Raw genomic sequence first — 72,089 nt, forward strand, 5'->3', positions numbered from 1 at the left:
AAAGATAAATGTTAAGAATACATTATCATTAAAATAACAAGAATATGAAATGAATAAGTGATCAGATAGATAGTACCAATTTTAGGATCCTTGATCCTAGATGGATGCTTGATTCTCGAAGGATAGTAGATCCTGACTATAAAAAATACTTTTTGAGATGGATAGTGTTCCATGCTCTGGGTAACCTGTTGCTTTCCATAGTTAGCAAGTGGCATGCCCCCTTTCCAGCTTCTGACTCGATCAAGTAGGGGCCTTCCCATTTGGATGCTAACTTTCCATCTGCTAGATTAGTTATGTTTTGGAAGGCTTTACTCAAGACTAGATCTCCTTCCTGAAATCTTCTGATCCTTGTATTCTTGTTGTATGCCCCAGCTACCCTTTGTTGATAAGCTGCCATTCTGATCTTGGCTAGGTCTCTGAGTTCTTCTACAGTACCCAAGTCTTCTAGAAGGATTTCTTCGTTGGCTTCAGGATCACGGATGCTCGTTCTTGCCATAGGAACCACCATCTCTGTTGGGATTACTGCTTCTGATCCAAATACCAACGAAAAGGGTGTTTGGGCTATTGCATTCTTAGGCGTAGTCCTGTCTGTCCAAAGAACATAAGGAAGTTCTTCAGCCCATATTCCCTTATTGGATCCTAACTTCTTCTTTAGATTGTTGATGATGATCTTGTTGCTAGACTCCGCTTGACCATTGGCTTGAGGATGAACCGGAGTGGAAGTAATCATTTTGATGCCCCAACTGTCACAAAAGTTAGTGTTTCTATTCCCGATAAACTGGGAACCATTGTCACAAACAATTTCAGCGGGAATACTAAATCTAGTTATAATATTTCATTTAATAAAAGATATTACTTCCCTTTCTCGGACTTGTACAAATGCTCTGCCTCAATCCATTTGGAGAAGTAGTCAGTCAAAGCAAGCATAAAGACCTTTCCACCGGGTGCTTTTGGTAGCTTGCCCACAATATCCATACCCCATTTCATGAAGGGCCACGAAGAGGATATAGGTTACAGAGGCTCCACCGGCTGATGAAGGATGTTCACGTGTCTTTGGCAAGTATCACATTTCCTTGAATACTCAACTGCATCCTTCTTTATTGTTGGCCAGAAGTATCCAGTTCTGAGTATCCTAGAAAATAACGTTCTTCCACCTGTGTGATTGCCGCAATCTCCTTCGTGAAAATCCTTGACTACTTCTTGGATCTCAGGATCCTCGATGCACCTCAGATATGGACCTGCAAGAGATTTTCTATATACCATATCGTCTAATAAAATATATTGGGATACCTTGAGTTTGAAGGACTTGGGATTTTCTGTGGTAGGGATTTCTCCATCCTGGAGGAATTTCTTGATTGGGAGGATCCAAGATCCTACTTTTAGTAAGGATGAGGGATCCTTAGGTTCCTCTGTGCATTCCATAGTTACTTCCACAGCTTTTTGTTCTCCATTTTCCGGAGACAATATATGAATGATAGGTATCTTTACATCATCCGGGATCTTCAATGATGATGCTAAGTTTGCTAAGGCATCTGCCCCAGCATTTTCTTCTCTAGGTACCTATAATATACTAAACAACTCGAAAGATTTTGCTAATTCCTTCATAATTTCTAAATATTTGACCATATTCTCACCTTTTACGGTGTAAGAACCATTAAAGTGATTAATTATAAGTAAAGAGTCTATATAAACTTGAAGATACCTGATCCTCATTTTTTTTTGGCTAAAAGTAAACCTGCGACAAGTGCTTTGTATTTTGCCTCATTGTTGGTGGCTTGGAATGCATACGCAATGGACTGGGGTATTATGTCCCCTTGTGGCGATTTCAGTATGATACCCAATCCTATTCCTCTTACGTTGGATGCTCCATCTATGAAGAGGGTCCAAGGATCCTTTGTTTATTCTAGTTGCTGAACTTCCAAATCAGCTTCCTTCTGCATGTTGCTACTGAAATCAGCCACAAAGTCTGCAAGCTCTCGTGACTTAATTGTTGTTCTAGGCTTATACTGAATGTCATATTGATGTGGTCTAAAATATACATATTATTATATAAATATTTCCTGCACTTTTAATTTCTTTTGAGCGAAATTTCTACTGAATATTATTCTAAACGGTTCATATATGAATATGTGGGGTTTTAAATAATTATAAGAGATAACAAGCTAAAATAAATAAATGGACTTACGTTCTTGTTTACATAATAAATAATATAACAATATAATTATAAAATAGATTAATTTAATTATTATTCAACAATCATAACACTTATATTAAATCAGTTTTATTAATAAACTTTATTAAAGTCTTTCTATTTGTTATGGCAGGGAGCAAAATAAGTCAACAACTATGACGTCATCAAAGACTTGGAGTTGGGCTAAAGAATTGTAAAGGGTTTTTTAATTGAAATTAGCAGCCCACGTGACTCGGTAACCGACTATTGAATTAAACAAATATAAAAGAAAAAAAAAGAACCCTACGAAGAGGAGGGAGAAGCAGGAATCAAGAATAGAAGGTGGAGGCGGCGCTACAGTGCATCAAATAATAATAGATTGAAAAGTGCTCGTGGTTTTTTTTGGGGTTTTGATTTTTGTGTGGTGAAAGTCAACGAGAATAATAATATAAATATAAGGAGATTATCACAAAGATTGGTGATGGCTGTATTTTGTGTTTCTTGAATCGTGGGGTCTGTGACAAAACAAGGAAGACAAAACAAGCCATAATTTGAGGACGTGGAGCAGAACTTCTCTCACAATTGTTTTCGGTTCGATTATTAATTTTTAATATGAATTCTTTTTGCTGGGTATTTATTATTTTTGTTTCGTATTTGATTATGAGTAGCTAAACCTTTATACTACCTAGGTTTTGGTTGAGTACTATGTTAGTTTAATGGTTTGACGAACTATTATTTGACTTTTGTTGATTTAATATTGTGGTAAAGTTTTTAATTGGTTTGGTCATAATATTGTTGCGTAATAGAATCTAGTTTATTACTTTAATATTTATTCCACTTGTGTTTAATAGTTTTTTGGTGATTGTTAGGCGCATGATTAGGTTGTCTACTTTGTGTTTTCAACTTGTTTGTGGTTTATGGTCGAAAAAACCGTAGGAATTATTTATAAAAGTTTACTAGATTTTTATTATTCTTTCACTAGAGAGGCCGGGAGGCAATTTAGTGTTGTGTCATCTTTGTCTTTGTGGGTTTGGGTAATAATTGCACGGGAGTGAGTTATCCTAGGTCCCTTAAATTATTGTGATACAAGTTTTGTTCAAATTAATTAAAAATACCCTCTTTATATTAATATATTTTGTATCCGAAGAGACCGAGAGGTGATTTGGGTAGTGGGGTACCATAGTATTATTAGGTAAGGTGAGACTGGGAGGTGATCCAACCCTTTAACAATTGAGCTTCACATGTCATTAGAGTTCTAGGGTGTCGTTGGTGAGGCCGGGAGGCGATCTAGCGTATTTTAGTGGTCTTAAGTGTCATATTTTTTAAGATATTGTTTTTCAACCAAGTCAAGTTCGTTAGCTATTAAGTTTAACTAGTAGGATTCCATTACCTAGGTAGTCGTTTCTCATATTTGTTTTAAAACCCAATTTTTATAAAGTTTTATTTTTAGTTTAATTTTTAATTAGTTAAGCATTATTAGCTTAAGTAATATAAAAAGAATTCTAAAAATCAAAAGAAGTCTAGGTTAGTAATCTTTTAGGTTTAATAATTAGAGTTTACCCATAGTGTCCTAGGTTCGATATCCGTTCTTACTTGCTAGCTACATTGCGACCGGTACACTTGCCGATTGTGTGTTTTTTTAAGTGAATTCGGTAAAACTTGGTTATTAATATTATATACGTTTCTCACACATCACATATGCACTCAACTTCACAACCCACTAGGCCATCCTTCCTGACATCTCTGTCTTTCTAAGCACATCCTTAACAGAATAGTTAGTTCTCAAAATAATAGTATGGTGTTTAAAAATAATGTCTCAACTTGGTTGAGGCAATAATCAAAGCAAGAATTAATTTCTCAATGTGAGAATACCTGACCTCTGCGTCTAAGAGGTTTTTACTTACATAATATACCGGATGCTGTGGACCTTCATGATCCTTGGCCAGAACAGCACTAACTGCATTACCTGAAATGTCTAAGTATAGAGACAACGGCTCACCATAAATTAGCTTCATCAAGGCTGGTGCTGAGGATAGATAATCCTTAAGAGCCTTCAGTGCATACTCATGCTTTTGAGTCCATTCAAACTTCCATGGTCTTGCCTAACTGGTCTTTGAACATCATATTGACCAGTCTTTGATATGTTGCCCCTGTCATGTCTGAATGCTTAAAGGAAAAGGTGGATTTTCTTCGCCCTAAGAAGGATACCAAATCCTCCTCAATCTTGTTGGGGATACTGGATCCTAGGAACACCTTTATGTCTGGATCCTCGGGATCGAAGGATACTCTTTTTTTTAACGTCTTTCTACCGAGCTTCCAAAACGTCCCCAAGATGTTGTTGTGGTTGCTATGCTATAGTTTTCTTGGTTGTTGGCTTCATCGATGACGAATAATAGTTCTTGGCTTCCACTTGATCGCCATCTATCCTTATTACTCCCCATGGGGTAGGAAGCTTGATGCACTGATGGTATTTAGAAGCCACTGCTTTCATTCCATGTAGCCAAGGCCTGCCTAAAATAACATTGCAACAAGAAAGGTTATCAATTACACAAAATCTTTGATAAGAATTAAACCCTTCGATGTATATCGGGAGGTTGATATCCCCCAATGTTTTCTTGGTTTCTCCACTAAAACCAAATAGCACCGATGTTCTTGGGATGATTTTTAAATATGGTATGTTCATCTTCTGAAGTACATCATGTTGGATGATATTGACCGAGCTACCACCGTCAACTAGGATCCTGCAAACATAATGGTTAGCTATAAATAAAGTAATAATCAAACCGTCCTGGTGAGGATCCTGGATGCTTGATTTTTCTTCTTCATCGAAAAAGATTCTTTTGTCAGTTATTGATGCAGTGGGGATAAGCGGTCTTTCCCCATTATTCAATTCGGTCTTCTCAACGAGGGTCTCTGCTGTCGGAGAGGAACTTCAAAATATATATGTGCCTCTGGAGACGAAATTGATCACGTGCGCATCTGGTGGTGGTGGTGCTGCTTTCTAAGGGGCTTCTTCAGGATCTTGGATCCTTGATTTCTTACCGGGAGACTCCTATTTTGTTGAAGTACCCAATCTTTCCTAGATCCTTTTATCATCCTTTAGTCTTATAAATCTGAGTGCCCTGTTTCTGACTTCATCTAAAGTCCTGCATGGAGTCATCACAAGATCGTCATAAAATGGGGAGCCCCTTTGAAGTCCCATCTTGAATGCTTCAACAGCTGTAGCTATATCAAGATTAGAAATCTCTAGGGCCTCCCTGCCAAACCTTGTAACAAAATCCCAAAGGGACTCATCAGAAGGTTGGGCAACTCTATATAAATCACTAGTTAACTTTTCAAATTTCCTACTACAAGAAAACTGGCTGTTGAACAAGTTAACTAAATGTGAAAAAGAAATAACAGAATATGGAGGAAGACTTAGCAGCCATTTAAGTGCAGATCCTGTTAGTGTGGATCCGAAACCCTTGCATAGACAAGCCTCCTTGAGCCTTTCAGGAATAGGATTGATCTCCATTCTTTCTCTGTATTGTGCAAAGTGCTCCTCAGGATCCGTGGTCCCATCATATGTCTTCATGTTGGGTGTCTTGAATCAATTAGGGATTTCAGCATAACAGATGGGTGGAGCAAATCTGGATAACTTGTGGCTTCCCTCCGGTATCTCGGGGATTGGACGTATCACCCCGGGAACACTGGAAATCATATCCTTGAGCTTTTGTAGTTCATTGGCTATAGCTTGGTTGATACCTGCATCCTGCATGGAACCACGGTTAGCATCTAAGGATATAGGATCATACAAGTTACCTGTTTGTTGCGTGAACGTCGGCATTCCAGAAGAGTGGTTGATGTAAGAAGCGTCTTCTACATGCGTTGGTCCACCAGAAGCTGTGGTTTGCATGGGGATTATATCTCCTTCATGGACTTCTGAAGACCGTTGATGTTAAAATCCTAAGGATCCTTGACCCTGATAGGAGGATCCTTGAGGCTGGAAGTTATAGGATCCTTGGTGACACCCCCCAGAGGATTCTTGTTGAAGGGTTGATAATCCTCTCTGAAACATGGAGGATCCTTGGACCTGCTGACCCATCGATCCAGGATTAAGGACTGAGGATCCTTGCTGAAACATCAAGTTTGCTGGCCCATGCAGGATAAAACATAAGTCTCAGGAAATGCATGGACCCTTGTTGGAGGATAGATGATTCTTGCTGAAAAGTTGAGGATCCTTGAGCTGGTTGACCCATGGACCCTTGTTGGAGGATAGATGATTCTTGCTGAAAAGTTGAGGATCTTCTATCTCACGAAGGATTCTCTGGTTGGTCTTGTTCTGCTGCTCCATATATGCTTTAACCTGTGAAAACATAGATGAAACATCATTGTTAGTATTAACCACCGGCGCGGCAGCAGCGGTTTTTGAGCTTTGGAATACTGGAGTTTGTGTCTTGTTTCCAGCCGCGGTGGTCCTTGGTGCTCCCGTAATTGGCGGAGGCATCGGTGACAAAGTCTTTGATGAGAGAGAAACTGAAGACGGCATAGTTGACGATGCAGAGGTGGATTGAGAGGCCATTGCGAGTGTATAGGGTACGAAAAAATGAAAATCGATGAGAATAATACGGATTATAGCACCAACTGCCCCACGGTGGGCGCCAAATTGTTTTGGACAAAAATCTGCTAAGGATAATGTATCCAAATCTGTTATGTAAGGTTTAGTGCTAAAATGATAACAACGATTATATGAACGAAATAGAGATGAACATCGTGATTTGATCACGAGGGAAAAAGCCCTTAATTACGATAATCTTACTTCGGTCAAAACTTAACAAGGCAATCTTTGATAAAATGACTTCGGTCAAGGATTAACAAGATAATCTTTGGTCGAATCACTTTGGTCAAGGATCAACGAGGTAACCTTTGGTCAGATAGTACGTGATTATAGTAATCTCCGGCACAAAAAACCCCCGGACGGTGAAAACTATCACCGTCAAGTTTATTAATGACAAAAATCGGGTTACAGAGGTGGAGATATGATCAAAGATTACAAAGAATATCTAAGTGTGTGTGTGTGTATGAACTGCTAGAGAGAGTTCTTGACAGAGTATTTGAGAGTGTCTGCAGCTAATGAGTGTGAACAAGTGACCTAACTTTGATCATAATCTCAATATAAATAATAAATAAAAGCTAACTAACTCCTATTTTTATGGCACTACTCCCACTAACTTAGTCTTCACCATTGACCACGTGATGGAGGTGCCTTGTAGCTTAATTTTAGGTAGACCACGTCTTGGAGCCGTTAATGTTGATAAATATCAACATTATGAGAAACAACCGTTAACAGCACCAATTACCGAGGATCCATGATCCTGACAAAGCTCTGGAACTCTTCAGAAGGAGAATTGATCCAGACACGTCTTCAAGAATAACATATCCTCAGTACTCAGTTATTTGTGACACAACAAGAAGTCCTATAAATCCGCCATTATCCCCACTAAACGTATTACAGCCATAACACCACCTTCTTGACAAGTTTACCAGCGAGATATCCGGTGGAATAAGTCTTGGCGCCGTTATACTTATTAAATAACAACCTACACACAAGAAACAATTGTTAAAATTACCAAGTACTGAGGACCACTGATCCTGACAGGATCTGTCTAAGGATAACTGATCCAAGAACATATGTCAGGATAACGTATCCACAGCGTCAAATTTCCATGCCCTAACACTTGTATATTAAGAAAAGAAATATGTTAAATTTCAGATAAAGAATAAAAGATAAAGAATGTATAGACAAAGTGATAATCGAGAGGTTTCCCGAAAGGAAGCCGAGAAACGTGAAGCCAAAGGGAAAGGTCCTGAGAAAGAACAAGTCGAACCAATTCCCGATAAATATTTGAATCAAATCCAACAAATGATTAAGAAAGCTGTTATAGAAGAATCTGAGTTTAGATCACAATCTAGACAAACAAAACATTCCCAATATGTTCACCCTTCTCAAAAATCTGTTAAGTCACGTCCGAACCATCTCATTTGGAAGAGAGTGTTCATGAATCGAATTCCGATGGAGGCGTTAGACAAGAATTTAAGAAACTTAAAATTGGTGGGTGTTAGTTTAAAGACTTCAAGTACTATGGACCGAAAGAATTCCATGGTGACAAGGGAGCCATCACAATCGTTAGGTGGATCGAGGAGATGGAGACTATTGTGATTACTAGCAAGTGTTCGGACGAAGAAAAGATTCAATACTCTGCCTTGATGTTCAAAGGCGAGGCGCTGGAATGGTGGAACACGTTAATGATGAGTAGAGGAAGGGAGGTGATGTATAGTTTGACATGGATTGAGTTTAAAGAGTTATTGATGTCAAAGTTTTGTCCGATGCATGAGACGGACCAAATTCAAACCAAACTCTTAACTCACAAGGTGGTTGGTACGAACCTTCGTGAGTAAAACACAAAATTCCACGAATACTGTCGTTTGGTTCCCCAGCTGGTTATCCCCGAGTCCAGCAAGGTCATGTTGGAATACCGTATGCCCGAGACACATAATTAGGTTAATGTGGCTAGTTGTGTTTGATCCAAGTCGAGTCATACCCAATAACGAGTTAGACACACACCAATTATGTATTTGTTAAGATAAGATCTATGAGACAAATACAGAACACGATACATTCAGAAAATCGGGTTTCTGAATACCTACTTGAAAGTGTTAAATAAATTAATTGGTTAATTTATTTATTCAAATAATTATTATTGGAATGATTATTTAACTATGTGTTCTTTTATAAAATGGTTTATAAAAGATGGGGTGTTTATATATTTTATAAAGTATAAAATAAATAAAAAAAAAAATTATATTTTGGGGCCGGTTTTGGGTGGGCCCCACACCCCAATGTTTTGGTCAAAAATCTTGTCATGGATATGGTAGAGATGGAGTAAACTTCACTTGACCAAATACCTAACACATGATGTGAGAAAGACTTGTTTTATATCTTTAGAACAAGTAACCAAACATATTTTTCAAGTAACACACACCATTCTCTTTCTCTCTTGTTTTTTTTGGTTCGGCCGAAATCAAGAAGAAAAGGTTTGGGTCTCGGTTTCTCGTGTTCAAGCTTCCTAACATAGCTCAGTGTGTGTTGGAGGCTCGGGGTATATTCTGTTTGAGGATTTTCCCTTTGAAAGTCTAGCATCAACATCATCATCTTCTTCAACATCAACTACACTCTTAAAGGGTTAAGAATGTAAGTGTTTATAGCTTTGATAGTTTAGTTTTTCCGTATCATTTGATCCTTGCTTCGGGTTTCTAATAAATAGATTATTGGTAATCTTATGACATGAATAAACTAGGTTGTTCATGAACACTTCTTATATAAACTTGTAATATATACATATATAAGCACATGGATACATATGTTTAGTTTGTAAATATCACGCTTCCGCCATTTTAATGACTAGTTAAATGGTTAACTAAGTTTATAAATTCCATAGAAACCCAACAAATGGCATCAAGAGCCGGGATACGGGAAACTAAGCTTCGGGTTTTCGGTTTTATATTTTCCCCTTGAAAGATTTTATACAAAAAATTAACATGCATGATTTTTTTGTATTTAATCTTGTTATATTTTTTTTTGGCTTTGTTCAAAAAAAAAAAATAAATAAATAAATAAATAAAACCGAGTGAAATGGGCCGAAGCCCATTTTGGATGAATGGGCCGAAGCCCATAAGACCTTTCATTGGGCCGAAGCCCATGTGTTTTGGACATATGGGCCGAAGCCCATAATCAAGTTATTGGGTCAAGCCCAAATGGGTTGGGCTAGGCCCGATAAGGTCGAGGGTTTTTGAAACGGGATCCTAAAACATAACGGGTTATGTTTAATTTTTATTAAAACTAGACCGAGCCTAGACCAAAATGGATGTTTGTTTGTGGTTGATAATTGTAATTAATTATTCAAGTTTCGGTTTGTAATAATTAATTAGGGGCAGTTTTGTAATTATTTATTCATATGGGTATGTAATAAATAGATTGTTTGTAATATTTTATTTTATAGAAAAATGTATTAGGACATTTGTTTTGTAAAATTAAAGAAGATTGCAAAATTGGAAGTTTGGGCCTTATTGGGCCGGGTATGGTGATAATGGGTCTCACAAGCCCATTAAGGGGATTCAAGCCCAAAAGGACCTAAGCCCACCTATTGAGCCCAAATGGAAGCTTATGGAAGCTAAGGCCCAAGTTCAAGCCCAATGGATCACAACGGGGTTGAAGAAGATGCTCGAAGCATTTGGATACGGGATCGAGTGGGAGCTACAACATCCATGTGTCATGTGTCCCTTAGGATCGGACCTAAGACACACACTTGTTTCGGCTAACAAGTGTGGTCTAACTTAGCGGCTCGTGTCTAGTATAATTGAGTATGCTTGTTAATTGATTGTTTGATTATGTGGTTGCTAGATATTAGGATATCAACTTCGTCACATAGAATTAATTAACAAAGCATAAAACGGGTTCTAATAATTATCGGTAATTACGTGACACATAGTTTAATAAAATGGATTTATTAACTAGCCGTCTCACGCCCATAATAAAATGGTTTTATTATAAATTAGAATTTTGAAAATGGTTTCAAAATACCATGTTACTAAATGCATGTTAGAACATGATTTAAAGTTTTACAACTAGAATTATTAAAACCAAAAATCCCTTTCTAAAATTAAGGATAACAAGTCAAACACCATCCTTTTGTATAACGCTTAACATATTAGTAAGCTCTTAGTGGGAAAAAGGTCACCTAACCGCGTAGAGTAAATTAATATGTTGAGGTAATATTGGCATATAAATGGGAAAAAGGTCACCTAACCGTTTGTATGTTAATATTACAAGTTGATACAAGTAGGACGACTTAAATTAGAACCATGTGAAGAGGGTCACCCAAGCATGGGGTCTAATAGGTGTTGATGGGATAAACATGCCGACACGAAATATGATTTCGAACCGGTCCCATAAACTCTAGAAGTTGCAAAAGGGTTTGCAATTGTTATGAATAACTACCTTGATAAACCGACAATGGGAAAAAGGTCACCTAACCGAAGTCGGGTTTATCGTTGGATTCTAGATTTTAATTATTAATTATATTTGGTATATATAAAAGGGTATTAATAATTAAAAAGGGTAAAACACTAAAATGAACTTAATTAAAATTCTGCAGATGGCCGCACACGTCGACGACAACATAATCCCTAACGTCCAAAATGTATCTCTCCGATCTATTCTCGCTAAAGACCGTCTTAACCACAATAACTTTTCGGATTGGTTCCGAAATTTAAGGATTGTTCTAAAACAAGAAAAATTATATCATGTTTTGGAAACACCTATCCCCAATGAACCGGAAGAGGGAAGTGAGGTCGAATATATGAATTGGGTCCAACACACGGAAGATTCCATTCAAGTGTCATGCCTCATGTTGGCGACTATGGTTCCCGAAATCCAAAAGGATTTCGAAAACCATAATGCGTACGACATGATTACTCAACTTAAGGAAATGTTTCTTAAGCAATCAAGAGTTGAAAGGTTCGAAACGGTTCGAGCCTTGCATGCATGTAGAATGGATGATAATCAACCAGTTTCAACTTATGTGCTTAAGATGAAAAGTTACATTGATCGCCTCGCCAAGCTCAATTGTCCCATCTCAAAAGAGTTAGCAACGGATTTGATCCTTAACTCTTTGTCGAAAAGGTTCGACACTTTCGTGTTAAATTATAACATGAACGGGTGGGACAAAAACATTGGAGAACTTCACTCAATGCTTAAAACAGCCGAGGCGAGCATGGGTAAAAGGGTTTTACCCGTGTTTACGATCAATGAAGGTAGATCCAAGAATCGATCTCAACCCAATCCTAAGGCTAAGGTAGCAAAAAGAAAGGGTCCTCCTGTGCATCTTAAGGGTAAGGGCAAATCACCGGTTATGGCAAAGAAACAAAAGGTTGTGGAACCGAGGGGTCATAAGGATGATCCTTGTTTTGGTTGTGGGGAGACCGGACATTGGAAACGCAATTGCCCGGTCTACCTAAAAGAGCTAAGAGACAAGAGGAATGCGGGGCATGCCTCGGGTAATGTCTTTATGATTAAAGTTGAGCTAAATCTTATTTCTTCTAACACATGGGTATTGGATACCGGATGTGGAACTCACATTTGCAATTGGTTGCAGGGGTTCAAAAGGAATGAAGACTTAAAGAAGGGCGAAGTGAGTCTTTTCATGGGCAATGGTGCAAGGGTGCACGTGGTCGCTAGAGGAGACTTCACTTTATCGCTTCCAAGTGGTTTGGAAGTTGTTTTGAGAAATGTTTTGTATGCTCCTAGTTTGACTAGGAACATTATATCCGTGCACCTTCTTAGACAATGTAACTTTGACTTTAAATTTGTAAAATCAGAAATGCATGTATCATCTAATGGTATCTTTTATTTTAAAGCTGTACCAAACAACGGTATTTATGAATTGGTTCATGACAATACCTCAAATAGCTCATTATATCAAACTTCCACCAAAAGACTCAAAAAGGATTTGAGTGATTCCTACATTTGGCATTGTCGTCTTGGACACATAAACAAGAATCGTGTAAATACTCTCCAAAAGAATGGTCTTTTGAAAACAAATGAGTTAGGTTCGTTTGATGAGTGTGAATCTTGTATTCAAGGCAAGATGACCAAAGAACCTTTTAAAGGTACAAATGAGAGGGCTAAGGACTTGTTAGGTATCATACATACGGATGTATGCGGACCTCTCAAGCCCACTAGTAGGAATAGTGAAAGGTACTTCATTACCTTTACCGACGATTTTAGTCGATATGGGTATGTGTATCTAATGAAACACAAATATGAAGCCTTTGAAATGTTCAAGGAATTTCAAAATGAAGTACAAAATCAGCTCGACCGAACAATCAAGGTACTCCGCTCCGATAGAGGAGGCGAATACCTAAGTGATGCTTTTCAAAGTCATCTTAGAGATTGTGGAATTGTTTCACAGCTCACTCCTCCTGGTACTCCTCAACATAACGGAGTATCCGAGAGGAGGAATCGAACACTGTTGGACATGGTTCGATCAATGATGGCACGAAGCTCACTACCACCATCATTTTGGGGATATGCGCTACTTACAGCGGCTCGTATTTTAAATATGGCCCCGACCAAAAAGGTGGATCGAATACCCTATGAAGTGTGGCATGGAAAGGTTCCATCCTTTTCATATTTAAGGGTATGGGGATGCATAGTTTATGTTAAACGTGACACCCCAAATAAGCTTGAGGCTCGATCCATCAGGTGTATCTTCATAGGATACCCAAAGGATAATATAGGATATATATTCTATGATCCTAGTGAACAAAAAGTGTTTATTTCACGCAAAGGATACTTCTTAGAAACTAAGTTCCTTATGGAAGGACCTAGTGAAAAGAGAGTGGAACTTGAAGAGGTTCAAGAATCACTGGATGATACACAGTTGGTCGATACTAGTTTTCAACACGAGGATGTTGAAGGTGATCAAATGGTTGATCATACACACGTTGCTCGCAGATCTAGTAGGATTAGTCGACCTCCCAAGAAATATGGATTTCTCGTGGATGATTGCTACTTGGTCGATTCGGATGAACCGATCTCCTACAAAGATGCTATGTCACAACCTGATTGTGACAAGTGGCTTGAAGCCATGAGCGCCGAGATGCAATCCATGCACGATAACCAAGTTTGGGAATTGGTTAATCGTCCACTTAACTCCAAAATGGTTGGATGTAAGTGGGTCTTCAAGAAGAAGACCGATATGCATGGAAATTTAGATACTTACAAAGCACGACTTGTAGCAAAAGGTTTCACGCAAACTCAAGAGATTGATTATGATGAAACCTTCTCGCCGGTCGCGATGCTTAAGTCGATTAGGGTATTATTTGCCATTGCAGCTCATTTTGATTATGAGATATGGCAAATGGATGTCAAGACCGCTTTTCTTAATGGATATCTTGAGGAAGATGTCCATATGGTTCAGCCTGAAGATTTTGTCGATCCATCTAATCCTGATAAAGTATGTAAGTTAAGGAAATCAATCTACGGGTTGAAACAAGCATCACGGATGTGGAATCATCGTTTTAATGAAGAAATCAAAGCTTTTGGTTTCGTCCAAAACGGTGATGAGGCGTGTGTGTATAAATGGGCTAGTGGGAGTATAATCATGTTCCTTATTTTGTATGTCGATGATATACTTTTATTTGGAAATGATATACCAAGTATGGAAAGCGTTAAAGCGTGGTTAAGTAGTCGTTTCTCAATTAAGGATCTTGGAGAAGCGACATATATCTTGGGAATAAAGGTCTATAGGGATAGACAAAGGAAATTGATCGGACTCAATCAAAGTGCATACATTGATAAAATCCTGAAAAGGTTCAGGATGGAAAACTCTAAGAAAGGTTTGGTACCTATTCCTAGAGGAACCGTGTTAAGCTCATCCCAAAGTCCTAGCTCTAAGGAAGAGCAGGATAGGATGAAGCATGTTCCTTATGCTTCGGCAATAGGATCTATTATGTATGCAATGATGTGCACTAGACCGGACGTCTCGTATGCTTTGAGCATAACGAGTAGATACCAGTACAACCCGGGTGACAGTCATTGGATGGCTGTCAAGAATATATTAAAATACCTTAGAAGGACTAAGGATATGTTTTTAATATATGGGTCTGGTGAGGAGGAACTCGTCGTAAAGGGTTACGTGGATGCGAGTTTCCAAACTGACCGAGATGATTCTCGGTCAGAGTCGGGATATGTCTTCATTTTGAATGGAGGCGCTGTCTCTTGGAAGAGTTCGAAGCAGGATGTTGTCGCGTTATCCACTACAGAATCTGAGTACATCGCCGCTTCAATGGCAGCCCAAGAGGCTGCATGGATGAAAAAGTTCATCATGGATCTAGGGATTATCTCTACCATTCAGGAGCCCCTAGAGATATTCTGTGACAATGAGGGTGCTATTGCACAGATCAAGGAGCCTCGTGCTCATCAGAAAACGAGGCACATTGAGCGCAGATTCAACTACATAAGGGATGAAGTTGAAAAAGGAAAGATATGTATTCATAAAGTTCATACCGATCAAAATATTGCGGACCCACTCACGAAGCTCCTCGATAGGCCAAAGCATGAGGGTCATGTTTGTGCATTAGGACTTCGGTATTCTAGTGAGTGGATTTAATCTGTGTTTAGTGTTTGTATAAGAACAAATGTAATGGGTATCTCATGATAATTAATTATGTTTTAATTTTTCAATGAGTTATGTTCTATATTAGCATGTTTAATCCATGAATGACTTATGTTGTTCTAAACGTCCGTAGTCGATCATGCTTGTGGGAACAAGTATGAAGGTAAGACTATTATGAACCCGGATTGGTTGATATTCATGTGATGAATATAGGGCATAGGTTTGCCACCAAGGTTCATAGGTATTTGTGGGATACAAATATTAGACATGATCCGCTCTCAAGGATCACTGCATGGAGTTGGTGCAACTGATCATAAGTAATCCTTGAGTAAAGGCGAGTATCATTGTGTCCTTTGACCTGAGATGCATATTGGATCTGGTTTTTCCATCAAGTCTGATAACTTGACTCTCTTCTTTGTTATTTCGGTAACACGATGACGTGTAAGAAAGAGCTCAGATATCATATGAGATGTCAACGAGGATGTATGCAGTCAAGATGGGATTTGTTCCTCTTATGTGTTGAGAGTTTAGATGTCTAAGGCCTGTTAAGTTAAATCATTAAGAGAATGATAACTCTGTGTCTCTTCGATTTGACAGGACATCTAGTAATAAAGGGATGTAATGATAAGACTTACCTATATCATATCAAGTATGGACTTGAAGGGGATGATGTTATTGAATGGCACTTAGTCAAACACACTAAGGGTGGTGACCTGTTGTTAGGCGGTATTCACCATTAGCATTAACTTCTTATGAGTCACGTGCAAGTGGGAGATTGTTGGAATACCGTATGCCCGAGACACATAATTAGGTTAATGTGGCTAGTTGTGTTTGATCCAAGTCGGGTCATACCCAATAACGAGTTAGACACACACCAATTATGTATTTGTTAAGATAAGATCTATGAGACAAATACAGAACACGATACATTCAGAAAATCGGGTTTCTGAATACCTACTTGAAAGTGTTAAATAAATTAATTGGTTAATTTATTTATTCAAATAATTATTATTGGAATGATTATTTAACTATGTGTTCTTTTATAAAATGGTTTATAAAAGATGGGGTGTTTATATATTTTATAAAGTATAAAATAAATAAAAAAAAAATTATATTTTGGGGCCGGTTTTGGGTGGGCCCCACACCCCAATGTTTTGGTCAAAAATCTTGTCATGGATATGGTAGAGATGGAGTAAACTTCACTTGACCAAATACCTAACACATGATGTGAGAAAGACTTGTTTTATATCTTTAGAACAAGTAACCAAACATATTTTTCAAGTAACACACACCATTCTCTTTCTCTCTTGTTTTTTTTGGTTCGGCCGAAATCAAGAAGAAAAGGTTTGGGTCTCGGTTTCTCGTGTTCAAGCTTCCTAACATAGCTCGGTGTGTGTTGGAGGCTCGGGGTATATTCTGTTTGAGGATTTTCCCTTTGAAAGTCTAGCATCAACATCATCATCTTCTTCAACATCAACTACACTCTTAAAGGGTTAAGAATGTAAGTGTTTATAGCTTTGATAGTTTAGTTTTTCCGTATCATTTGATCCTTGCTTCGGGTTTCTAATAAATAGATTATTGGTAATCTTATGACATGAATAAACTAGGTTGTTCATGAACACTTCTTATATAAACTTGTAATATATACATATATAAGCACATGGATACATATGTTTAGTTTGTAAATATCACGCTTCCGCCATTTTAATGACTAGTTAAATGGTTAACTAAGTTTATAAATTCCATAGAAACCCAACAGGTCATACGTTATATATGGGGACTGCCACGAGAGATTCGTGGCATGGTAAGATCACACTTGCCACAAACCGCCGACTCTGCGATGGAGTTGGCAGGGTACTTGATGGGCGGAATGATCCGCAACAAAGAGGAGGATAAGAAGGTTGTGACAACTCACGACTCAAGGAAAGGAGGAAATACCCGTTTCAAGGGTAAAGGAGTTGACCAACGAAGGTCTAGCTCCAATCTCGGCATCCCTCAATGCAAAATTTGCAAGAAATATCATAGAGGTAGATGCAACTTTTCTCCTCGAGTCTGTGAATCGTGCAATAGACCCGGCCATGCTACGGTCGACTATTGAAAGAAGAAGATGACCTGCTACAACTGCAAGGAGATGGAACATCTCAGCTTTGAATGCCCCAAAAATAAACCCGCGACTGGTGGTGCGGGTGGTATCGGTCAAAAGAACGAGCCCAAGAAGGGTAATGCAAGAGTCTTCGTCCTCGATACGAAGAAAGCGGCCGACAAACCGAAACCATCACCGGTACGATCCTTGTTAACAACGCTTATGCTAGAGTCTTGTTTGATTCAGGAGCCAACTTAAGTTTTATAGATTATAACTTTTGTAGTCTATTAAACGAACCTTTAATCAAACTAAATAAAACTCTAAGCGTCGAGACCGCTAGTGGTGAAACTATTAAAATCTCCGAAGCTTTAGAAAACGGAAAAATCTTATTAGACGGTTATGTTTTGCCTATTCAATTGCTACCCATGACTCTTGCTGGTTTTGATGTTGTATTGGGTATAGAATTGATCTTATTCCCGGTACTGGTCCGATCGCTAAAGCTCCGTATCATCTTGCGCCAACCGAGATGAAAGAACTGAAGAAACAACTAGATGAACTTCTTGAGAAAGGCTTTATACGACCAAGTTCATCACCATGGGGAGCGCCGATACTTTTTGTTAAGAAGAAGGATGGATCCTTGCGCATGTGCATTGACTATCGAGCTCTCAATAAAGTCACAATCAAGAATCAATATCCTCTTCCTCGAATCGATGATCTATTTGACCAACTTCAAGGTGCTAGCTTCTTTTCAAAAATCGATCTTCGTTCCGGCTATCACCAACTTAAAGTTCAATCCGAAGATATCCCGAAAACTGCTTTTCGAATAAGGTATGGCCATTATGAGTTCACCGTTATGCCATTTGGACTTCCTAATGCGCCAGCTGCGTTTATGGATATGATGAATCGTATCTGCAAGCCTTACTTGGATAAATTTGTTATCGACTTAATCGACGACATACTTATTTATTCTAAGTCTAAGGATGATCATGAAAATCATCTTCGAACCTTACTTGAAATTCTAATAACCGAGAAGTTGTACGCCAAGTTCTCGAAATGCGAATTCTGGTTACCCGAAGTGCAATTTCTTGGTCATATCATCAACGTCAACGGTATCAAGTGGACCCCGCTAAGATTGAAGCTATCTCTAAATAGGAGATCCCAAAGTCGCCAACCGAGATTCGAAGTTTCTTAGGATTGGCCGGCTGCTACGGTAGATTCATCGAAAACTTCTCCCGAATTGTTGTTCCCCTAACTTCGTTAACTCGCAAAAACATCAAGTATGAATGGGGAACGAAACAACAAGAGGCATTCAATATACTTAAACAAAAGCTTACCCAAGATCCTATACTGGCCTTGCCAGAAGGTACTGAAGACTTTGTTGTCTTTAGTGATGCATCTCATTCCGGCTTGGGATGTGTACTAATGCAATGAAAGAAAGTAATCGCTTATGCCTCTCGTCAACTCAAGGTGCACGAAAAGAACTATACAACTCACGATCTAAAGTTAGGCGCCATAATCTTTGCACGAAAGATATGGAGGCACTATCTCTATGGAGTAAGATTTATCGTGTACACTGGTCATAAAAGCTTGAAACACATATTTGAGCAAAAAGAGCTTAATATGCGCCAAAGACACTGGATGGAAACTCTTAACGATTATGATTGCGAGATCGTTTATCATGAAGGCAAAGCCAACGTTGTGGTTGACGCCTTAAGTTGTAAAGAGCACGAAAAGCCAAAAAGAATCCGAGGCTTAAGGCTAGAACTTCCAATTGATCTTATCGACCAAATCAAATATGCTCAAGCTCAAGAGATCAATGAAAACAAGATCTCCGATGAAAAACGTAACGGCACCATTGACTCGCTAGTCAAAGGTGACGATGGTATCCTTAGAATGGGAAACCAAATCTGGGTACCAATCGTTGGGGACTTGCGAGAAAAGATTATGAATGAAGCACATAAGACCAAATACATGATGCACCTCGGTAGTGATAAGATGTATCAATACCTCAAGCCAAACTACTGGTGGAATGGGATGAAAAAGGACATCGCTTTACATGTTGCGAAATGTCTAACATGTTTGAAAGTTAAGGCTGAACACCAAAAGCCATCGGGACTACTTCAGCAACCCAAACTTCCCGTATGGAAGTGGGAGTTAATAACCATGGATTTTATAACCAAACTCCCGAAAACGACTCGACAACACAATGCTATTTGGGTGATCGTTGATAGATTAACCAAATCCGCACATTTCATTCCAATCAATGAGTCGTACTCAATGGATAAATTAGCGCATATATGTGTGAACAACATTGTTGCTTTACATGGAGTACCGCTAACTATAATCTCTGATGAGACAATCGCTTTACGTCTCACTTTTGGAAAAGCTTCCAACAAGCACTCGGCACAAAGTTAAACCTTAGCACCGCCTATCATCCACAAACTGATGGGCAAAGCGAAAGGACAATCCAAACGTTGGAAGATATGCTCCGCGCTTGTGTGATAGACTTGGGTGGAAGTTGGGACGACCACTTACCCCTAAAGGAATTTTCGTATAACAATAGTTATCACACAAGTATTCAAACCGCACCATTCGAGGCGTTATATGGTCGAAAATGTAGGACGCCCGTGTGCTGGTCTGAAACCGGAGACAATCAATTGTCTGGACCCGAAATAGTCCAAGAAACCACCGACAAAGTTCTTCAAATTCGAGAACGACTTAAGACGGCACGTGATCACCAAAAGAGTTACGCCGATGTCCGTTGTAAGCCGTTAGAGTTTAATGTCGGTGATAAAGTTTTATTAAAGGTCTCGCCATGGAAAGGCGTAGTTCACTTCAGCAAGAAAGGAAAACTAAGTCCTCGATTCGTTGGACCCTTTGAGGTACTCGAACGAATTGGAATTGTTGCATACCGGTTGCGACTACCCAAGGAAATGCAAGGGATACACGACGTGTTCCATGTTTCGAATCTGCGGAAGTGTTTAGCCGACGAATCCCTTTCGATGCCATTAAAAGATGTAGAAATTAACGAAAACTTAAAATTCATTAAAAGACCAATACAAATAGAAGATTCGGAAGCTAAGAAATTAAAAAGACGAACCTTGAAAATTGTAAAAGTAAGATGGGACTCACGAAGAGGGCCTGAGTATACTTGGGAACTCGAGTCCGAAATGAGAAAGAAATACCCCCACTTGTTCTCGTAAGCAATCTCGATGACGAGATTTATTTCAAGGTGGAGAGGATGTAACATCACGTAAATTTCGGGCCAAAAATGTCAATTTTCAAAGTCAAGGGACCAATTCTGCCAATTTCCAAACTCCAGGGGCTTAAACGAAAAAAAATCTGATTTCTTGACCCATCGCGCTACGCGACAGGTCAAGAGAGACACCCATCACACACCGCGATGGGGTGTCTGAAAGATTGTGACACGGGTGCTACGCGGCACATGGTGGCAACGTCTGCCGCCATGTGTCACCACGTGGCAACACGTCTGTCACGTGCCGTCACGTGCCGCCACGTGGCGCAGCGCCTGCCACGTGTCGCCATGTGGCAGGTTTAGTGTGTGACTGGCCAGGTCTACGTCGCGGTACGCGACGGGCCAGCCAAGGGACCCATCGCGTACCGCGATGGGATCCAAAAGTGGCTCTATAAAAAGCAGCCACGGGTTCTCACAATCCACACACCAAATCTCAAACATTACTCTCTCTCTAACATCTCTCTAAACCTCAAAGTTCGTGCCCTCGATCCACCCCGTTAAACGTGCCCTGATTCCTCGTTTTCCATGCCCATTATCTCAATTCACATACCACTTCCCGACAACATTCCAATCAAGAAGGAGGTGCCGCCCCGACATCCTGACAATTATCTCGAAGTACATGCCGTGAAGAGTTGGCGTCTCGATAAGCGTGTCAAGGAATTGATCAAGCGGTTGTTGATATGGGAAATAGAGTCGAAGTGCTGCCTGAGTGTGAAGGTATATTGAGCCAAGAAAGGTAGGCATAATGCCCGAATAAAATAATAAAGTCTTAATACCCCAAGTCGAAGTTATTCTCGATAAACAAAGAAATATATAACAAAGAAAATAAAGAAAAGAAAAATGAAATATATATATGAGTATATGTATGTATATGATTATTCTTTGTTATAAAATATATTATTTAAGGATAATGAGTATCTTAAATAATAAAGAAAAGAATACGTTTCTTAATGAAGAAGAAACGTAGGGTTTAATGAATAAACTAGAGGTTTATAAAAGATTACTTTTTAACTAAAGGTTTTAAAGTAAAAAGGAGATAATGAACTAAAGGTTCATCGAGATAAATAAGACTAAAGGTCTTAAACCAGATCGTGTATCCGACTAACAAAAGTTATACTCGTACTACAGGAGCAAGTGATGTACATATAAATATACATCTTTTCGGCATCAAATAATCTCTAAAAACTGCAATTTCTATCTAATAACATAGCATAAAAGGCTACTTATCATAATAAAACATAATTTCAGGTGAAACCAAGCCCCAAACGAAGAAACAAGCAAAACGACGAAGAAAATACAGAAGAAAACACAAGAAAACAAAGAAACACGCCCCCATGCTTCTGACACAAGAAAAACAAAATCTGGAAGCAAAAGCACGGGGCCGTGGACGAGAATGCAGAAAAGACAAAAAAGAATTGAGCACATGTAACTAAAAACCACGGGGCCGTGGCTACCAACCACGGGGCCGTTGCCACCTCACAGAAAAGACAAAACAAATCTGGCACATGTCATAAAAATGCACGGGGGCGTGCTCATCAAGCACGGGGCCGTGCCTCACCATCCAGATTGCCTATAAATAGTGGCTCATGTTGCACTCATTTGGTGTGCCTTGAAAAGAATTTTCTCCGGTTTTCACTTATAAAAACACACACTAACACTCACTTTGAAGATCTAGTGAAGAGTTTGAAGGTTTGGAGGTCATCACCACTAATCATCATCATCAACCATCATTACCATCATTAAGAAGAAAGATTCATCTACATTTGGTTAGATTGTTCCAAGTTTAATCATGTATTTGTTATTATCAATCATCATAATGTTTATCATCATGCTCATTATGAGCTAAACTCCTTTTACCATCTAAAATCTATGAAGAAGCTTTGTTTTACTTGATAATTAATCAAGACATGTGATGTAGTCTAGTAAAGTACATGGTTATATTACAATTATCTTTTGATGAGAAATGTTTCACTATCTTAAATCACTAATTCAAAGTTGGTGGTTGTCAATCTCATTGGCAATCGTTCATGATCGATTCATGTTCTTGAAAGATAGAAATACTTGATACATTATCTAAACATGGATCCTTAAAATTGTACTTAGAAATGATGAGATATAAGTTATGGTGTATTTTTCTAAACCTTGGTAATCCGAAAATGGCTTTGCTTAGGATAGCAAATTAGTTAAAGAAACCATATGTTAACGGAATGTGTAATTATAACCTACATAAATCAACCAAGGGGAGGTTGTGTGATGAACTACAACCACCCGAAGTTGTTAGAATTGGTATTCGAGAAATTGAAGTCAATCCTAATCTTTCTACTTTACGAAACTACTTGCCAACTTAACTTGACATCATTGAGATGATATGACATTAGGAAAGGGTGGACTTTAAAATGCGCATATCATCTCCTTAGTGCCAAAGATGCTCACTTAAGGTTTATGGAGCTATGTATCATATATTGCAACGGCAAGTTTATCACATGTCTACATATTAATTATCAATGCTAAAATGGAGTGGATTCTTGATCTTAGATGGTAACCTTTGCATAATTGAACAACTCGTTTAGAATCTCTTGTCTTGGTCACCTATATATTTTAAATAAGTATTTATATCTTATAAAAAGTTCAAAAAAAATTAACCCCAAAATGATTATAACCTCCGATTGAAGCAAAACAACGATTCATTATTAGAAACATTTGTGTCCACGGATCGATACTTGGTTCTTACCAATACTATTCTACATATACGATAGGTACACTTGCCTATTTTGTGTGTGTTTAGTCTTTGTAGAAATCACTTTTATAAATTTAAAACACGATCTTGTGCAAAAGCAAATCATTCCATCCATCATATTTTATACCACACGCACGCACGCATCAAGTTTTTGGCGCCGCTGCTAGGGACACGGTACGTTTCTAAGAACGATCCAAGTTTTTATTTAATCATTTTTTATAGTTGTGAAAATTTTTAACTTCTATTTCACTTTATTTTTTTTACTAAATATTAAAATATATAATTTTACGGCTAGCCTACTTTTTACCTTTAGTTACCTTATCTTTACTTTAGCATAATTAATTTAGACATTAGTTTAAAATAGCTTAGCTTAACTTGTAGCTTAATATTAGACTAACCTTAGCTAACTTTTACTTTAGTTCAATTTTGATTTAGTCCCATGTATGTCCTCTACTTTTGGGCCTGAGCTTGTTTCTCTAATTTCTGAACCGGAACGACTCTTTCGTCGAGGAACTCGTAAACGGACTGCAGAAACCGCCGAAGCAATCAAAGACGAATCCGTAGACGCCACCACATCAGGAGAAAATCAAACCGAAGAAATGATGGCGGCCCAGAACAATGAGCCGAACATGAGCCAGTATGCCAAGCCATCTCCCGAAGGCTACGGCAATGGAGTGGCTCCACCCGAAATCACCAAAAATTTCGAAATTAAATCAAGCACCACTCATATGGTGGAAAATTCAGTTCAATTTCATGGTCTCCTCAACAAAGACCCTCTTTCTCACATATCCCGATTTCTACGAATCTGCGGAACCTTTAAAATCCAAAACTGTTCAGAAGATCAAATCAAACTCAAACTCTTTCCTTTCTCTCTAAGGGGCCAAGCCCTAGAATGGATAGAATCTCTTTCTTCTGTTTCCATTACCACTTAGAACCAGATGGTTGAACAGTTTCTCCTTAAATATTTTCCGCCCGATAAAACTGCCAAATACCGAGCCAACATTACCGGATTCCAGACCGATGATGACGAATCGTTACACGTAGCATGGGAAAGATACAAAAGTCTTCTAAGAAGATGCCCACATCATGGACTGAGCGTATGGTTACAAGTTCAAACTTTCTTTGATGCACAATCCAGTCAAAACAAACAGGCCATCGACCAGATCGCTGGTGGAGACCTGGGATCCAAATCACCTAACGAAGCATTTGAAGTCTTGGAAAAGGCCACAAAGAAGATTTTCGCTTACAACCCACCAAGATCTACACCTACCCATAAAGGAATACACCACGTTGATTCCAACACTCTTGTCACAGCACAGCTTGAAGCCCCAAAATTCGAACAACTTTAAGTCGAGCTATCAAAAACCAGACTCACCTGTAACACTTGTGGAGGAAATCATAAGACGAGTGACTGTAAACAAGTTATCATGGCCATGGAAGAAGTCGATTTCATCGCTCGACAGAACAACGCTTTCAGCAATAACTACAATCCAGGATGGAGAAACCACCCGAATTTCAGCTGGAAAGACGGAGGTAACACTCAACCTTTACACGGATTCGAAAAAAGACCAATGAATCAACCCTTCCAGCCTAAACCTCAATTTCAAGATCAAAATTCTAGTAGCCATCAAAACCCAAGCTATTCTAAGATTGAAGAAATTCTAATCCAATTGATGACCAAAACAAATGAAGCAGAAAAGAAAGCCGACTCAAGAGCTGTTGATATCAGCGAAGTATTATTAAAACATGAAGCCGATCTCAAAAGTCAACAGGCATCACTTCAGAACCTAGAAACCCAAATCGGACAAATTGCCCGACAATTATCCGAAAGACCACCTGGCACTCTTCCAAGTAACACAATCACCAACCCGAATGCAACAACTAACGCCGTTACACTCAGGAGCGGTACGACCACTGTTGTCTCACCAACTTCAAAATCAGTTATGGAGAAAAAGTCTCCTAATGAAACGCAGGAAAGGCTGACCGCAACAAGCATAGTACAGCCTAAGGAACCAGTTCGAACCTATGTTCCACCTATTCCATACCCTGGAAGACTGAAGCAAGAGCGATTGGGAGCCCAGTATGGGAAGTTTCTAGGACTCTTTAAGCAACTCCATATCAACATCCCTTTTGTCGAAGCTATTGCTCAAATGCCAAAATATGCCAAATTTCTCAAAGAAGTACTAACAAACAAAAGGAAGATGGAGGAGCTCTCGCATGTCACCCTAAGTGAAGAATGTTCAGCTGTCCTCGAAAGCAAGCTACCGACAAAGATGACCGATCCAGGGAGCTTTACTATCCCTTGTCTCATAGGAAATTTATCTGTTAGCAATGCTCTGGCTGACTTAGGAGCTAGTATTAATTTAATGCCTTATGCGGTTTTTGCAAAACTAGGGATAAGAGAACCAAAGCCCACCCGCATGAGCATTCAGTTAGCTGACCGATCCGTTAAATATCCTCGGGGCATTGTTGAAAACATGCTTGTCAAAATTGACAAGTTTGTTTTCCCAGTAGATTTTGTGTTTCTAAACATGGAGGAAGACAAAAGTGTACCTCTAATTTTAGGAAGACCCTTTTTAGCCACCACAAAGGCTATCATTGATGTTTGCACCGGTAAACTCATTCTCAGGGTCAATGACGAGGCAATCACTTTTGACATAGGAAAATCTATGCAATATCCGCAACAGTACGATGACACCTTATACTGTGTTGACATAATAGACTCCATCGTAAACTGCTATATGCGAGATTCCTCCATCAACACTCCCTTAGAAACACAAGTCTTAGACAAAACACTCATCAAACCCATTTTAGAAAATGAAAATCTCAACAATAACTACCACGAAGAGTCAGAAATGATATATGAAATCATTGAAAACAATGAAAAATCAAAACCATCAATCGAAGAACCACCAGCCTTAGAGTTAAAAGAACTACCAAAACATCTTGAATACGCCTTTCTAGAAAAGATTCTCAACTCCCAGTAATTATTTCATCTCACCTTTCTAAAGAAAAGAAAGATGAACTTCTTAAGGTTCTTAAAAACCATAAGAAGGCTATCGCATGGAAGATCATGGATATCAAGGGCATCAGTCCCTCCTCTTGTACTCACAAAATCCCCATGGAGGAGGAATACAAACCCGTGGTCTAACATCAAATACGTCTCAATCCCAACATGCAAGATGTGGTGAAGAAGGAAGTAATCAAACTGCTTGATGCCGGATTAATCTACCCAATTTCGGATTCACCTTGGGTTAGTCCCGTTCAAGTAGTACCCAAGAAGGGAGGAATGACGGTTGTAATGAACGAAACGGACGAACTAATACCAATGAGAACCATCACAGACTAGCGAGTTTACATTGATTACCGGAAGCTTAATGACGCCACAAGAAAATATCATTTTCCACTTCCTTTCATAGACCAAATGCTCGAACGATTATCTGGAAAAATGTTCTACTGTTTTATTGATGTATTTTCCGGATACTTTCAGATTCCCATCGCTCTTGAAGATCAGGAGAAAACCACTTTTACATGTCCATATGGAACCTTAGCCTACCGAAGAAGGCCATTTGGACTATGTAATGCTCCAGCCACCTTCCAACGCTGCATGGTGGCCATCTTTCATGAAATGATTGGAAACTCTATGGAAGTTTTCATGGATGACTTCTCAGTCTTTGGAGACTCCTTCGATCATTGCCTGAAAAACCTAGACAAAATGTTAGCTAGGTGTGAAGAAGTAAATCTAGTGCTCAACTGGGAAAAATGCCACTTTATGGTAAAGGAAGGCATTGTTCTAGGTCACAAGATTTCTCAAAATGGACTAGAAGTTGACAGGGCCAAAATAGAAACCATATCCAAACTTCCGCCACCAACTTCAGTCAAAGCCATTAGAAGTTTTCTAGGTCACGTAGGTTTCTACCGCCGCTTCATAAAAGACTTCTCAAAAATCTCAAGACCTATGACTAAACTTCTGGAGAAAGAAGCACCATTCATCTTCTCTGAAGAATGTATTGAATCATTCAACACATTAAAAGACAAACTTGTCAACGCACCAATCATGACCACACCCGATTGGACCCTTCCATTCGAAATCATGTGCGATGCAAGTGACTTTGCAGTTGGAGCCATACTCGGACAACGCAAAGAAAAGCACTTTCACCCAATTTACTATGCCAGTAAAACTCTTAACGATGCACAAGAGAATTACACCACAACAGAAAAAGAGTTACTAGCAGTAGTATTTGCCTTTGAAAAATTTAGATCGTACCCAGTTCTTTCCAAAACCATAGTTTACACCGATCATGCCGCAATACGTTACCTATTCAACAAACAAGATGCCAAACCCAGACTCATCCGATGGATCCTATTACTCAAAGAATTTGACATCGAGGTTAAGGCCAAGAAGGGAGCAGAAAATGTAGCCGCAGACCACCTTTCACGTTTAGAACGTCCAACTCCCGAAGAACTTCACGAAGAAATTATCAATGATAATTTCCCACATGAGATCCTCATGCACATTCAAGGAGTCATAGAAGAAAACGACGAAAGTCCTTGGTATGCCGACTTCGCAAATTACTTAGCCTGTAGGATCCTAAGAAAATGACTTACCCATCAACAGCGGAAGAAGTTCTTCTCAGATCTTAAGTTTTACTTCTGGGAAGATCCATACGTATTTAGAATAGGTGCGGATCAAGTCATTCGTAGGTGCGTAGCAGGCAAGGAGGCCTTAGACATTCTCAAACACTGCCATGAAGGACCAACAGGTGGACACCATGGTACCGCCACCACGGTCAGAAAAGTGTTTGATGCAGGATTTTTCTGGCCCACTATATACAAAGATACACATACTTTGATCCAAGTATGTGATGCTTGTCAAAGAGCCGTGAACATCTCATCAAAAAATGAGATGGCTCAAAAGGGCATTCAAATTTGTGAAATCTTTGATGTATGGGGGATAGATTTCATGGGGCCATTTCCTAACTCATTCGGAAATAAATACATCCTCGTAGCAGTCGACTACGTATCTAAATGGGTGGAAGCGCAAGCTCTTCCCACTAACGATGCTCGAGTAGTTGTACGATTTCTTAAAAAGTTATTCTCAAGATTCGGTACTCCAAAAGCCCTAATCAGCGACAGAGGTACTCACTTCTGTAACACCCTGATGGACAAGGTCTTAGCACGGTATGGGGTTCACCACCGACTAGCAACACCATATCACCCTCAGAACAGTGGGCAGGTAGAAGTCTCGAATCGAGGAATTAAGAGAATTTTGGAAAGAAGTGTTGGGATGAATCGCAAAAATTGGGCAGAAAATTTAGATGACACATTGTGAGCCCTCAGGACGGCCTACAAAACTCCCATAGGAACGACACCCTTAAAGCTCGTTTACGGGAAGGCATGTCATCTACCAGTAGAGTTACAACACAAAGCCTACTGGGCCCTCAGAGCAGTGAATTTTGATCTAACGTCCGCCGGAGCAAATCGGGAAGATCAAATTCGTGAGCTCGAGGAACTGAGAACACTGGCCTATGAAAATTCCTGGTCCTACAAGGAAAAGACTAAACGCATACACGACGCTCATTTAAAAGGAAACAAAAATTTTCAAACTGACGATCGTGTACTGTTATACAACGCTCGTTTACATATTTTCCCAGGAAAACTGAAATCCTGGTGGACAGGTCCATACATAGTTGAATAAGTTTTTGACTATGGGACAATCGAAATTTCAAATTCAAACGGCCAAAAGTTCAAGGTAAATGGACATCGATTAAAGCCATATATCGACGGTCCACTTAAAGAAGTGTTGGAGGTATTAACCCTCCAAATTTTTTAAGAAAGAAATTAAGAAAACAAGGTCTGGCCAAGACCTTCACAAAACTAGGCCCTGTAAATATTTGTTTTTTTTAAAAAAAAAAAATTTAGAAAACCACGGGGCGTGCTTTTAAAAGCACGGTCCCGTGCCTAAAAATGTGGGCCGGCATCTACGCTGCAAAAATCTCAGTCAGACTGGTTTGTAACAGAATTTTCAGAGTAAAAAAACGGGGGCGTGCTTCCAAAAGCACGGTACCGTGCTCGGTTTCCTGTTTGGTTATAAAAGGCACCTTGTGTCATTGCATTCCTTCCACAAACCAAAACCAAAACTAAAAACCTCTGAAATTCAGCATGCCAACTGAGATGAATGAAGAAATTCCCGTTTCCCGACATCCGAGAAATGATGCCCGCCATGTTTCAAAAACCGAGCTTCTCTTGAAACTTCAAGAACTCGTGAAAGAACTCACCGAAATGAATCTCCTTGCGGAGATGCGACTCGTGCAACTCACCGAATCGGTGGTAAACATGAAAATGGAACTCCGAGACATCAACGAGCAACTCCAGTTTCAAGTTCTCGGTTTCACGTATTTTCCACCACCAGGACCATTCGGAGGAGGAGAGCCTTTCAGGGAACTCTAGGAAACTTAACTTTCTGTTTTCATGTGAAAACAAGTGCATTAAGCACAATGTGTTAGGACTTCGGGCTTAACCCGATTATTTTCTTTCTTAGGAAATCTGGGCTTATCCCATAATTGTTCTAGGATCTTTAATTAATTAAAAGTAATTTTTAGATGACCAAACCTTCAAATTATCACAATAAACGTCATTCTAAAAATTCTGAATCTAGAATCATGTTGAAAAATTAAAAGGAAATTCACTGTGACAAAAAGCACAGGCCGTGCTTTCCTAAGCACGAGGCTGTGGTCACCCCAGAATCTTCAGCATGATACGCGCTGACTCCGTACAATTCTCTGAATCAGAAACATTTATTCCTCTAGCAGCACGGGGCCGTGCTTTTGAAAGCACGGTGCCGTGTTCAACTTTCCAGTCTCTATATAATGCACGCGTAAATTCACTATTCCATTCACACCAAACACAAACTACCTAAATGGAAGGAAAACGGGTTGAATGGAGGCTAGTGAAGAAGGGGAAACAACATGAATCTTCCTTCCTTGAGGAGGAAATCATGAGACTCCAATGCATCGTAAGAGATCAAGTTGAGAGTAACATGCAAACCGAGGCTCGAGTAGTCGAGTTAATTAACAACGTAGACCTGCTTAGGTTCGAGAACTTCCATGTTGTGGATGGCCACCACAAATATGTGACTTCCAAACTTAACTTTCTCAACCGAGAAATCGTTACGCTCAACAAAAAGCTTGACGAAATTTTGGAAGCCAAACGAGCACCACCACACATCCAGGACTTGTTCGGGAGTGGTGGCCGTTGAAGTTCTAACTTTGTTTCGTGTTGAAGTTGTTCCCGCTAGTACTATGTGTTAGGACCCGAGAATTGTTTTTGTACTTTTCATTTCATCTATCTTTAATTATGTCTTTAGTTTTATGTTTTTAATGAAATCTAGGATGTTTAATTACCATGTTAAAATAACCAGAAAATAAAAACCCAATTAAAAACAAACCAGCTCGACAAATAAACAAAACAGCACTGTCTGCACTAAGCAGCACGGTACCGTGCTTTCATTTGCGCGGGGCCGTGTTTTTGGTCACAGAGCAGTTACGAGTTTTAATTTAATAAAATAACTTCCTCCAACATCCAACCCTAATTTCACTGCATTCTGAACCGAAAACCGTCGACCTTCAAAGATTTTACGAATTTCTTCATCAAATCTTCGATTCTAAGCATAGGGTATGTTAATTTAACAATTACATTGTCCAAATTCGTCATTTTAGGTTTAGTTTAACCCTAAAATCGCTCAAATCCACCAAATCGGGTCAAAACCCGAAAAGGGTATGGGTTAATTTGCTTGTATATGATGAATGGATTGTTGAATGTTTGATGGTTAGGGTTTAATTGAAAGAAACAATTCGGGTTTTGGGTATTAGCATAAAAACCAGACACACCATTAAACCCAATTGATATAATCGGTTAGAAACGAGGGTTCGAGTCTGAGTAAGTTAGAAATCGATATTAAAAACACGAGCCGTGTCAAAAACAACACGAGTTGTGGTCAACCAAAATTTAAACATAAAAGGAACTGAACCAGAAGCAGCAACACGGGGCCATGCTTCTGAAAGCACGTCACTGTGCTTTGCTCTCTATTTCAGCAAATTGAAATTTTTTCATGAATTTTAACTGATTTAAGTATAAATTGCAGATGGCCGAGTATGGGGAAGAGTTTCATGCATTCCTAGTCTTCGGAAACCGCAAGACAAAGGACCGATTGGCAAACGAAAAACTAACCTATCTCAACAACAGATATCCAGAAGCCCACTTCCATGCATGTGAAGAGACCCTAAGACACGTCAACCAATGAGACCGCTAACAGAACATTGTAAAGGGACCTTGGAGACGGGTTTTTAACCAAACAGGGGATTCAGTGACTGAACTTACAAAAGAATTCCTGGCCTCGTTCAACATAAAGAAGAAAAAGTTTGACATGTGGGATAACAAGGCAATTGAGTTCCGATGTGGGGGTGTTTGGTATACAACTTCTGTCACTCAACTGGGAATTGATTTGGGTATTTACACGGCCGAGGAAACTGACACAGATATCTGGTTCGAGGCAAAAACAACTTTTACAGATGAGGGTGATGATGATGAAACTGAAGCAGGTGCCATTAAGGAAGAAGCTTGGGAACAGTTGAGTTATGGAACAACAACGTATAGGCCGAGCGTCTCAAAGAGCACAGCACTGCGTGACCCGCTGATGAGGTACATCCACCGTCTGCTGAGTCATACCGTCATAGCTCGAGGACAGAGTGAAGGGGTTGTTAACCTGAAGGATCTTTGGGCATTGTACTGCATGAAAAACGAAATACCATGCAATATCACTATGCTATTTTGCAAACTTTTCATGTCAAATTCTACTGCCCGAGGAAATTCCCCGATCTTCGGTGGTCCCTGGATCTACAACCTCTACAGGGGCTATGGTGCAGACATAGAAGGAACTCCAAGCCCAGAGCCGATAGCTCTCAACCTTGATTACTGTGAAAGCATGCAGATGGTTCAGCAAATCAGCCCGGGTGTGTGGAGATTTTGTGATAAGAACAACCAAGTTTGGGACCCAGAAGACCCGTCAGAGATGATGATACAGGATGTGAATGAGAGACGACAATCATCGCCCAGACAACACCGTCGCATAACTTACCATCAGAGAGGAGGCCCATCTTCATCAGGGGCCGGCCCCAGTTCGTCACATGATATCCGATACTCTTTCGAGGGTATATATGGACTTATTGATCAATTCTCAGCTAACACTACCGCCTCATTTAGTAGGATTACAGAGCAGATGGTTGCCTCGTATGCACAGCGAGCAGCCAAATATGCGGAGTTTAGGCGAGAGATTGATCGTTTGGGCTATCGCATGGACAGGCAGTGGGGACCATTTGACCCGGACACGGGTAACAGATGACTGGCGACACTGGTAGGTCGGGCACGGGCATGGGTTGGTAGCATTTTATGAACTTATTATGTGTGTTTTAAACAATTTACTTTCTGTCATACTTGTTTGTTTGTTTTTATGTTGGTTTGGATATTTCTATGGCCGTGGGTGCCAAAGACATTATGCTAGGTACTAATTTAGCCCGATAGGGCAAGGGATGGATGATTTCATACCCAATTTTCAGTAGTTTATGCTTGGTTGTTTGTGGATGTTTGCAGTTTTATATTATACATGTACAAAAACAGGAAAACGGACGAAAAAACAGGGGACGCTCTGTCGAAATTTCGTTAACCCGTAGGGAAGTAACCCTCCATTTTTACCCAAGATACTCAATTAGAATTTTTATATTTTCATGAATCTTGTCACATTGATGATAATGTGAAATTCAAGTGTGGGGAGGGGAATTACTTGACCAATTATTTGTCTAACTAATTATAAAAATTCTTTAAAACAAATATTTTTGCAGCAAACAAAGATTACTTAAAAACCTAAAGAGAACCAAGAAAATTTTTTACAAACAACCAATCATTACATAAAAGTGAAAAAGTAAGAAGAAGTTTTGTAATATTAAGAATAAATTTATGCAAAATATGGCGTTAATACCCAATTCCTCCGTTACTGTGAGATAAACCTCATGCCATATAAATATTTTTTTCGGAAGCTTTGAGGGAGTCATATGTTTCATGTGATTTAGAAGTTGTCGCAATTATTCATTTAAAGACCGCACGAAGCGTTGTATAAGGAAGAAGGTAATATTTACACAAACCCATCACCAAGTTACAAAACTCGATCACTTTATCCATTTTCACCGGTAAAATACAACACTGGTCTTTTACCGGCAGACCCTACAGAACTGGAAATGCATTCTTTCGATTTCAATTTCCTTTGTTGCATACACTTCACAAAACCTAGGTTGACTCCAGAACTTAGGTAGAGAATCTTTCTCTTTAGCAATGAGGTGAGGAAAAAGTGGCGCCAAAACGAACAAAGCCACCATTTTGTGGAATTTCCAAAAACGCAATGAAGAGAAGAGCAAAAAGATATGAACGATGTTTAGGTTGAGGAAACTTGTCCCACGAAGGAGATGTAGAAAAACTCAAACTCAGTCTCAGCATGAATATACCGAACTAATGAGGGTAGGGGCTATTAGGCTCAAAGCCGAACGATCCATTAGAGTTAGAAGTTATATTCAGAACAGGATTGAGGAAGAATTTATCCACATCCTCGATAAAACTGGTCTTGATGATCTGACCTTAAAAGAGTCATTAGGTATATATATATATATAAAAAACTCTCGGAGAAAAGGAGCTAACCATTGAAGACATCTCAAAACTCCCGACAATCAGTGGAAGTTGTATTTACCATTAACCCTTGAACCGCCACAATATACCAATTCCTACTCGCACTAAACCGAAACCCCTTTTTACCTTCTGATCTATGCAACCCTTCAAAAGGTGGAGATTTGAACTTGTTACAAGCTTATTTATCACAGGTTGCATTTTGGCTAAGAGTGTTCACATACATACATCGCAGGTATGATAAGATATAAAACTGAGTGCGAGTGAACATTGTGAGAACGTGACGTTTTGCATAAACGGAAGCCCATAAAAACAAAAGTTCTCTCTTATCTATCCCTAACATAAAGATTGGTTATTTTGTTTTGTCTTCTTGGAACTCACTTAAGGGATAGCTATAATCTAAATTTGCTGTTTTTAGAGGATATTTATAAGAAGATTGCTTGAGGACAAGCAATGTTCAATTGTGGGGATGTTTGACGTATATATAAATATACATCTTTTCGGCATCAAATAATCTCTAAAAACTGCAATTTCTATCTAATAACATAGCATAAAAGGCTACTTATCATAATAAAACATAATTTTAGGTGAAACCAAGCCCCAAACGAAGAAACAAGCAAAAAGACGAAGAAAAACAGAAGAAAACACAAGAAAACAAAGAAACACACCCCCATGCCTCAAGAAACACGCCCCCATGCTTCTGACACAAGAAAAGACAAAATCTGGAAGCAAAAGCACGGGGCCGTGCTCATCATGCACGGGGCCGTGGACGATAATGCAGAAAAGACAAAGAAGAATTGAGCACATGTCACTAAAAACCACGGGGCCGTGCCTACCAACCACGGGACCGTTGCCACCTCACAGAAAAGACAAAACAAATCTGGCACATGTCATAAAAATGCATGGGGGCGTGCTCATCAAGCACGGGGCCGTGCCTCACCATCCAGATTGCCTATAAATAGTGGCTCATGTTGCACTCATTTGGTGTGCCCTTGAAAAGAATTCTCTCCGGTTTTCACTTATAAAAACACACACTAACACTCACTTTGAAGATCTAGTGAAGAGTTTGAAGGTTTGGAGGTCATCACCACTAATCATCATCATCAACCATCATTACCATCATTAAGAAGAAAGATTCATCTACATTTGGTTAGATTGTTCCAAGTTTAATCATGTATTTGTTATTATCAATCATCATAATGTTTATCATCATGCTCATTATGAGCTAAACTCCTTTTACCATCTAAAATCTATGAAGAAGCTTTGTTTTACTTGATAATTAATCAAGACATGTGATGTAGTCTAGTAAAGTACATGGTTATATTACAATTATCTTTTGATGAGAAATGTTTCACCATCTTAAATCACTAATTCAAAGTTGGTGGTTGTCAATCTCATTGGCAATCGTTCATGATCGATTCATGTTCTTGAAAGATAGAAATACTTGATACATTATCTAAACATGGATCCTTAAAATTGTACTTAGAAATGATGAGATATAAGTTATGGTGTATTTTTCTAAACCTTGGTAATCCGAAAATGGCTTTGCTTAGGATAGCAAATTAGTTAAAGAAACCATATGTTAATGGAATGTGTAATTATAACCTACATAAATCAACCAAGGGGAGGTTGTGTGATGAACTACAACCACCCGAAGTTGTTAGAATTGGTATTCGAGAAATTGAAGTCAATCCTAATCTTTCTACTTTACGAAACTACTTGCCAACTTAACTTGACATCATTGAGATGATATGACATTAGGAAAGGGTGGACTTTAAAATGCGCATATCATCTCCTTAGTGCCAAAGATGCTCACTTAAGATTTAAGGAGCTATGTATCATATATTGCTACGGCAAGTTTATCACATGTCTACATATTAATTATCAATGCTAAAATGGAGTGGATTCTTGATCTTAGATGGTAACCTTTGCATAATTGAACAACTCGTTTAGAATCTCTTGTCTTGGTCACCTATATATTTTAAATAAGTATTTATATCTTATAAAAAGTTCAAAAAAAATTAACCCCAAAATGATTATAACCTCCGATTGAAGCAAAACAACGATTCATTATTAGAAACATTTGTGTCCACGGATCGATACTTGGTTCTTACCAATACTATTCTACATATACGATAGGTACACTTGCCTATTTTGTGTGTTTTTAGTCTTTGTAGAAATCACTTTTATAAATTTAAAACACGATCTTGTGCAAAAGCAAATCATTCCATCCATCATATTTTATACCACACGCACGCATCAGCAAGATAGCAAGAGGAAGACTCACGGACGGTGTTGGAAGCCGATCCCATTGAAAAGGTGAATACGCCCCACTTTTATAAACTTGTTTTCAAACAAAACGTGTTATGTGTAAAACTTTACATGAGGCTATATGTCTCTATGGCTGTGGTATACGTTTGTCTGGATCCTTACATATGTGGAATGCGGTGGGAACATCGCACCACGCTTGGTTACGACCTCCAGCCACGATGGGCCGGACCAAAGTTATGTCCGAGTGAGACTGACCATGTGTATATTTATGGTACCTAAGTTATGTCGAAACGCTACGGTATTTTGCTGAGGTGACCTAGTGTAGAGACTCGAGTTTATGATGGTTGTTTAACTTGATTATTCCTAAGCCAAGATGGGCCAAGACTTACGTGGTCTCGAGGGTTAATTAAGTAAAAGAAAATATTTTAGCGTCAGCATTCGTTGCTGATGTATTTTATAACATTTTGCAGGTAATCAAGATTAGAGCTTGAAAGACGAAGAGCTCAAGAATCCGATGGCTCGGATAATTTTGTGTAAATATTAAAATATGGTGGTTTTGTAAAACTTATAACAAGTAAACTAAAACGAGACTTCCGTCTCATCTTTGTGTTGTAAATATTTATAATATCGATTCTTAAGTTTTTATAAGTCTTCCGCATTAACCCGCTACTCTGATTTATTTACAAATGTGGTACCAACTAATGATCACACTCCTAGGCCTTAAATGGAGGTGTGACAAAATATAAGTGTTTATGGTTCGGTTACAACCTTGAAATCGTTTAAATCGATCATTTGTTTGACTTCTTTTTTCTTTTTCTTTTTTACTTTCGGTTTGTTGGTCGGTTCCAAAAATTTCAAAACGTAGTGAACGGTTGGTTCACGGTTTATATCGGCAACCGGCCATATAAAACCACAAAAGACTGTAAATTAACCTAATTGCAATATGATTCCTTTTGTAATATTTGTTGTTGTTATTTCACGTCCTAGATCTTCCATTAATATTTACCATTTATGTGGCTAAAATTATCATTTTTTATTTATGATCATCTCAAGTATCATATTATGTTGGTTTTTAGTTTAAATTGATGGTACATTTAAATTATTAATTATTTAAAACTAAATTTATTATTAAAGTTTAAACTGTGAAACCAAACTAGAACCGTGCCGTTAGTAACGATTGGGTTTCAAATTTCAATGGTTGAGTTTGGTTTTGAACGACAAAAAATCAGTATTAACGGTTGGACTTACAAAGTTTAACTTAAAAACCATCAAAACCGACACTGAACACCACTACGCAACATATTAATTTATTTAAAATGAAAAAAAAAATTACAACAATATCATATCCAAATTAAAGAGAATAAAATGCTCGTTTTTATGGTGCAATTTGTTTATAAAAATATTAACGTATGAAAAGGCAATAGTCGTTTAAAAATCATGGGTGGGAAATTAGTTTACAAGTTAAATTAAAAACATAATATGGTTAAAGATGAGGGACCAAACTTGTAAGTTGAATGGATTGTGTTTAAAAGACATGTTACCCTTACTAACATATGTACCTCATGCTTTAAGTGTTGTAAATTATTTAAAAATGGGTGTCTTAATTTGCCATTATTTGATGTATTATATATAGTGTATATATATATATTTGTTGGTTAATAAAAATAAGTGTAATGAAAATTTTATATCCAAGTGGATTTAGGGTATGACACACACATATCATACATATATAACAAGTGGATTTAGGATCCCATACTATGTGTGGACAAAAATTGATACCATTCACAAGGTCAGGTTGTAAATAATAGACATATGTGGAACGTTATGATTTGTTGACAGGGATGTTCTTCAAGTTGCTTTACATTTATATTTTTTAATCATTAACACGTAACTTCAAGCCTTCAAGTGGGTATTAATAAAGCTGAATATTATTGTGATTCATGAATTTATGTAGGAATGTGTGTGAATGAACTTTACCAGACAGAAATACAAATCATTTAGAAAATGAAAACCAAAAAAATATTTATATAGTTATATGAGTCAAAATATCAAATCCTATGGTAAATAAATTTAAATTAAAGCTTAAACTTATAAAATATTAACAGCAAAACATCATAATTATTAGGTATTCTGTTTACACCGGTGACCATTTGATCCACTGGTATCTGCTGGTGTAGATAAGAGCTATGTGACTTTAAGGTCATAAGTTTGAATCCCATCGTAAGCACAAAAATATTATTGCCATTGACAGGGGTTGCCAATGAGCTCTCCTGGCATAAGCAAGTTAAGGAGTTTTACGAGCTAGTTGGTTTCTTTCTAGAATGAGTTGGCGCCATCCTCGAGCATCAAACTAACAATGACGAGCGGTTAAAATTCCGTATGAGGTATGGATACACCTAAGCTATGAGGATGTATGCCTCTGATCCTGAATTGTTGTCCCGTTTAAAATAAACATATTCTGTTTGACAATAATATTGAGCCGGTTTTTAATTTTCTAACTGGTTATGATTATTGTTTTCTTAAACAACAGTTCTTTTAACATTTAAAATTCCACATAATTAACTTATATCATCACATTTATAAAGAACAAACATTATACCCTAAACTAATATCTTATGGGTGATCAATTATTGGTTTAGCAGTTACTGACCGAAATTAAATACAATTAAACTCATGAATCAATAATTATAGGAAAATTAGATTTTAATAATCCCAACTTTACGCAGTTGGCCGATAATAATCCTAACTTTGAATATAGCTGTCACTGGTCCCAACTTTCACATTATTTGTTTTCATTGAACCTCCGTTAAAAAAAATTTAACGGCGTTAAGTTTTTTTCAAATTTCAAACTGCTATTTTAGGGCTTTTGATCGGAATGAGTATACGAGTCGATTAATGTAAAACTTACCTTCAACCAACGCTTCATACAATTTGATTTTTGTTAATTAATAGTTTAAACACCGGAACTTTTAGTCGTCTGGACCACTGTTTGGAGGTAAGCTTTACATCAATCGACTCGTATACTCATTCCGATCAAAAGCCCTAAAATATCAGTTTGAAATTTGAAAAAAACTTAACGCCGTTAAGTTTTTCTTAATGGAGGTCCAATGAAAACAAATAATGTGAAAGTTGGGACCAGTGACAGCTATATTTAAAGTTGGGATTATTATCGACCAACTGCGTAAAGTTGAGATTATTAAAATCCAATTTTCCATAATTATATGTCAAATCAATGGTTAGATAGATTTTAAAAAGTTTCTAGGCACATCAAAGATAAACACAAAACACTAAAGTCAAGAGATAATTCTATAGACTTTTGTGACAATTTGATTAAGTCTTATTATACTTTTGATGTAGTTTCTCTTATCATAGTTTTGTTTGGTTTTCGTTAATTAAAACCCATATTATTTGCGATAAAACTATAGGTTTTTACTACAAACTTGAAATAAATTCTATAAACATATCACAAAAATTACCAAAAAGCTTGTTACAAGTAGAAGCTAATATGACCGAGATACCTTAAAGTAAGGCGCACAATATATAGACATAGATGACACCTAACGACCACCCTACTCATAAGTGACGACTAGCACAAACTTAAAACATTGTTTGTTCTAAAGCGTCTATGTTGTTTATGAAGTTGTGGGAGCACGGTTAAAAATAACGATGGTTGAAAGGGGCCGTTTTTATTTCATTCCTTGTATCTTACTAGACAAGCAATAAATGCATTTAAAAATATCATATTAAATATGTTCTCTCCTAATTTTCTTGTGTTAATCTCATAACTTTGTCACTTTTAATAAAATGATACCCTTTTATGACAGGATATGTAACTCTCAAAATCAAGAATGGTCCTCAAACTAATTGCTAACATGGGATTAATTACTACAATTACAACCTTTAAGGTAAAATACATTCTTCATGATAACAATATTCTTTCTAATGGCGGCGCGTGTTCCCTGCAACCCCTCAACACTACAACAAACATCGCATATTGCGGGGGAGGTGTACAGGTTGATCTAGATGTCATTTTCAAATCGACTATAAATAGAATTTTGATTTAGAGAGATACGGTTTGGTACGGGGAGGTGTACTGGCGGGTGTAGATGTCATACTTAGATCGGTTATATATAGAATTTTGATTTAGAGTTGATTTTGAGAGATACAATCCCGTACTAGGGAGGTGTACCGGTTTGGCTCGATGTCATACTTAGCTAAGTATAAATATAATTTTGATCTAGAAAGATACGGTCCAGCACATTGTATTTGCCAATATCCATGTAGAGTAGAACCGGTCAGCCAAAACATAGACTCATATATTTATTTGTGTTGTGTTATGCAAACTCACGTATATTATAATGTGTTTGGGTCATGTTCCGGATTAACACATTAAATTCTCTCTAAAATCTAAATACAATCTTTCTAATAAACAAATCAATGAGTTATACGTTCGCTCACTTATCAAACGTGTCGTGTTGTAGCTGATCTTTTTAATAATCCTAGTACAATAGCCAAATCAAACCCTGATTAATAATCATGTTAAATATTAAACATTGTATTCAGCCTTTTATTTTCTATAAAAATGTTTATGCTAAAAATTTAACAATATTAATAATTTACTTAAATTAAACAAATTTAATTGAAATAACATCATTTACCTACCAAGATTTAAACCTGATCATACACAATGACACATTGTCACATACATACAATGTACACGCACAAAACCTGTATCAAATCTTTAAAAACTTTAAGCATTTATTCAACTAACATCATAATAACCGGCAGTAGCCGGTAACCAGTCAATCCCACATACCCTAAACAAAAGCAACTCACACTTTAGCAACAAGTGGGAACTCGAAGAACATAATAACCGGAACAACCAGTTAGATTCAATGAATGTGTAAACTATTAAGGGGGAGTGGTTTTGATGTATCTGAAGACTATGACACATCAGCATGATATACATTTACATACATGATACATCCCCTTTGTGTATATATAACATTCAAACTCAATAACATAAGAAACTCACATTTGCATTCATATCATATTATCAAGACTTGTTCTTTCTATAAACCCTTGTTTCTTTTGTATATTTTTTGCCCTCTAGAGGGTTTTTTTACATGAATGCAACCAAATCTTGAACACAATTTGGTCATTTTTGTGTGGTTTTTGGTTAAAGATTTGATCTTTTTTGTGGGTTGTTTCCAGAAAAGATGCCTGCTTTGGTTAATTACAGAGGTTAGTGTGCTTTAAATTCTTGAATTTTATGATTTCTTGATAGGTTTTTAATAAATTTAGGTGTTTTTTTTAAGTATGATTTAGGCACATAAAAATAGATCATGCATAGGGTTTGGATGATGATTTTAATGCCTTTAGTTAGATATATTTAATATATATTAGAAAGATTAATCTTTTAGGAAATTATGTTTGGTTTCTATGATTCGTATGGGATAATTGGGATTTGGGCAAATTAGGATTTTAAAGCCTTTAGTTAAATATCTTGTATATTAAGAAGCAGTGTTGTAGAAATCGCTAGGCGCTGGTCAGGCGGTGAGGCAGGGACTAGCGAATAATCGGGATTAATAGAGAGTAGTCAGGATTAATCAGATTAGAATTTATATGTAAATTTTCAAATATACATATATATATATATATATATATATAATTTTCAATTTTGACTGATTTTGGACAAATCGGGGATTAATCAGAGTCTAGTCGGGATTTTTACTGATTTGGGGGATAAGGTTTTGAATTATAGGAATGTAATATTTTGGGCAAAAGACAGTTTTTTTGATAATTTGGTTATCATATTTACAGGAGATGATGAATATCACACAGGTGGATCACTATGCTCAAAAGATTCGACTCGTTTACTATCCGTTTACGGTCCACCTTGCAAGCGTCAAAGAATCAGCGATTCATACATTCTTTTCTTGGAAGAAGAAAAGAAACCATCTATTGAGATCCTCCCAGATGAGATTCTATACGAAATCTTTAGACGTTTGCCCTGCGGTCAAGCCCGAAGTGCATCGGCTTGTGTCTCGAACCGATGGCTCACGGTTCTGAGTAATGTTAAATCATCAGAGATGGTTCACGGGTCGTCTGATGATATTGAAATGGTTCAAGAAAACGACGGGTTTCTTACAAGATGTTTAGATGGAAAGAAAGCTACTGACTGCAGACTTCAGTCGGTTGCGGTTGGTACGTCTGCACGAGGTGGTTTGGGCAAGCTTTCGGTCAGGGGAAGTAATAAGGTTACTAAATTGGGGTTTGCAGCCATCGCCCGAGGCTGCCCGTCACTAAAGGTTCTATCTTTATGGAATGTTCCGTCAGTCGGGGACAAATCTTTAGTCGAGATCTCGAAAGAATGCCATTTGTTGGAAAGACTCGATCTTTCGCATTGCCATTCGGTTTCCAACAAGGGTATTTTAGCGATAGCGCAAAACTGCCCGAATTTGTCGTCTTTAACGATCGAATGTTGTAAAAATATTGGAAACGAGAGTATTCAAGCGGTTGCCCGATACTGCCCGAATCTTCAGTCGATTGTCATCAAAGACTGCCCGAATGTCGGTGACCAAGGAGTTGCTACACTCTTGTCATCGCTTTCTTTGGTTTTAAAGAAAGTAAAGCTTCAATCTCTAAACATAACCGACTTCTCACTTGCAGTGATCGGGCACTACGGGAAGTCAATTACCAATCTTGCCCTTACGGGTCTTCGGATCCCGACTCAAAAGGGGTTTTGGGCAATGGGTAATGCGAAAGGGCTGCAATCGTTAACGTCTTTAAACGTGGTTTCGTGTTACGGGATCACGGATTTGAGTCTTGAAGCGATTGGCAACGGTTGCGGTTTCTTGAAACAAATGTTGGTTAAAAAATGTTGCTTTGTGTCTGATAAAGGATTGGTTTCGTTCACCGAAGCTGCTAAATCTTTAGAATGTTTGCAGTTGGAAGAATGTAATAGAATCAGTCAACACGGGATCTTGGGAGCGTTAAAGTCAACGCTGAAGTCTTTAACGATAGTCAGATGTATGGGAGTCAAAGATTCAGCTCAAGATGTATCCGAGTTGACCCAATGCACGTCTCTTCGATCTTTGACCATCAAAGACTGTATCGGGTTCTGTAACACAAACTTGTCGGTTTTCGGGTCACTTTGCCCGCAGCTACAAAATCTTGAACTAAGCGGGCTTTGTGGGATAACTGATTCGGGCTTGTTTCCGCTTCTTGAAAACTGCAAGGCTGGACTTGTGAAAGTCAACATAAGCAACTGCTTAAACTTGACCGACCGAGTCGTTGTTCATCTTGCTAAGATTCATGGCGCAACCTTAAAAGTCTTGAATCTTGAAGGCGGCAGAAGGATCACCGATGAAAGTTTGGTCGCGATTGCTGACAACTGCGTGTTGCTCAACGATCTTGATGTTTCAAAGTGTTGCATAACGGATAACGGGTTGTCTTGTTTGTCTGACGGCGTTCAGATTGACTTGCAAATCCTCTCGGTTTCGGGTTGTTCCAAGGTTTCAAACAAGAGTGTACCTTTCTTGAAGAAACTCGGTCAAACCTTAGTTGGGTTAAACATCCAACAATGCAATCTCATTAGCAGCGGTTCGGTCGATTCTCTTGTCGAGAATCTTTGGAGATGTGACATCCTTTATTAGAACACCCCCCCCCCCCCGGTTCCAAATCAAGGATAAAGTTCGTACTCGTAGTATCGATTTCGTGTGTCAGGGTTGTCTTGTGGCTTGTGGTAAATCTTGGCTCGTCAGTCGGTTTTCCAGTCACAAACAGGCTAAAACTTTTTAGCCTGTTTATGACTGTACAGTCTCGTTTTCGAAAAACGAGACTGTTACGACTAAGACCATGGTGCGTCACACCCTGACAAAAAGTTATGTCCTTTTATTTCGTGTCTAGTTTAGTTTAGTGGTTTGGGTCGGGGTGGGGTCATATGGTTCGAGTCAGTTGTATCGGTCGGGTTATGTTGTCAACAACTTGAGGGTGAAGGAGGGTGCACTTGGTTTTTGGGCTATGGTAAATAGTAACATATTTGTTGGTCTGGTGCTATTTAACAACACTTTGTGGTTGTTTTTTTATGAACCATGGTCCATGTTTTTTTATGGGACTTTAGGGTCTTGTTTTCTCAGGTTCATCTTCTTGCTACCTCAAGTTGTTACCTTTTTTAGTTATTATATAATGAATGGTTTATGTTATGTTTAATGTAATATGTTGTTGTCTTGTTCTTGTTGTATTGTATAAGTGTGTGAAGCTTTGTTGTTCTACGTATTATGTGTTGTTACTAGTTGTATTGTATAAGTATGTCAAGTGTTTTGAATAAATGTGGTCTTTGTGTTAACTTATAGTGTACAAAATTCGTAAATATTTTAATTTTATATTTGTTATCTATTGTTATAAAGTAATTTGTTAGAGAACAACTTATCAAATCATACTCATTCTTTTAGTGATGTATAAATATCAATGGTTATTACTTATTGGGAGCTTTAAGTTAACTTTACATAAAAGTTGACATTGAGCCTAAGAAATTTTAATACCGAGATCATTAAATAAAAACAAAATCGTATTAACAAGTCTTGGACGTTTTAGTTGTAAACAAGAGAATAAGATGTTTCGATAGATGACACATTTTGAACAATAAAAAACAAAGTCTCGTTAAGGGCTTTGGACGGTTTGTTTGAATGAGTGAAGAATGTTAAGAGTTGAGCGATTTTTAGGTTGTTTAGAGTGAGTGAAGAATGTTAGGAGTTCAGCGATTTTGAGTGTAAGAAGTTCAACACGGTGATCTTATTAGAAATCTTGAAACAAAAAACGTCTTATTAGCATGTCTTGGATGCTGTAGTTGTGAGTGAGAGGATGATTTTACACTTAAGCGGGTTTTGTGAAAAATTTCTATATATATGACCTTAAAAGTATTTATTTAGATAATAACAAAGTCTTATATATTAAAGGGTCTTGGACATTTTATGTGTGAATGAGGGAAGACTTTTAGAGTTTAAACTTAAAACATTTCAATTAATTGGGTTGTGCACGAAATTTAAGTAGATGCTGTATTCAAAAGTCTTTATTTGAAAAAATATATATATAAAACAAAGTCTCATTATTTGGTCTTGGATGCTTTATTTGTGAATGAGGAAAGAATGCTAGAGTTAAGCGGATTTAAGTATAAAAAAGATAAAAGTCATAAAACTAAAGTCTCATTATCCGGACGCTTTAGTTTTGAATGAGATGATACTTTTACACTTAAATGGGTTATGCAATAAATTTTAGTAGATGTGATCTCAAAAGTCTTGATTGGCGGTTTATGAGTGAACGAGGAGAGAATAATGTGAGTTAAGTGGAATTAAGTATGAGAAATTGCGTTATGGTGATCTTTTAAGAAGTCTTTGAACAAAAAACAAAGTCTTATTAAAAAGGCCTAGACGTTTTAGTTATAATCAAGAAGATAAATTGTGCAACCAAATGGGGCGTGTAAGAAATTTTAGTAGAAGTGATCTCAAAGAGGTTTATTCGAAAAATACAAAACAAAATTATTGAACGTTTTATGAGTGAATACATGAAAAGAATTAGATTTAAGTGGATTCAAACAAAATTATTGAACGTTTTATGAGTGAATACATGAAAAGAATTAGATTTAAGCGGATTCAACTATAAGAATTTTCAATAGAATTAATTATCTTTATGAAGTATTTAAACAAAAAAGAAAAAGAAAAGAAAAGAATGTCTTATTAACAAGCCTTGGACGCTTTAGTTGTAATTTTACACTTACGCGATTATTGCAAGAATTTTAAGTAGAATAATAAAGCCCAAAGTCTCATTAACGTGTCTTAGGTGGCGCTAGATGTTATGAATTTACAAATTGGAGAAGAATTTTAAACTTAAGCGGGTTTGAGTACAAGAAATGTCAACGTCTGCTATCTTTAATAGAACTTTATACGAATAACAGTAAATAAAGTTATCAATGGATGACACTTTATTAAGAGAAGAAATTTACAATTAAGATAATATGATTGTAAAAAATATTAAGTTACTGACCGACTAATGATTAATTATCGATTAATCCTGGTTTTTCCAACACCGAGAATATGTGATCTTTTAGAAAGTGTAAAAACAAATTCCTAAGCTGTCGAAGAAAACAAAACTAATATATAAAAAAGTTGATATAATGATATTGATGTTGTATGTTTGCCCATATGGTTACTTATGATCATTATAATAATACATAAAATAATTAAGGTGCAATGGACATGGTATCAAATGGTGGGGGCCAACGTTATCAATCAGATCATATCAACAAAGTCCGGTCCGGTTAATATTCGTATCAAAGATTGACAATGTATCTAGTCATTGTTTGTTGTCTTAATCCTATGTCACAAACTTGCACGAATGTTATTTTCAGTCGTGTCGGATTTAAACGCAATCGTTTGAGTTTGAATAAATCGACGGGTGATAGTCAGTTTTATTGTTTGAATGTGAAACACGACAGTCCTAGGTTCATTTAACGAAAAACTTTTAACGTCTATGCGAGATAGACTGATTGATTATTTACCGTTTATTATCTTATCTCTATGTCGTTTCAAAAAGAGTCGAACCTGTTTTGATAAAAGCTAGATGGAAGTCTGGAAGGAACAATTTCAATCACTTTTTTTTCTTGTTGAAACGAGTTAAATTTAAAATATATTTGTCCATAATAAACCAAAGTTGTGGAACACAAAGAATTATAATAAGATTTAAATGTAATCATACGAGTCTGGAAATCCATACGGGTGCACGTCAATATTATTGTGTCCAAGTGGAACACGACAATCGTTGGTTCATTTAATGAAAAAGTTTTAGTGTTCTTATGAAATAAGCTAATAATTTATCGTATATTGTTTTAATGAAAGTCTAACCCATTTCGATAAAGCTAGATAAGTAGGGAAACAACTTTAAACACCTTTTTTCTTATTGAAACAAGTTAATTTAAAATATATTTGTTCATAATAAACAAAACATCTGGAACACAAATAATAATAAGATTTAATTGTAATGAGTGAAAATCCCTACGGGTGCAGTTAATTTTACTGTGTGCACGTTAACTATAGATTCTTTTACGAAAAACTTTTAATGTTTCTATGAAATTCATAGAACGATAAATTATCGTAGTGGTGGTGCCAGTGGCGATCGTTGTCGTGGTAGGAGGAGCAACAGTAGCAGTAGTGGTGGCGACAGTAAGCACAACAGCAACAAGAAGAGCAGGAGCAGCAGTAGCAGTAGTAGTAGCTAGTAGCAATAGCAGTAGTAGTAGAACTAGAGTCAATTTGGTTAAAAGCCATCAAAAACCTATTCAAAATTTAATAACGTATACCGCCTATTTATATAATAAAAGTGAAACTAATAATAATACGATTTTGTAATGATTTATAAAATAGGGCTAAGTTGTTCTACACAGTCTCCTAAATATTGGAAATGTATAAAGACACAATTGATCGCAAAATATAATACAATGTCGAGCAAAATATAACACAATGCTCGATAACATAACACAAAGTCAAGAAGGAAAACGCAATTGACGAAAATAAACAATAAATACAATGATAAATAAAAAAACACAGTGATTTGAACATAAATTATAAAATCTATAAACTAGAAATCGAAAATCAAAAACCTAAAATCTAATATTGTTGAGTTTAACGAGACGATTCCAATGTCGCAATTTGAGTTCAATGAAAAATTCATTTGATAACCAGAAACGGAACGGAACCGAACCGGTTCGTTTCTATAACCGATTTCTACAAATCGAACCAATCCGCTGGTTCGTATAACGGTTTGGGTATTTTTCAATCTAACCGGTTTTTTTGGTTTGAACCCAGTTTAAAACCGACCAGAACTGGTCCGGATCAGTTTGGCTACTTCTATGCTTAAACCGCTTCGAAATATGCAAAACCAAACTGGTTCGGTTTGAAAAAAAACCGGTTTAGTACACCTCTAGTTGAGGCACATTACTTACGTTACTATAAAAGCCCATTATGTGAACTGAACCCCAACCCATTTATACAAGACTTAGCCCATTTAACTTTTGTGGGTCAAGAAACATGTATATAATTGGTAATTAAAGATAATCTCATAAGCCTGCTTTTTTAACTCATAATTTAACATGTTTAAACAGTAAAAAATGATCATATATTCATATACATCAACAATAAGCAGTGGTTCATTAGTGAAGAGAGTTCAGTAACATTTAGTTTTATGATTGAGTTTGGGTTATGTTATGTTTTTAACACTTAAATCAACATTAAATAGAAAGGAAATGAGTTGAAAGTCAAAGAGGTTATGTTTTAATGAATGCATTTTCGGAGTATGGATTGGTTTGAATCGGTTTTAGGTTCAAATCGTACCAACAATCGCATTATAAACTGTTTGTTTTCATTTTTTCGGTTTTCACAATGGATTCAACCTTTTTCGCCTTTTCCAGTTGAACTTAAGTTTCCGGATAAAAAATGGCCAAGAATAATAAAATCGGACCTAAAACTTTGTGTTTATTCTTTAATTAATAATTAGCCCATTTTTACACATTTAAGCCAAAAGTATTTGAGCTATGTTATTTAATCCTTTCTTATTGAACATTTTTTTTTGAACGAGTGTCTAATCCTACTTCTAAACCTACATGTTTTCGTCCTTGATGGACTTAATTATTAACCATAACCGCCTGGGTATAGGCTAAAGACCCTTTGGTTTAGCATCCAAAAATAAATTTAAATCTAAAAATATAAAACAATTCAAAGATGAAAAAAAATATTAATAAAAAATACTTTAAAAAAACAATTCAAAATAATATTAATCCATAATCATTGTTGCATGTTTTCTTTTGAAGTGACAACTCTAAAAATAGATATTTGCATTAATATTTTGTTAGAAAAACAAATATACACTAAAAAAGCATCATTACCATCTTTTATTTCTTATATATTATCATCCAAGTCTTCTAGTTCTTAACATATAGTGAAGGTGATAATCTTGTAAATGGTTACATGACACTCATCAACCTTAATAACTAGTTAACTATCAACTACAAGTTCTAAAAGTAAATTACATTCTAACATAATATCAAGAACAAAACAATAAAACAAAGGAGACATCAACTAAACTAGATTCACCAAACAACATCTTCAAATGATCCAAAACCATCCAAGAACCGAGCCCGAAACCAACCCTAATCCCAAGAACAAAGCCATCACCACCGCAGCCATTTCTGCTTCAGAAGGTGGAACCGATTTAGGCGCCAAGATCATAACAACACTCGTCAAATACCCATTTGTAAACCCCAAAATAACCGTCAAAACCGACACAAAAACCTCATTTCTCAACCATATAGGCCCATGCAAGCATCCAGTAAAAAGTGGATACAACAACAACCTTGCTAAACATCCCCATGTGGCTTTAGTAACACTCTTTAAACAATAAACCGCGGTAAAACATTTCCCGGAAAAATCAGCAATATTATAAGTGGTTATTAACAATATTGGGTACCAATCTTTAAGAAGTTTTGACTCAATGTTTTCTGCTAAGAAACCGGGAAAGATTGATAACGTGACGGTGTATATGATGAATATTCCTAAAGCTGGCCATTGGATTATTCTTGCAACATCCCAAAACTTGGTTCTTGATGTTGAAATGTTATGTTGGAGGAGTTTATAATGTTGTTCCATGACTGGTAACTTGTATAGAAAGGTACAACAAAGCATGCATATTAGGAGAATGAGTGTGCTTACTAGGAAATATAAGTGTGCACTTTTTTTTAGACCTTGTTGATCATGTGGGAGTGATGCTTTAGTAATAATCCGCAAAAACGAGACCAAGATTCCTGAAAATAGATGTTTTTTAGGTCGATAAGTTTATCCGAGTGTTGTTGCTAGAGATGGCAAGTTTGACCCGTTTGACTAAAATGGGTCGATTTTCGTTTTGGGTTGTGTGTTATTTTTTTTAGAGTTAATAGCCATTTTCGTCCCTGTGGTTTGCTACTTTCGCCACTTCAGTCCAAAATTTGTATTTTTGTCAATTTAGTCCTCATAGTTTTAAATATTAGCCAATTACGTCCTATCCGTCTAACGGCATCCAGCTATGCCGTTAGTTCAAGGGTATTTTTGTCTTTCTCCTTTTTATTTTGAGTTATTGGTCATTTTCGTCCCTGTGGTTTGATACTTTTGCCAATTCAGTCCAAAGTTTGAAATTTTGTCAATTTAAGTCAGTTTTTTTTCTATAACCCTAGAGAGCATTATCCAAGCCCAAAACAAGTCTGCATTTACTCTGTCGACAACAGTAATCATACCCCCTCCTCTCGTATTTAGTTTCTAGACGGTTCCTAAACTCTCCCCCATGGTGGAATTCAATGGTAAAGTGGTCAAAGCAATTATGTGAAACCGAATTGTACGGAAAAAACTAAAAATCGTTTCTTTGATGAATGCATGATATTTAGGGTTTAGAGATTAACATATCATAACGAAAATCTGGGTCGTAATCAACTATTATACATTAATCAACAAAACAATTTTTAATTTTTTCTGTATAATTCGGTTTCAGGGAATTACCTTGACCACTTTACCATTAAATTCCACCATGGAGAAGATTTTAGGAAATGTCTAGAAACTAAATATAAGGGGGGGTATGATTACTGTTGTCAACAGAGTAAATGCATACCATTATTTGAGGTTGCTCGATGGTTTTGGGCTTGAATTATGCTCTTCAGGGTTATAAACAAAAAACATAAAAAATTAAAAAAAACTGAATTAAACTGAACATTAAATTGACAAATTTTTAAACTTTGGACTGAATTGGGAAAGATATCAAACCACAGGGACTAAAATGACCATTAACTCAAAATTAAAAGGAGAAAGACAAAAATACCCTTAAACTAACGGCATAGCTGGATGCCGTTAGACTGATGGGACGTAATTGGCTAATATTTAAAACTATGAGGACTAAATTGACAAAATTAAAAATTTTGGACTGAAGTGGCGAAAGTAGTAAACCACATGGACGAAAATGGCCATTAACTCTTTTTTTTATTTTCAAACTTTTATGAAATGGAAACAGGTCAAACAGGTTGAAAGTTACCCAAATCTTTTTAAATGTTTTAAACCTTAAAACATGTAAAGTTTTCAAACTTTACTTGTTTGACCCGTTGTCTAAAATGGGCTGATTTGCCCTTCGGATTATATGTTATTATTTAATCTGCAACGGGTTAAACAAGTAAAGTTTAGAACTTTACTGAAATGGAAACATGTCAAACTGGTCAAAAGTTACTCGAAGCTTTTTTTAACGCTTAAAACCTCCTATATAGCTTTACTAAAAACTAAATTATTACTTTTATCAATATAGTCTTCATAATATAAATATAGGTCAATTTGTTTTTATTTTTTTGGATATATTATCTCAAAATGGTAAAAATTTTAAAATTAGGAAAAATGGAAACATAACAAATAATTTGTCTTTACAAAAGCTTAAAAGTTAAAACCATCTAAATCACATTATTAAATAAAGATTAGTACTTAAACACCATAATCTTTAAAAATCTTATTTAATAGACAAATTACTTTTGAAGTACAAAAGTTGACAAGACAAGTTTTCGGTTCTGACCCGTTACCCGACCCGTCCATACCTGATGAAGCAGTTCCAGCAAAAACAGCCTGCATGTATTCTTTAGGCAATTTCCCCGCGGACCCCACAAGGCTCCCGCCAATCAAGCCATCCGCCAAACCACATATCACAACTGACCCAACCACTACATAAAACGCTGACGTGGACGTTTCGTGCCAACGAGCCCAATCAAGAATTGGAGTTACCATAAGACACACAACAAACATGGTAAAGCCAATATTCATTCTCACTTTGAAGCTCACTAACTTGCTGAAATTACTCCAATTTATCATAACAACTAATGTTAAAAGTGACGAACTCATATAAGCAACCGAAAACACTTTCTCTACATGTTTATCCGGATATAGATGACCAAAGTAATCAATGGCGGTAATCAAAGCATTCCATGGAAGCAAGTTTCCTGCACCAAGTAAGAAATGAATAATATAAGCTAGTTTGTAGGTGTCTTTCGGTTTAGTTTGATTCGGGTCGCTCTTCAAACTCTCCATTTGGGCTCTTTTAACATTTTCTGCCTAGAACACTCATTATATAAGGCGTTAAAGGCCGAAAGAAACGACTTTTTGAAGTGAATTTTTAAAGAAGATTCTTTCCAACTCTTTAGTTCAAGATTGATGTCAATTGTGAGATATCAAATATCTAACTTTTTTGTATTGTGGGTACCTTTTATTTTCTTTGTGTAACGCGTTCCATCAACGTTACACAAGAACAATAAACGGACGAAAGTTTTGCTTTATTTGTGTCATTATATGTATAATTGTATCCTTCTGTTCATTACTTTTTTTGCTATGAGTTTAAACTGAAATGTTGTGACTTTATCATACAAGAACATGAATCGTGTCCCGCTTGGGGATATAAACGGATGGTGCGAAATGGTTTGTGGTTTTGATTTTTATATATTCGACTGTTGTAACACATGTTGTGTTTCTTTGATGTTTTGATCCTTTGTAATCATATGGCAGGAATCATATTGGTTTTACCAATGGATCATATAACACCTTGGAGTCTATATGGTCCATTTTTTAGCTTCTTAATTGGTAAAATATTCTCCATACATTCTTTTCATCTTTATACTATTTTGTTCACACACACAATTTGTCTTGTACTCCATTTTTGGATTATTTGCTAGGGGTTTGAAAGTCTTGGATTTTGACTCTTGGAAAGTATTATGGAGAACTACTTAAAGTTCATGTTTCATTAATTCTTTTTTGTACTTAAAAGGCTTTAAGGCTATGTTTAGTGGAGGGGCTATAAAATGGGGCGATTTGCGTCATGTGGCGTCATAGTGGGTTTTTGTTTTTGGGATGTAATGGTGTTGTAGCCACATACACACACACACATATATATATCACACACACACATATATAATATTAATAAACACACACACAAACAAGCAAGTAATTCTCCTCCCCCCCCCCCTTCTCCCCCCAAAATCGCCCAGGGGGAGGTGTTCGCAGCCCCTTATCGCCCCCGTCGCCCACTACACTTTGCCTAATAAGTAAATGCATGATCCAAGGCGGGTTGGGCAACATCGCAGTATGGGTCAAAATGGATCGCTTTTAGCATGGATTAAAATGGTCCATGAATGCTTGGTGGACCCACAAACACTATTTTTCGTGCTTTTGACCTGTTTAGCTCGTTGATCCTCTCCATTTTTAGCTAAAGTTTTTGCGACGCATATCCACCCGCGTTTAGAATATTAAAGTGGGAATTTAAAGGTGAAGTTTAGAGACCAATTAAGGTGTTAAGTGAACATCAACATCAAAATAGTGAACCTATCTTTCTTTAGGGTTGGAAAGAACATCAATGGAGCTAAAGCAATGGCTCATGATCTTGAAATGACTCTTGGTGAGCCCTAACAAAACTTTTGTGTGTCATGGACCATTGGCTTATGTAGAACTCGATTCTTTTAACTCTTGTACAATATCTTTTTTCTTTTTTGCATAAGGTGATATGCAACCACCACCCCTTGTCATTTCACCTTTCAAGTGTTTGTTTTGTAATTCTATGAAGTATATGTGTTTAGTGACTATTAGAACAGGAAATAATGTATATCATAGTTGCCATTATGGCATTATCTTCTAAATCATTGGTGTAATTTTGTGTACGGTGAATCTAGTATTATTTTGAAAGATTCTTGTACATATTCTTGTACATATGTATATAGTTGGTTCTGACTAGTATTTGGATGAGTTTATGTTGGTGCTAAATAAATTACCATTTTGAGTTGTTTCTTACTAGTATTCAGCTCAAAACACGATACGAAAATAATACGTTTATGGTTTTCATGGTCAAACCCAAGCCGAATCGGTTAAAACCTTGTTTCAAACCAATCAAACCAGATCATATACCCTTGAAAAGCCTCTTTGTAAACCAAACCAGTTTCACCAAAATCCATGTTTACGTTTTTTGACCCAACCCGATTAAACCCAAACCTAATTGGCCCAAATACACGATCTATACACATATATTTGGAAACATGCACCAGACATACCCTAGTCGATTTTTCAATAGGGGTTTTCTAGAGACACCCTATACACCTCGTATAGGGCTATACGGGGCGTATTAGGTCCCGTATACCCCACCAGCCCTATACGGGGCGTATATGCCCCCGTATAGCATTATATGGGATGTATAGGGGATGTCTGGGTGTCCTTAGTAGGACACTTTCAATATCAATGGTCTGACAAACTCTGACATGTATTATTATCTTCCATCTGGATTTGGTACCTTTTATCTTTCTAATTTTTATAGTGGATCGAATGGGTTAGGCCATTTTCTTATTGGGCTACATATTCCGGGTTCAGGCTTCCAGCCCACTCAAATGGGTTAGTGTTTTAGTTTAGTTACTCACCACTCTAATTTAAAACAGTTCATGTTATATGAATACCAACTTCTGTATGCTTCAAAACATAAAATCGTTTCTATTCATTGTTCTTTCTCTCTGGTGCGGTAAACAAGTTGAATCGAGCCAGGGTTGTCTGGGCTGAGACGCTTAACTTATTTATCTTAATGTGTTGAAATGTTGAGCTTTGATCTTGACTTGTAATATAAAGAACCCGAGCGAACACGTTTCTCTATTATTTTAATTTTGAAGTCTTGCACTTTTGTACACACGCAAATCATCCTCATATCGGTCTTGGACCATGTCTCCCGGACAATCCCAGTATATATGACGCAAGATAATTTCACATACTTGCTCGTTTGTGTGTGTGTACACATATCTACATACTATTGTATATGAGGCAGATAATTAAAAAGGTATATTTACATAATCAAGTTGAAGTAATTATAACTTTTAAAGAAAATTGTACATTATTTTAAACATATTGTTTACTTTTAAACCAACTTCATCCTACAACTTTTAAACATTCATAATTTTTAATGTTTTTCATAAAAAATAAAAAAATTAAACTATAATAATGAGCATTTGTTCACTTTAACTTGAGTAAGGTATCATTATAATTCTTTCTATTTTTGATTCAAAAAACAACATGTTACATAACTACCCATGTCTGTTTTTCCAGTCGCATCGCATCGACACCGCTATAGTTTATACACACGCAAAACGTAGGATAGGATACAATAGGTTTCTATGAAGTGTAGGAAACATTATAGTTATTTTGCTAGCACCAGACTAATTTTCATGCTTCGGTTATAACACACACACACACACACACACACATATATATATATATATATATATATATATATATATATAAATTTGGGCTTTAATTTGATTGAGGCAAACATTTGAGCCAGCTAATGGGGCAAGCTTACCTTGGCTTGGGTTCGAATTATACACAAGCTAAGCCTATTCTGAGCAAAACATGAGCTTTTTAAAATAGAACGAGACTTCTCATTGACGGTTTCTTTATTAACCGTGAAAAGTCTATGTAATAGAAATTCATTAAGATTTACATACGTATTATCGTTCATGTTGACAATGAAAATATATCGTTTGGTCGACTGCATGTAGATGCATGGGCCAAATAGATACATGACCAAATATTTCACATATTTCACATTAAATTGTTCTAATGTTACCATAGAAGTATAGAACACTTCAAAGAAAATATCTACTTTCGTGTTTTTTCTCTGGGAATCCGTCATAAGAACACGATTCCATAAGAATTATACGTTATATATATATTATTGTTGTTCGAAATGTTCTCCACTAATCGAGTTCGAGACACTTGGAACTTGTGGGAATTTATCCATGTTTGACAAAGCTTAGGAGCCATCCAAGCATCCAAGTTGATGGATGGGACATTTTACATCTATTTGGGACCCAACGTTCAACATTGTTTGGTGTTTATGAAAGGGAGGAAATTCTTTGATGACATGGTGTCTGTCTTTTAAGATAAACATCAATCATAAGGTTTCTAAATAATGTACACAATAATTGATCAACTTTATATGTTTATTCGTTAAAAGGTATATAGAGATAGCAAAGAATTGTATTAAGAGTTATACATGATTCCAAACAACTTTAAGCCTATTAATGGTATTTTGAGTACGGTAATTTTGACTACCCTTTGATTTATATGATAAAGAATAGGTTAAAGTAATTTTATAAGAATTATACATGGTGTTTATATATGATATCCAAGAATTGTATAAGACTTATAAATATTTTTATCCAATTCGGTACGCAAAGAGAAATAGTTTACTTTAAGTGGTACCCAGCTATTCCAAGGAAGCATCCACCAGATTTGATTGCCATCGATCCCCACCTCCATAACAATTCTCACTAAATTACAACTGAATCCTTCAATCATTTCGTTCGTATTCCACAACCATCTATCACCAGTCGACATGACATAGTTGTACTTCCCGATTTCAGCCATTACTCCCATTAGGTGCCCTATTTCACGCCATTCTTGATCCGTTCTAGGATTCTTTTTCCACTTCCAAGACCATTGAACCACCGAGCCAACCTTGCTATAATTATCACTTATTTTATTTTAGCCTTTTTTTTTTCAAGTTCAAAGGATTTCACGAACCAGTCACGTAGCGGAGTACCACCAACCCAATTATTAATCGAAAATGAAACATTTCGGCTTGTATCAACTTCCACCAAAAGATTATTGTGATTATTAATCTTATAATTGAGCAACTCATTTTCCATGCTAGCAATGCTTTTCCAAACACCTAGAAAACTTTTTTTAGTGGGATGGTTTTTGACCAATGAGGTGACCCATGAGTAGCATTAACGACCAAGCCCATAATTGTGAAGGGTCTAATGTAAACTCAAGGCACATGATCTATTAAACACTTTATTATTACAAGATAAAACTGACTCAAAACTTGTTACAAAAATTCTCAATCTGTTGATCATACATCTAAACCCTCTACCCAAGTCCCATATTTATAGACATAACCCTAACTTGATGACTAAGACATATTCACTTACTTGTTGATGACTAAGACATAATAATCATATTATAACCAGAAAACTAAACCAATTTGACCAACTTGTTTACTTAGGTCCTTCCATATTCACTTGTAAATATGGTGACTATTTAAAGAGGAGAGCAATTTTTTGCCTCCCGTGTTCCACGCACCCCAAATCATATGTTCTTTAAACCATTCTTCGGTTTAATCATATGCTCACCCGCCCATCATCCAAAATGCCCTATTGAGACGGTGTTCAACGTGCAAATAAGATGAGTTGACAATGGGCGTTAATCCATTTCCATTATATATAGCCCGATCTTTGTGTCTTGGATCCCATTTCCATTATATATCAATAGATTTTTGGTGTTTTTCTTTTCTATAAACTAATAAAATAAATGTACGGTTTTGTTTGAAGGGACATGAAAGGAAATGAAAGAAAATAAAGACATGAAGTGACATTTCAGATTCTGGTTCAGCCGTTCCTACTATACACATCAACAAAGACAAGGCTACTTCTAAATCTACCCAATAGGTATTTAATAACTGCATTGACTTTTAATACCTTTGTATTTTTAATTAAATTACTCATTAAAGTAGCTAACGGGCCAATGATCTAATGACCTAGTGGTATGGTGTTAACCATTTTAAAAGGCAATGGTTATTCACACACTATTTTTTTGATATTCATACAACCTGTAACACATATTTTATCTATTATATACACCCTCTTTAAAGAGAGAGATGGTGTATGAATAACACATCCCTTTTAAAATAAGGGTGACTGTTTTAAATTCTTGCAAGCCAATTAAGGTTAGGAGGGTTTTAGTTGAAAATAAATTTGTTGTTAAAAAAAAACCAAGCTAGCGTGATTGATACAACTATACGTAATGGGTGTACAATCATGTCGGACATATGATAACGGCACACTGCTTTGCTAGTCCGTATCATGGTCTTGGCGTTAGGGCGATCATATTGGTCCTGAGAGCAATGTGAACCCTACAAGAAAACTACATTATCACTGTTGGTGAAGTTGTTTCACTTATGTTTTTCTTGTGGAGTATCACCGACGGAATCTCTCGCTGATAGCTTAAACCGACAGATTTACCATAGATAAGTTAGTCGGTAAAAGTCCTATTTCAACATTGAAACAATTTCCAATTATTTTCATTGAAATAATCTTTCTGATTACGTGTAATTAATTAAAGGCCTAATTATGGCAAAAGTGAGATGCATCTTATCTCAGTAATGGTCTTTTCCACCTAAGAGTAGATTGGAAAGGCAAATGAGATGGCGATATGCACATTCATCTACCACTTAAAAAACTTTTATGATAAAAATGAAAGCTTGAAGCCATTGATGGTATAGACTGCAAAAGTACGTGGTGTGGTGGATGAAGAATCATGAGTTACGAAAGATTACCAAGTATATATGTGGTCCAAACCAAAAAGAGTTCTCTTTATCCAATGAGCTAACTAAGCTATGTGCATTTTGACACAAAAACCTTTTTAATACATATGTACAAGTATAGGTTTATAGGTTACCTTAACATAATAATATTGTTGTACATATAATTGTATGTAATCAATGCTAAGCTCTTATTATTTAATGGGTTTGCAAGTCCCGATCGGTTGAGAGGTGAACAAATGCTTCCTTATATGAAGATGAAAACCTTCTCTACCAAGACGTGCTTTACCTGGGCGAGTAATTTCTCGAGTGAAAACAAAACCGTGAGTTCCTGGATAGTCAATCTCCCCACATCGGTTAAGAGGTGGAAACATTGTCTACTAAGATGGATCTTGCATGAGCGAGTTTGTCGGGCAAAAACAAAACGTGAATTCCTGGATAGGCATTCCATTAGTGTAAAATGGGAGAATATCTTAAGGGGTTTACATTGGACTAAAGGTGCACAAATCGGTTTAAAACTCAAAACCCGTTTGGGTTGAAACCGGTTCGGTCAACAAAAGTCAAAACTGGTATATGATCGGTTTCGGTTCGGGTTGAAACAGGTTTCTTGACTAGGTTGCGATCGGTTTCGGTTCGGATTTTGACCTGTTTTTGCTCGGTTCTGGCCGGTTTCGGTTAAGTTAACCGGTTTGGAACCGGTTTTGATGAAGAAAATTACAAACCGGTTATGAACCTACAGTTTCAATCAGTTCCAAACCGGTCATAATGAATTTCGGGTTGATTCGGTTAACCGTTTATTTGCCCACTCTACCTTGGACTGCTATAATCCAAGTTTTGTTTAAGATCAAGAATTAATGGCTAGCCTTGGAGTGAATCCTTCAATGAATGATTAAGATCAAGAATCAATGGCTATGGCCTCACTTATTAAATATAGCAATGCCATTTAACATGACTCTCTAGGCAAGTACTCTTGGGAAAACCTCACAAGAATTTGACAACTGATATATGATTATGATTATAGCAATACATTAATTCTTTTCAATCTTACAACTTCTATTTCTACTTTCAAAATTCAAAATAGACTAGTACCTTTTGGCTTTATGTCTCAAGTACACAATAAATATGTGAAGAAACACTAAGTTACCCCGGGCAGATTACGGATAATCTGGGGGTTAAATAGATGTTTCCCACGAGGGGTTAGACCCGGCAAAGATGGTTCTTCTGATAACCTGCAAAACAGACACCGTGAGCTCGTCACTGAGAAGGGGGGGGTACCTCCCTGTGACCACCCTCCGGCGTGAGAATCAGACTAGATTGCTCTTGAATATAAGTGTATATCTAGAGATTGCTAGAGCAGATATCAGGTATAAGATGTAAGATACAAGATAAGATGAGATGATCATACCATTTGGGGTATTTATAGCCGAATGTAGGTTTCCAAGAGGGTATAGCCGGCTGAATAGTATTCTTGTTCTACCAACTGTGGCCTACGCAAGTGCCATGCTGGCAGTTGGTGGGTAGGCAGCGGCTGACAGTGACCAGGCCTGCTGTGTACTATTCCTTTTCCACCAACTGCAGGCTATGCACGTGGTATGACAGGAGTTGGTGAGTAGGTAGCGGCTAATAGTGACATACAGTACAAGAGCATGCTGCTCGCCATACTGTTGTCAGTGGGCTGTCGTATCTCTGGTCAGATCTTTTGCCCATACCTCGTCAGGTACAGTACAAAAGATCTTCCAGTATCGTACGGACTGGCTCATTTGGGCGGGAGTATTCCCCCTCCCGCCTTTGTGCGGGATTGTTCCCGGCTTTGCTCATTCCTTCAGGTGACTACTGAATTATTGAGAGCTAAGTGCCTTGTGCGTGTAGCCTTGCTGCGCGGGTGGCCTTCCCTGATGGCTTGTATCCGCAGCTGCGGGAACAGGCGGAGTACTTCACCATTGGGAGGCATTTCCTGCGGGAACAGCTTGCGTACTGCGCGTAAGGACGTCACGTCTCTGAGCATGGTGGGTCCTGCAGATTCAGTTGGTCTCTGCGCAGACGTCCCTTTAAGTTAAGTCTTGCGGGTTCAACCGCGCAGACGTCCGTTAAGGAGTCTTGCGGGTTCAACTGCGCAGACGTCCCTTTTCAAGGTGAGTCTTGCGGGTCCAACTGGGCTGTGCTGGGACCTACCTCTTCAAGTCCCCCCAGTCCAATGTTCTTCTCATGAATTGTTAATAAGTGAGGTGAACTTTTGGACTTAAGCAAGGGGTTTTGAAAAGGGTTTAGTTTTAAGGTTTTCTATGGGGATTCTTCCCGCGGAAGTCCTAATGTCACGTGCAGAATTTCCCACTGTTCTGCTTGATCTTTGGGTATGATGCGGGTAGGTCTGTAACCTCCTCGCAAGTCAGGAGTGTCGAGTACCTCTTGTGTAGATTCTCCATGAGGTTTTGGTAGTTTTGAACATAGTGATCAATTATGTTAAACAACCAATTCCATCTTGGAGCTTCAAACAATCTAGTTCTCGACGTTCCCGCTATGCGGGGATGTCATTCCCGTTTCCGCAAGCATGGCCCAGAAGATCCTTCTTGGTTTCAATTCCCTGCGGAGTGCTAGGTATGTGAAGGGTTTTGCCTTGACACTGTACCCGCACTCGTCTTATAGTTACTTTACTTCCAAGGTATTCCTGGCTTCAATTCCCTGCGGGTGCTAAGTATGTGAAGGGTTTTGCCTTGACACTGTACCCGCACCCGTCTTATAGTTACTTGGTTGCCGAGGTATTCTTGGCTTCAATTCCCTGCAGGTGCTAAGTATGTGAAGGGTTTTGCCTTAACACTGTACTCGCATCTGTCTTATAGTTACTTGGTTGCCAAGGTAAGGGGTATAATCCCGCTTACTTTTGAATCTTTTTGAAATTTTGAAATTCGAAGAGTTGGTGAAAGGATAAGAACAGTCCAAACTGTTGAAACGTCGTCCGACGGTTTCTTCTGACTGTGTCAGGACGTGCAGGAAGTTATGGAGACGTGACAGTACATGGTCATTCCAGACGCTTTTTCAGGTGCGTGGGCGCGATTTTTCGGGCGCGTGGCCGCGAAATTAATGGCACGCGTCCTTTCAACAACTGTTGCCAGCTTGCTCTTTGCCACGTGTCATAGTTTCATTGCACCTGCGATTTCTCTCTCTTCCGCATTAAATTCATCGCATTGATTGCGATTAGTATATAAAGGGGGAGAGGGTCCTTTGTAATCCACACTTTCACTTTTCTCTTCATCTTCAAAACGATTTCCGGCGAATACTCACCTTTTCAGTCGAGCATTCTCTTGAGATCGTTCTCTTCTTTCATACCTGCAAGATGTCTTCTGCTCACGATCTTGAGGCTACAGCCCAGGAGGCTGGGGTGTACGCCGAGAACCCGTCATCCACGTCCGACAAGGACGACAAGAGTACTGCTGGCGAGTGCCAGTGTGCTCTGCCTGTCGATTTATATCAGTACATCGTCAGGAAGTTCATGCTCGAGTCTTTCGAGCCTGAGTTTCCTGAACCTCACCAGACGGTGTATGATGCCCGCAGAGGCAAGATCGGGGTATATGCCGCATTCTTTGTCTATGGGAATCTTAGGTTCCCCCTGACGAAGTTTGTGTACCGTGTTCTGGAGAGGCACGGTGTACACCTGACCGAGGTACACCCGATGGCGATCGCAAAGATTCGCCACTTCGAGTGGGTGTGCCGGATTCTGGGCGTTGAGCCTTTCGTCGACCGCCTGATGACCTTCTACTCTTGGAGGTGCATCCATGGGTGGTATACTCTGATAACCCGGATCAAGGGTTTGAAGATTTGCGCAACCGAGCGCAGTCTTCGTTCATGGAAGCGGGAGTTCTTTTATATCTCCGCTCGCGCCATCCCCCTTGCCATGAAGTTCAAGAATGGGCAAGCACTCCCCAGCCTTCACGCCTCCAACTACCAGGAGGCGGAATGGTTCTCAAAGATTTCCCGAGTCCAATCTCCGGTTTACCGCTTTGCGGAGTCCGGGATGGTAATGCTCGGGATGAGCCGGGTGTGGAAGGATGCGGAGGCGCAAAAGATCCCGATCGTCCTTGAATACGGTTTGAACTCTGTCCCTTACGGTATGCTCTGTCTTCTTTGTTTATATAGGTTTGTCTTCTAACTGTTTTTCTTTTATTTCAGAGGGGAACGACTTGCAGTCGCTCCTGCATCCGCGGGAGGCTGATAGTCCCGCTCGGATGGGTACTCGTGCTCTAGATGAGAACGAGTTGCCCATCCTTGAACAAACGGCGGATCGGTTCTTGGAGGTCTACCCGCCAGGCCACGAGATCCTAAGCGCCAGGCGGCCAGGTAAGGAGTTATTCAACCCTCGACCCCTCAATGCTGAAACCTCTGCTGGAATTCCTCTAATCTTGTGTTCTGATGAGGAATCCGCAGATGGTCCTCCGTTGGTGCGGAAGAAGAAGGCTGCCGGCGGGAAGGGGAAGGCGAAGGTTGCCTCCACTGCCGATCCGGTGCCTCGGTCTGATTCAGAGACTGAGAGCGAGGAGGTGGCGGGGAAACCTGGTGGTGATAAGACCACTGCTCCGGAGGCTGAGACGACCGTCACCTCCGAGCAGCCCAGGACAACGACGGTGAGCGGCGTGAAGAGGCCGGCTCCATCGGGTTCGTCCCCGCCTGTTCGCACTTTTAGGCTCAAGAAAACCCGTAAGTACAAACTTCCTTTACTTTTTAACTTCATATCTTTCCGCCATTATACTCATATCTTCTTTGTGCAGGCGTGGATGCTACCGCATTCCAGGGTGGAGCGGGGAGGAGCACCTCCGGACCCATGAAGGTAGGTTTGGTCAACCTACCTGAGGCGATGACCCAGGCGGCTGCGCCTGCTTCAGTTGGTTCAGTTGCTCACCCAGTTGAGCCAACTGTTCCAACTGCGATGTCATCACCGCCGGCTGTCAGTGCCATATTTACTGAATCTTTCACTGAGCCGGCGGTGACTGTTTCTGCGGATTCCTCCGCAGCGGCGACCACGGTTGTGAGTTCACCTACGGTGAGTTCACCTCCGTTGGTTTCTACTACCGCGGCGGCCTTCACCATGCCTCTTCCGTCATCGGCAACGACGGCCGATCCTTCAGGTATGCTTGGGGCTTCTCTCCAACCTCTGCCTCCTTCCCATCTGCCTGACCTCTTGGACGGATTTCCCTTGGGTTCAGGTGATGGGTTTGGCGGCTATCGGCCGGTTGTCGACCTACAGGTGCGTAGGGTTCTTTTGGCCTTTTTGTAGGTTGTGCATCGGGTCTTCACGGATACGTCTTATGACGATGCTATGAGCGCAGCCCTCAACGCTTCTCATGAGGATGGGGAAAAGGCCGGCTTCCTGCTTGGTCTAGGGTTCGTTGAGAAAGGCATCCCGCCTTCCAACTTCCCTTTATTTGATGTGGATACTGAAGCTGTATACGACCAAGCAGTGAATCAGTATGCCGCCTTCCCGCATCCGGTGGTGGAGAAGGTAAACGAAGTTGCCTCTGCTGATGATGGGCTAGCTATCCTCAAAGCTTTCCTTGAACCGCCACACTCTACTGATGGTGCGGGTCCAAGTGGAAGTGGTCCTGAGGCTTGATCCTGAAGATCCCTTTCCACCATTAGAATAGATTTTTATTTTGTATAGCTTCTTTTGTATGCGGGTATGTACCCAGCAATCTTTGTAATATTTGAATTTCGATGGAATAAAGATTATTTGCCAATCCCTTGCCTTGTTTATTTCACGCATATTCTGATTTAACTTAGTAGTTTCTTTAGTACTTAGATAATTCAACTTTTCAACGTGGTAGATAATAAGTTAAAGTTTTGCTTCCTCTTTCATGATTGTGCGGATAAGACCGTCACTTGCACTTAGTAGGATGGCTAAACTTTACCTATATCTGACCTGCGTGGAAGTTTTCCTCATCTTTTCCTTTGAAATTTTCTAAGTGTTTAGAATAAGTTAACCTTTGAACGTGGTAGATAATAGGTTGAAGTTTTGCTTCCTCGTTCGTGATTGTGCAGGTAAGACCGTCACTTGCACTTAGTAGGATGGCTAAACTTTACCTACATCTGACTTGTGTGGAGGTTTTCCTCATCCTTCTGTTAGAAATTTTCTAAGTATTTTGAATAAGTTAACCGTTCGACGCGCGGTTGTCAATAGGTTAGTTCGGTTTCCTCTTATCATGATTTGTGCGGTTAGGACCGGCACTTTCATTTAGTGGGATGACCAAAGTTTACCTATGACTGACCTGCGTGAAGGTTTACCATTTTTTGGGTTTATGCGGGTTTTGCCGCCTTCCTCACGCAACGACTTTCCACGTAATTATGCGGTGAGTACCGGTATCAGTGTTGAATAAATTAACCGTTCGACGCGCGGTTGTTAATAGGTTAGTGTTCAGTTTCCTCTATCATGATTCGTGCGGATAGACCGGCACTTTCATTTAGTGGGATGACTGAACTTTACCTTTAACTGACATGCGTGAAGGTTTACCGTTTTTTGGGTTTATGCGGGTTTTGCCGCCTTCCCCACGCAACGACTTTCCACGTAATTATGCGGTGAAAACCGGCATATCCGTGTGGAAAGTTCATAAGTATAAATGTAAAATCATCAGCGTCGATGTTCTAAGGAGAATCATTTCCATTAGAAGTGGCTCTGTGCCTTTTCTTTACAAATTTGGAATTGATCTACATGCAAACTGTGTAATTGAGCTCCCTTCCATGTTGTTGGGATGGGAGTGCCATCGAGCCGATATGCACCTGGTTCGGGATCTCGTTGTTTACGCAGTATGTAGTCTCCAGCATTGAAGCTGCAATTTTATTCGTGTTTTCCCCAGCTGGGGTTCTACACGCATCAGCCTGCTCAGCGTTTGTTACGCCACAAGGTGTGCGAGCGTCCCATCTCTGACAAATGCTTCGACGATGTCCTTTACGTCTGTGCATTCTTCAAGGTTGTGGCCTTTTGTCCTGTGAAAGTCACAGTATTTGCTCCGATCAGCATTGTGACGATGTCGGATTATTGGAGCCTTTGGCCATGGGAGCTCCTCAGTGGCGAATATCTCGGTGACGCTTTTGGTGAGTGGCGTCCATCTGGAGTTCTGGTTCGACTGTACGTTATCCCTTCCGCCTAACCGATGTTGCAAGCCGGATGAGGTGTCAAAGTTTACCCTTGACTGCCAAATGCCTAGCTTCCGCTTTTTGTTTAGTCGGGCGGTAAGGACGTTGTCTTCTCTTGTTTTCTGGGTGTAGAGGTTTGTGCTCTGGGGGAGGTCTCTACCCAGTTGCTTCTCCGTTTCCGCAAAGCGTTTAGCTGCTGTCATGATGGCATCCCATGTGGATGGCATGCCATCTTTACCCGTTAAGGTACGGATGAGCTCTGGGTCGTTCACGCCTGGATGAAAGCAGCGCGAACAAGATCTTCGCTAATATTACCCAGACTTAGCTTCTTTGAGTTAAAGCGAGTGATGAAGTCTGGCAAAGATTCATCTTCCTCTCGAATGCATTTGAGGATTGTCCATTGCTCTTCGGTATACTTTCTTTGTTGGCTGAAGTGTTGGCTAAATTTCTGCTGGAAGTCTTCCCAATCGTAGATGTGGTGGACCGGTAGACGATCGAACCACGCTCTAGCTGCCCCAACAAGCGTCATTTGGAACATGTAACACCACGTAGGTTCCGTCCAACTACTGATGGTTGCCCCCGCTATGAACCTGTTCAAATGATCGTCTGGATCAGATATACCATCGTAAGTGCCGATGTTGGACATCTGTTTGGCACTTTTCGGGACGATTGCTTCCGCAATGTCCATTGCAAATTTGGACGTTCCCGCCTTTGCAGCAGTTGGTGTAAATGTTTTGGAGAAGTCACGTGGGTTTCCACCTGCGTTTTTTGGTTTGAAGGCTTCTCCAAAACGCCTTCTCGGTTGGGAGTCCGTTTCCTTACGCTTCCCTTTCGCCCTATGACGAGGGTTTGCGTCACTATCGGATTCCTCCGAATCATTGTCCCAGTACTCTCCGAATTCCTCAGGTTGTTGGAGTGAACGTAAGCGTTCATCCAACTCGGCTTGGAATTCTTTTTGACGTGCTTCCGCCCACGCTTTAACTTCATCGAGTGTTTGGCGGGGGAGCCTCGTTCGTTGTCTCTCTAACTGGGTATCGGTGAATCCCAGTGAGCGATTATTTACTGCACTTGCCCCAGCTTGGGTAACTGGGGTAGTGTTCGTAAAATTTACTGCACTTGCCCCGGCTTGGGTAACCGAGGTAGTGTTCGTAAAAACTGTGTAGTCGCCGGTATTCCCCTCGGTAGCTGGGGTTGTGGTTACCGGAGTTTCTTTAACCATCTTTCCAGAAGTTTGAAAAAACTGAAAAGAAATGAAGTTCTAGCTTTTATGCACGGATGGCGCCAATGAAGAAACACTAAGTTACCCCGGGCAGATTACGGATAATCTGGGGGTTAAATAGATGTTTCCCACGAGGGGTTAGACCCGGCAAAGATGGTTCTTCTGATAACCTGCAAAACAGACACCGTGAGCTCGTCACTGAGAAGGGGGGGTACCTCCTTGTGACCACCCTCCGGCGTGAGAATCAGACTAGATTGCTCTTGAATATAAGTGTATATCTAGAGATTGCTAGAGCAGATATCAGGTATAAGATGTAAGATACAAGATAAGATGAGATGATCATACCATTTGGGGTATTTATAGCCGAATGTAGGTTTCCAAGAGGGTATAGCCGGCTGAATAGTATTCCTGTTCTACCAACTGTGGCCTACGCAAGTGCCATGCTGGCAGTTGGTGGGTAGGCAGCGGCTGACAGTGACCAGGCCTGCTGTGTACTATTCCTTTTCCACCAACTGCAGGCTATGCACGTGGTATGACAGGAGTTGGTGAGTAGGTAGCGGCTAATAGTGACATACAGTACAAGAGCATGCTGCTCGCCATACTGTTGTCAGTGGGCTGTCGTATCTCTGGTCAGATCTTTTGCCCATACCTCGTCAGGTACAGTACAAAAGATCTTCCAGTATCGTACGGACTGGCTCATTTGGGCGGGAGTATTCCCCCTCCCGCCTTTGTGCGGGATTGTTCCCGGCTTTGCTCATTCCTTCAGGTGACTACTGAATTATTGAGAGCTAAGTGCCTTGTGCGTGTAGCCTTGCTGCGCGGGTGGCCTTCCCTGATGGCTTGTATCCGCAGCTGCGGGAACAGGCGGAGTACTTCACCATTGGGAGGCATTTCCTGCGGGAACAGCTTGCGTACTGCGCGTAAGGACGTCACGTCTCTGAGCATGGTGGGTCCTGCGGATTCAGTTGGTCTCTGCGCAGACGTCCCTTTAAGTTAAGTCTTGCGGGTTCAACCGCGCAGACGTCCGTTAAGGAGTCTTGCGGGTTCAACTGCGCAGACGTCCCTTTTCAAGGTGAGTCTTGCGGGTCCAACTGGGCTCTGCTGGGACCTACCTCTTCAATATGCATCTTCTTTTCTATTTATTTAGTTTTCGCATTTAAGTTGGTCGATTTGGTATTGTCGGCCACCCATTTCAATTGCATTTGTTTCCAACACTTAGTAAACCATGTGATTTCTGGATGTACCTGCATTTAACTCATCAACATAGACTTCAATTTGGTATGTATTAACATAGTCCTATAATACGGAAATTAAATCATTATTAACTTAGTTGTATCAATGTCGAATGCACAGTTTCTCGATCAATATGTTGTTCTATGTCTCACTCACACAAGTGTCTATATGTATCACTACTAGAAAATGAGTCAATTCTTCACGGTATGTTTGGTTTTTGCTGGAAACCTTGTTTTCCAACAATTTTCCTATAAAAAGTTGCATGGTAAAAATACTTTTTGAAAAAATCATTTTCATCGGCTGTTCCTGTAAAATTTCCTACAAAAGTATGTTGTTGTAAAGTTAATATTACGAATTACACAAGTAATTATATGTATAATGTCGTTCAACAGTTTTCAACGAAAATTATAAACATATATAATCGTATTATTACTAATTTGTTGCGCTAATGAATCAAAATCAAGGCTTTCTTTCTTTTTCTTCTTTTTTCTCATTAGAAATTCGTATGAAATTTGTTGGAGAAATTTCGCACTAATTTTTCGTTGAAAAATGAGCTATTGTCTTGTACTGTACGGACATATGACGTTATTACTCACTATGATTATTTAGGAAGCCATTTACATACACATAGCAAATAGACAATTTTTTGGGGAGCTTATTAAAAGATAAGCCAAACTAGCTTACCATTTGTTCAACAAACAATAATACACAAATAACATCACTCGTGATTGTAAAATACAATTCGCAAATCTTCAAATATAAAAATCTTCAAATATAAATTTATGTCCTTAAAAGCATGTAAAGCTAGCCCATGGATCTCTTGAGCTCAAAATATAAATATATAAGTGGTTTGCTTTGATTTTCTTCTTTAATCATTTCTTGAATGGAGCCCTCAATCTTAGTCGCTTCTCAGATCCTTGCACATAATTCACCTGCGTACGATATCAATAAGCTTTTACACACACGTGCGCACACATACATAAAGTTTAGAACTGCAAGAACCATTTTAACCCGCTTAGTAATATGTTTGAGTTTTATTTTTGAAAAATATGACATTTACACATGCATGTACGTAGAGGAGATAATAATTAAAGAAAGGGTTGTGAGAGATGATTAAATCAATTTTTTTTTTCAAAATTTCAGTTGTTAACAAACACATTCATGTGTTAATTTTACTTGAATTTATACATAAGAAAAAAGGAAAAAATATTGTGTAGACATGCACAAAAAGTATAATCTTATGAATTACTTCTACAAAGTTATCATGATAAAATATCAAGCATGAATTAATTACATACCTCATCAAGTTTTGTTTGGTGATTATTTGCTTCCAACATCAATCCAAAATGAATGTGAGGGAAATGTGCCCACTATATTGCAAGAGATTAATTTACATGTCAAGTTAATAACTCAAAACTCAAAAGATACATACATGCTTTAATCCTCTTTACACACACACACGCACACATAATATGCTATCATGTGCACTTACATTTTTTGCAGCAGTACTAAAAGCTTCCCTATGACTGATATCTGGATTATTTGCTTTAATCCTCTGAATCTCCTCTCTACAATTGATGATATATCATTTTATTTGTTGAGCAAATCAAGGAAAAAATAGATAAATCATAAAACCTGTTCAAACTTTAGGGTAATTAAAAACTAGAAATAAAATTTATTTGCCTTATTAACTAAACCAATTGAGAGGTATTGAGTAGTGTTCTTACTTTATGAACTGGTTGTAAGCAGAAGGAACTCGTTGCCTCTTTTCCGGAGCTGAAAAACACAAAATTTTTGTGTATAAGGACCGTAATTGAGTGTTGCGTTTTTATCTAAAATGAATAATGAATAAACTTACGGCGATTGATCTTTTGATCAGCTGTGATGGAAAACGGAGATGGCCTCATTGGCATCCTGTTGTGGTACTTTGATGAGGAACCCAAATCAACCCTATAATTTGAAGTATGGGTTGGAGCCTTCTGAAATATCAAGAATTGCATAATTATGACTAATATTATGCAAATGACTTCTTTCACAATTGTATTATGTTTACTTAATTAGGGCAAATATAATGAGTTGCTCTTCACATAATTCCCCACATGAAAAATACTGATTTGCAACAAAACCTTGAAATAATAACCTCTTTGTAATTGTACTTGTCGTTACATAACGCGCCTAATCGCTACATATTACCACTTTGTCTTAAAGTTTCATGAAATGTACGCCCTATACATTGGTCTAGTTAGTTTTAAGGTTACCTTCGGATCAAGAACCACCCTCCTTTGATTAGTATTTCATAGCATGATTGATGTAAATTTTTGTTTTTAATGTTTAGTTTTTCTTTGTTGTTTGTTTTTCGTAACGGCTCGTTAGTGTTTAATGAAAGTTGTTTAAAAGAATAAGTTATTCTTTTGCTTAGAATGCAAGACTACATTAAATATTTGACACAAAAATCATAAGACCTTGATGTGATATAAATACTATTTAAATTTGTTATTTAACTAAAAATGAAAATTATTAATTAAATAAATGATGTAACACCTTAAAAACCGAACAAAAGACAAGATCCAAAAACCAACTCTCCAGGTTAAATATAGTCTTGTTATTACTTTAGATGTTACTGTTTGAAACGATGTTTTGTGAAAAGAAACTGAACTAACAAGATTGAAGTGACTGAATCAGTTGGAAGCAAAGGTAAAAGTTAAAACAAAAAAAACACACAACAGAATTGAATGACATTTTCTGTCATTATGTCCCAAACATATCTACCACTTTTTTAATCTCATTGGGGAATTGCAGAAGAAACCGACAAAATCTTGGTAAAAAAAAAACCTTGAAAGAAAAAAAAATAAAAAGAAAATTTTCCAAAATATCCATTTTAAAATTGGATATCCGTAAATTGTATCTACAAGCCTCAAAATTCTAGAACTGTTATAAGTGTTTGTGCGTCAAATATGTCTTGATGACGTATTTTGTATAAAATACGCCTTGACGGCGTGTTTATGTACCAAATACGTCTTGACAACATGTTTATGTACCAAATGCGTCTTGACGTATATTTGCGAAATATTTTGAAATTGACGTGTTTGCACATCAAATACATCTTTACAACATGTTTGGGCACCAAATACATACATCCTGACGGGTGTTTGTGCACCAGATTTTGACACATTGTTTGTTTTCAATTGACGTGTTGTGATTGGGAGTTCAAACACGTCGGGAAAACTACTAAACATAGGGTGAAGGCGCGTTTGACGGGGACATTATGAGAATTCAAGATTTTGGGGACACTTTTGGATGACGTTTTGGGAATTTTTCCTATATTAAAACTTTGTTTAATTAACTTGATATTTTAATCAGATTAAGAAGCAAATTATATGCAAAGGAAAAGGGTTACCTATAAATCTATAATAATGAACTAAGGAAAATAAATATAAAATAAAAAGAAAGAAAGAAAGAAAGAAAGAGAGAATCCCTGACGCATTTTATACAGATGTTGGCCGCAAAAATAAACCCTTTGAAAAACAGCTTGAATCTATGATGTAACAGCAAAGTCTTTAAATTATCCTATGTATGACCTAGAGTATGTAGATCTACTGATAAATTACTC

At 38.2% G+C, this 72,089-nt stretch overlaps 3 protein-coding genes across 3 annotated transcripts in view; 1 reads left to right on the top strand and 2 right to left on the bottom strand.

Moving 5' to 3' along the window:
• Positions 1-41,457: 41,457 nt before the first annotated feature.
• LOC143632360 (EIN3-binding F-box protein 2-like) lies at positions 41,458-44,812 on the top strand. Its single transcript, XM_077100904.1, has 2 exons — positions 41,458-41,706; positions 42,286-44,812. Exons 1-2 carry the CDS (start codon positions 41,682-41,684, stop codon positions 44,118-44,120), a joined length of 1,860 nt encoding a protein of 619 aa, XP_076957019.1. The 5' UTR covers positions 41,458-41,681; the 3' UTR covers positions 44,121-44,812.
• A 4,671-nt stretch (positions 44,813-49,483) lies between these two features.
• On the bottom strand, positions 49,484-53,399 carry LOC143632275 (equilibrative nucleotide transporter 8-like). The gene is made up of 2 exons (XM_077100836.1): positions 52,109-53,399; positions 49,484-50,314 (listed from the first exon to the last, which is right to left on the bottom strand). Exons 1-2 carry the CDS (start codon positions 52,593-52,595, stop codon positions 49,620-49,622), a joined length of 1,182 nt encoding a protein of 393 aa, XP_076956951.1. The 5' UTR covers positions 52,596-53,399; the 3' UTR covers positions 49,484-49,619.
• A 15,734-nt stretch (positions 53,400-69,133) lies between these two features.
• Positions 69,134-72,089, bottom strand: part of LOC143632277 (axial regulator YABBY 5-like) — a 5,374-nt gene continuing 2,418 nt past the window's right edge. The window contains exons 3-7 of the mRNA XM_077100837.1: positions 70,338-70,458; positions 70,207-70,255; positions 69,972-70,047; positions 69,778-69,849; positions 69,134-69,411 (exon numbers count right to left, since the gene is read on the bottom strand). Coding sequence (XP_076956952.1) covers positions 69,352-69,411; positions 69,778-69,849; positions 69,972-70,047; positions 70,207-70,255; positions 70,338-70,458 — 378 coding nt within the window. The 3' untranslated portion in view covers positions 69,134-69,351. The remainder of the gene's footprint in view (positions 69,412-69,777; positions 69,850-69,971; positions 70,048-70,206; positions 70,256-70,337; positions 70,459-72,089) is intronic.

This window comes from Bidens hawaiensis, unplaced genomic scaffold (assembly GCF_021521415.1).
Source record: "Bidens hawaiensis isolate Kalapana, Puna unplaced genomic scaffold, B.hawaiensis_p1.1 tig00006387_1, whole genome shotgun sequence".
NCBI lineage: Eukaryota > Viridiplantae > Streptophyta > Magnoliopsida > Asterales > Asteraceae > Bidens > Bidens hawaiensis.

What these genes read in the sequence shown, in the direction of transcription:
- LOC143632360 (XM_077100904.1), top strand. Translation starts at nt 41,682, where the DNA reads ATGCCTGCTTTGGTTAATTACAGAG. An exon ending in TGCTTTGGTTAATTACAGAG is followed by an intron (nt 41,707 to 42,285) that starts GTTAGTGTGCTT and finishes TCATATTTACAG; the next exon opens with GAGATGATGAATATCACACA.
- LOC143632275 (XM_077100836.1), bottom strand. Translation starts at nt 52,595, where the DNA reads ATGGAGAGTTTGAAGAGCGACCCGAATCAAACTAAACCGAAAGACACC. An exon ending in TGCTGGAACTGCTTCATCAG is followed by an intron (nt 50,315 to 52,108) that starts GTATGGACGGGT and finishes ATCTATTTTCAG; the next exon opens with GAATCTTGGTCTCGTTTTTG.